The sequence below is a fragment of the Brienomyrus brachyistius genome, unplaced genomic scaffold, assembly GCF_023856365.1.
Source record: "Brienomyrus brachyistius isolate T26 unplaced genomic scaffold, BBRACH_0.4 scaffold51, whole genome shotgun sequence".
Classification (NCBI taxonomy): Eukaryota; Metazoa; Chordata; class Actinopteri; order Osteoglossiformes; family Mormyridae; genus Brienomyrus; species Brienomyrus brachyistius.
In genome coordinates, this window is record NW_026042326.1 from 1477652 (window position 1) to 1549740 (window position 72089).

The 72089-nt window shown below is 42.7% G+C and overlaps 1 protein-coding gene across 4 annotated transcripts; it reads right to left on the minus strand.

The window, feature by feature from the left end:
• Positions 1–6314: 6314 nt before the first annotated feature.
• On the minus strand, positions 6315–38342 carry LOC125723784 (kinesin-like protein KIF26B). 4 transcript variants are annotated; one of them, XM_049000527.1, is made up of 12 exons: positions 37806–38342; positions 35016–35199; positions 30062–30259; positions 25204–25297; positions 24343–24605; positions 23965–24127; positions 22268–22418; positions 21997–22159; positions 17832–20928; positions 9286–9483; positions 8530–8680; positions 6315–7480 (listed from the first exon to the last, which is right to left on the minus strand). In XM_049000527.1, the coding sequence occupies exons 1-12, from the start codon at positions 37838–37840 to the stop codon at positions 7477–7479; spliced, it is 4701 nt and encodes a 1566-aa protein (XP_048856484.1). In that variant the 5' UTR covers positions 37841–38342; the 3' UTR covers positions 6315–7476. The 4 variants fall into 4 exon arrangements, with proteins under 4 accessions (XP_048856484.1, XP_048856483.1, XP_048856486.1 ...); XM_049000526.1 differs by having other exon boundaries at positions 8515–8680; XM_049000529.1 differs by having other exon boundaries at positions 6315–8680; positions 30062–30190.
• Between the last annotated feature and the right edge of the window lie 33747 nt (positions 38343–72089).

Genomic DNA, 72089 nt, shown 5'->3' on the forward strand with positions numbered 1-72089 from the left:
ACCTATAATAAAGTTTTGACTTGAATACTGTTTGATTTCAGTTTGTAATAACCTGCTAATGCTTATAATTTCACAAATGACCATTTTTTGTTCTTTATAAAAATGAAAAGTTTGGAAACTCTGTTGTGCATAATAATTTGGAACATGCATTTGAGTGCATTTTGAGTGTTTTATTTTTTTGAAATATACTGTTATCATTGGGCAGTTTGTTCAAAAACCTTTCAATTGTACTCTAATAGTTGATGACTGGAAAATTACAATGACTGCAATTCATATAGGTAATTTGGAAAATCTAAGAAAAATATGTTTTGCATAATAATTTGGAACGCAGCGTATAGTCAGAGATGGCCTGAATGCCCCCTGAAGAGTTGACAAAGTGCTTCTCCACCTTCAGCTTGTAGCTGAGCTTGGCTTTCTTGATGCCCCTCTTCAGGTCTGCCCTGGACTTACTGTAGGCCTGTGTGTAACTTTGGACTATGATTTGGGATTTTGTTTTCTGTGTGTAACCTGTATATGACGTGTTTTTTTTCCCTTTTTTTCCACAGTTTTAGAAAATTAAGCTTGGGTCTTTGATGGAAAAAATTTTGGAACCACGTTTTCCCTTGCCCGGACGCGGGTCACCGGGGCCCCCCCCCCTGGAGCCAGGCCTGGGGGTGGGGCTCGATGGCGAGCGCCTGGTGGCCAGGCCTACACCCATGGGGCCTGGTCGGGCGCAGCCCGAACAAGGCACGTGGGTCCCCCCTCCAATGGGCTCACCACCCATGGGAGGGGCCATAGGGGTCGGGTGCGAGGTGATCTGGGCGGCGGCCAAAGGCGGGGACCTTGGCGGTCCGATCCTCGGCTGCAGAAGCTAGCTCTAGGGACATGGAATGTCACCTCTCTGATGGGGAAAGAGCCTGAGCTGGTGCGCGAAGTTGTGAAGTTCCAGCTAGATATAGTCGGACTCACCTCGACGCACGGCTTGGGCTCTGGAACCAGTCTCCTTGAGGGGGGTTGGACCCTTTTCCACTCTGGAGTTGCCCGCGGGGAGAGGCGCCGAGCGGGCGTGGGCATACTTATTGCCCCCAGGCTGGGTGCCTGTACATTGGGGTTTACCGCAGTGGACGAGAGGGTAGCCTCCCTCCGCCTTCGGGTGGGGGGACGGGTCCTGACTGTTGTTTGCGCTTATGCGCCAAACAGCAGTTCAGAATACCCACCCTTTTTGGAGTCCTTGGAAGGGGTGTTGGAGAGCGCTCCTCCTGGGGACTCCCTTGTTCTGCTGGGGGACTTCAATGCTCACGTGGGCAGCGACAGTGAGACCTGGAGGGGCGTGATTGGGAGGAACGGCCCCCCTGATCTGAACCCGAGCGGTGTTTTGTTATTGGACTTCTGTGCTCGTCACGGACTGTCCATAATGAACACCATGTTCAAGCAAAAGGGTGTCCATATGTGCACTTGGCACCAGGACACCCTAGGCCGCAGTTCGATGATCGACTTTGTAGTCGTGTCGTCGGACTTGCGGCCGCATGTTTTGGACACTCGGGTGAAGAGAGGGGCGGTGCTGTCAACCGGTCACTACCTGGTGGTGGGTTGGCTCCGCTGGTGGGGGAGGAAGCCGGCCAGGCCTGGCAGGCCCAAGCGTATAGTGAGGGTCTGCTGGGAACGTCTGGCGGAATCCCCTGTCAGGGAGAGTTTCAACTCCTACCTCCAGCAGAACTTCTCTCATATCCCGGGGGAGGCGGGGGACATTGAGTCCAAATGGGCCATGTTCCGTGCCTCCATTGTGGAGGCGGCTGACCGGAGCTGTGGCCGTAAGGTGGTTGGTGCCTGTCGCGCCGGCAATCCCCGACCCCGCTGGTGGACAGCGGTGGTAAGGGATGCCGTCAAGCTGAAGAAGGAGTCTTATCGGGCCTTTCTGGCCTGTAGGACTCCAGACGCAGCTGACGGCTACCGGCAGGCCAAGCGGAATGCGGCTTTGGCGGTCGCTGAGGCAAAAACTCGGGTGTGGGAGGAGTTTGGTGAGGCCATGGAGAACGACTTCCGGATGGCTTTGAGGAGATTCTGGTCCACCATCCGGCGGCTCCGGGCGGGAACGCGGTGCAGCATCAACACTATTTATGGTGGGGATGGTGCGCTGCTGACCTCAGCTCGGGACGTTTTGGGTCGGTGGAGGGAGTACTTCGAAGACCTCCTCAATCCCACCGACACGCCTTCCGATATGGAAGCAGAGTGTGGGGACTTGGGGGTGGACTCGCCTATCTCGGGGGTGGAGGTCGCTGAGGTGGTCAAAAAGCTCCTCGGTGGCCGGGCCCCGGGGGTGGACGAGATTCGCCCAGAGTTCCTCAAGGCTCTGGATGCTGCGGGGCTGTCCTGGCTGACATGCATCTGCAGCATCGCGTGGACATCGGGGGCAGTGCCTCTGGATTGGCAGACCGGGGTGGTGGTCCCCCTCTTTAAGAAGGGGGACCGGAGGGTGTGCTCCAACTACAGGGGGATCACACTCCTCAGCCTCCCTGGCAAGGTCTATTCGGGGGTCCTGGAAAGGAGGGTCCGCCGGATTGTCGAACCTCGGATTCAGGAGGAGCAGTGTGGTTTTCGCCCTGGCCATGGAACAGTGGACCAGCTCTATACTCTCAGCAGGGTTCTGGAGGGTTCATGGGAGTTTGCCCGACCAGTCTACATGTGTTTTGTGGACTTGGAGAAGGCATTCGACCGTGTCCCTCGGGGGGTCCTGTGGGGAGTGCTCCGGGAGTATGGGGTACCGGGCTCCCTTTTAAGGGCGGTTCGGTCCCTGTATGACCGGTGCCAGAGCTTGGTCCGCATGGGCGGCAATAAGTCGGACTCGTTTCCGGTGAGGGTTGGACTCCGTCAGGGCTGCCCTTTGTCACCGATTCTGTTCATAGTTTTTATGGACAGAATTTCTAGGCGTAGCCAGGGCGTTGAGGGCGTCTGGTTCGGTGACCTCAGGATTAGGTCTCTGCTTTTTGCGGATGATGTGGTTCTGTTGGCCTCATCGAGCCGTGACCTTCAGCTCTCACTGGAGCAGTTCGCAGCCGAGTGCGAAGCGGCTGGGATGAGAATCAGCACCTCCAAATCCGAGACCATGGTTCTCAGCCGGAAAAGGGTAGAATGCTCTCTCCGGGTTGGGGATGGGGTCCTCCCCCAAGTGGAGGAGTTTAAGTATCTCGGGATCTTGTTCACGAGTGGGGGAACGATGGAGCGGGAGATCGACAGGCGGATCGGTGCGGTGTCAGCAGTCATGCAGGCGCTGCATCGCTCTGTCATGGTGAAGAGAGAGCTGAGCCAAAAGGCGAAGCTCTCGATTTACCAGTCGATCTACGTTCCTACCCTCACCTATGGTCATGAGCTTTGGGTAGTGACCGAAAGAACGAGGTCGCGGGTACAAGCGGCCGAAATGAGTTTCCTGCGCAGGGTGGCTGGGCTCTCCCTTAGAGATAGGGTGAGGAGCTCAGTCATTCGGGAGGGACTCAGAGTAGAGCCGCTGCTCCTCCGCATCGAGAGGAGCCAGATGAGGTGGCTCGGACATCTGATCAGGATGCCTCCGGGACGCCTCCCTGGGGAGGTATTCCGGGCATGTCCCACTGGGAGGAGACCCCGGGGAAGACCCAGGACACGCTGGAGAGACTATGTCTCTCGGCTGGCCTGGGAACGCCTCGGGATCCCCCCAGAGGAGCTGGACGAAGTGGCCGGGTAGAGGGAAGTCTGGGTCTCCCTGCTGAGGCTGCTGCCCCTGCGACCCGACTCCGGATTAAGCGGGAGATGATGGATGGATGGATGGATGGAAGCTTGGGTCTTCTTCAGTTGAGTGTTCACTCAGTGGACAAGGTTATTATAATGATAGACAATAAGACCAATACTTCATTCAAAAAATACATAATAAAAATGAAAGCATTGCCACAAAACAACAACAACAACAATAATAATAATAATAATAATAATAATAACAAATAAAAAATGTTATCAGCCCAATAAAATAAGTTAAAAAAAAATACTGTGTGGTGGGTCATACTCTTAATAATCCAGAGGAATCAGTTTTTTATGAAAAGGAATGGAAGTTCTGTGTTTATTAACAGTGCACTGCCAGAGACTAGTATCTGTGGCACAGACAAGGGAAGCCCACAATTTACATGACATTCACACTTGGGGTTGATGCCATTGAAAAGACATGCAGTCCATGGGAGACGCTATATGGGAATTACATGGGGGTAGCACTTTCTATTTACAACGTAAAAGCATTGGTTACACATATTAAACAGCACAATGAACACAAGTGGTGTAGCGAAAAGCTAGATGGAAATCTTAATGATCATTAATGATCTTAATGAATGGTACTGATTGGCCTTGCGGTGTCACAGTATTCTTCTATGTCACTCTTTAAAGCTCTCTTAGAAACCCCTGTCTGCAGACTGTACAGGTAGAATATTCTAATGCAATTATTGTATATACAGGAATTGTTTGTACTATTGTGCAGACTTCCAGTGCCTGGAACAAGTCACCACAGAATTTACTAGTATAGTGTTGTATTATTTGAGTAATCAGTGCCTCATGAAAACTAAAATTAAGTTAATTATGTGAGCTGGTGTAAAATTGAGAAATGCATGGAATGGCTAAGGTGGCCCTGAGGAGAGGGTTGGACTCTGAGGCAATGATCACCTAGGTATCTGACTAGGTATCAATGACTTTTCAATAACTGATAAATTCGAAATCGCTTATCCTACTGGGTTGCAGGGGGTCCGGAGCCTATCCCGGAAGCAATGGGCACGAGGCAGGGAACAACCCTGGATGGGGGGCCAGCCCATCGCAGGGCACACTCATACACCATTCACTCACACATGCACTCCTACGGGCAGTTTAGAGACTCCAATTGGCCTCAGCATGTTTGTGGACCGTGGGGGGAAACCGGAGTTATTGTAATATCAAATGGGTTAATTTTTGAGCAATTAAAAAGTCTTAAGCATAAAGTAGTCTCATACTCTCTCTGTCTCTCTCTCCTTATATATATATATATTTATATCATATGTCATGACCTGCTCATTTGATCCTCCTGTGTCCCACGTCCCCTCATTTTCCTTGTGTGAATTCCTCATTATCAGCTGTTTCCTGTTTTGCCATTGTATATTTTAGTCCGAGTCCGAGTCCAATTCCCTAGGTCTGTCACTGAAGTGTGTCCTGAGTTGTTCCTTGTTGCTCGCTCCTGTGTGTATATATATATATATATATATATATATATATATATATATACGCACAAACACACACTAAAATGCAGAACACAATTACAGGAAAGCATTTACTCATGCCACACCCCAGCACACACACATATGGTATAGATTATTATATTGTACATGTAGTAAGCCAACTCTACCTGACCTGCATGCCCGTTACAGTGAACAAAACTACAGCTAAAAGCGGCCCTGGGGACCAACTTGTTTCTCCATTATAAGCAAAATTCCGTTATATGCAAGCCCACTATATCCAATGCTTTTTCTGCATGCTTTTAAAGGCGCATGGCCAGGACCAGCGGACCTCATCCGTTATAGACGATATACCGTTATAAACGAGTCCCTCATTAACGTCGTGTGGAATCTCTACTTTTACCAGCTGTTCTATGTTTCCTGCCATTAGTCTTGTGTATTTCAGTCCGTGTTCGAGTATGTTTCCCCAGTCCAGTCATTGATGTTGCGTGTTTTGATGTCCTGTATTAGAATTGATTCCTCGTCTCCCTGTTCCTGCTTCCGCGATCTCAGTCGTGACAAAAACAATCAAACAATCAAAACTGTAAGATTATTATTTCCCGGCCCCCTGGCATCTGCTTTGTTTTATTTATTTATAACCAAATATAAGCTGAAAATGCTCACTGGTTTTTAATAACTCCCTGTTACTGCAGTAGGGATTTAAAAAACACTTTTCTGCATACCAGAAATTTTTTTTTAATTATTAATTTCAAATAATATCACTTGAATTTGAAAAGTATATACAGTACTGGACACAAGTCTTAGGCATTCAAATAAATGGCTTAAAGCAAACCGAGGGGCATCCCAATCATTCCATATTTTTTATTAAAATTCACTACCAGCTCACATAATTAATTTCTCAGTTAAATGACCTAGTGAGGTATTTAATTATCTAAAAATAGTATTCTACTGGTCAAGTCAAAAATTACATTGGTGTATGGTGTCCCTGCAAGTACAGGGGTTTTGAAACAAGAGGGGGTTGAAATGGTAAGACTTTAATGAATATCTATCTATCTATCTATCTATCTATCTATCTATCTATGATCTGATAATATAATAATATAAATAAGTACTTAAATAATATAGTTTTTCATCAACATCATTTAAGTAAAGTTTTCTTTGACTGCCTAAGACTTTTTTACAGTATTGTCTGACCAGTCGGTCAGAATTTTATGGTTCATTGCACATGTTTCCATGTGGATCACACGATTATTAAAGGATACTTCTTTATGTCAGTGGTAGCCAACTAAAGGGGGACCCACCACTTGACCTGCAGAATATACTGTGAGGTTGGACCCCCCTCATTTTACAAAATATACTGTGAGGTGGAGCCCCCAAAAAGCCTACCATTGTGATTTGGTCATTCGTCACGGTGTTTTCTTTGTAATAACAAGTCTTACTGTAAAAAAAGGTTGGGCACCACCGGTTTAATATCCTGTATATTATTCAAACCCGCAAAACCCAAATGATGGCTTTGATAAATATACTGAGTACTGAAATACAAAAAAAAACCTGCAGTCCCAAAGCCCTATATAACATTACTGGCCACCCCTCTCCTTTCTGAAATATTTATTTATAGGAAACATTCCATAATACTGTTCATAGATATAAAAGAGAATTCCCATAACTTTAAAAGCATAAAAGGCACTTTGAAAACAAAATCTTATTTGACTTCTGACTCATCATGCAGGGAAAAATTGAGACATTCTGTATTTATGCATGACATAGGTACATATTTTTAAAGCGTATTCATTTTTGAAAGAAATAACTATAGGAAAGATGGCAAAAGTGAAATAGATTGCCTAAGAGGACAGCTTTGGCTGAAATGTGAAAGTGGTCAAACATATGCTTCAAATGACACTGCTTTAAGGAATAAACTTCTTGCTTTCTTAAATGTTCAGTGCTACTACAGTTGCATGGAAATATCTGTGAAAATGAGTTTGTTTTTTTTCTTCTTATGAAGGATGAAAGCCACATTCTGTCTTTCTCTGGTGTGGCCCATCATTCAGCTGCTTTTCTTAGCCTCTTCAAAGACGATGCTTGATGCCCAGCACACAGATTATTGCCCTCCAAATTCAATGTGTTGAGACTTTGACTGCGTCTTGCATGTTGAATGTCTAAACCACAATATCAAAGCAGATCTTTATCACAATTTGTATGCATTAACATGGTATTCCAGGTGTCCTGGGTCTGCTCTGGAGCCTTCAATGGCAGCTGAGACTCTTTTTCCCATTTCTGCTCTATCTCAGCTAGAGGAAAGGAAAAAGGATGTGAACACTTCAGGGATTAAACGCCTCTGATAGCTGCTGCATATCATGTAAAGGATGTGAAGACTATAAACTGTCAGAATGGTACTTTATGGACTGCAGGTTGTTATACTTGTCTTTATAAACCTCCCTGGAGAGTGTTTGATTGATGGTTATTTTCATATGTGATATATGCTTGTTGCACAAGATCTTCTGCTTCCTCAGCTCTGCATCTGACAGCAGTACCATGTGCATGTGAATATATCTGTTATTCATTTTCATTCCAGATAAAACTGTTAACTTAGAAAAAAATAAGATAAAACTTGATAGAATATGACAATGAATTGCAACTAAGTAATGCTTCAAATCTGCAAATCATAAAAAATTTACAGTTTTGGACTCAGTTTGCTGAGTATAAGATGTATAAGATAAAGCAGAATATATGTTACTATGAATGATTTGTTTGCCATAAATTAAGCATGTTGTAAAAGGATTTAATAATTAAATTAGATTGCATCATTTGTATTTAATTTTTTATTTCTTATATCCCAAAGAACTTTAGTTTACATTTACCTCTCTAAAAATGTGACTTATAAGACCTTTGCATTGTTAGCACAATGCCCTTCTTACTGAGCTACAGTTATGAGCAAGAAATCATGTAAGTTTTAATAAATTTGAAAACAATAGAATACATTTTTGAACTTTGGTTATAGAAAGTTGTTCACTTCTGACCAACTGTTAATCCATTAAAAGTTCCATTAGCATTAATAAGCATCACTGTAGTAACACAAGTGAACACAATGAGCTCAACAGGACGAACGTGATTACCCCCGTGTATGGATGATGCAGTGTTATATAGTGTTACAGCTCAGGGTTAAATTCTCATTTTCAAGATCTTTTGACCATGATTGGTGTTATTTCTGTAACCTGCTGTTTCACATGTAAAACAGCTTTAGTTCTTTATCTTTTTTAATCAGTCAAACATATCCATATTAAAAAAGAAATAAATCACATCAGTGACATGATCCTTCTCTCACTTTCCTGTTTCTCACTTCTTCCTGCTGGCTTTCTTGTGTTTATCATCCACTTTTGCTTGGCCTCTCCCAGCTCCTCCTTCAACCTCCGCTGTTGGCCTTCTGGCTGCTGAATCTGCAGCCGGCGCCTCCCTACCATTTTCATCCTGGCGCGGCATATCTGTTGGCCCTGCAAGGAGGATCACACCGCCAGCATAAAGTCCAATTTCTGCATGAATGACTTTCTCAATCATAGCTGCAAAAGGAATTAAACAAGCTGCTTTGTACTAAAGACAATCGTTCATATCAAAGACTACCAACTTGCATAGTATTAATCAGAGTGCACTGGCTGTATTTATTAAGAAAAAAAAATAGAAAATTTGAATGCTAATCTAAATGCTTTCTTTTCCTAGGACAGACACGTTGAAGGCACACTATAGTGTCCCTTATTATCTTTTGTCCTCCAAAGTCAAAGTGTTATACTGTAGTTTCCTGCATAAATCCCAAGTTCCTAATTAGGAAGTTAAATCACAAATGCAGGTAATAAAAATTTATCACAGTGATTTTAATTACTGCTCTATTTGGAGGCGAGCTGCACGTGAAATATAATCTTTAGCATCAAACCATTCATTAGCAACTCATTTTTTTTGGGTGCATCACATGCATCTTTTACGTTATTAGCCAAAGATGTGAACCAACTATAGAAATAATATACTGAAATAACTGGTAGAAAAATGGTCAAAACAAAACAATGAAAACACACCAGATAATAACGGTAGAGTTGGAAAAACGTACTGTAGCTGAGCAGGGGGGTGGTGCCAGCATCTGGCGCCCCCTGCTGCGGCCTCTCCGGCATATTATCGATCTTGTATACCTTGATCTCAAAGGGCGTCTTAAGAGGCAAAGTGTGATCTGACCTCTGGCTAGTGAATTTTCTGCCGAGGGACAAAATGTTGGGCATGGGAGCTGGAATTAGCCGTCGCCTCTGACTGCCTGGAACAGAGGTACATAGGAACAGATTATGATTCAGTCATGCAGACCAATGACCAATGTGGAATGTAGTAGTATTATCCAGCTTTAAACAGATACAATAACAGGTTGGCCAGAGTGATACTTTTATTGCAGACACAGGAGCAGTAAGTATTATTCAATGATATATTACAACAGGAAAGTACAGTTTAGTGCCCCCGAACTGCTATAACAGTCATATAATTTATGCAGCACTGTCTGCACATTAATGCTATCTGTGTCTGCTCCAGATATATAAAGGATATACAGACGCTCCTCTACTTATGAACTTGCAAACTTTCAGACATACAAACGAAGAGCACTGAAAGTCCAAATTGTGCTTGTTGGGCTCCCATTTCCTGTCCACAACATCAATTTCTTTATAATAATAATTTATTGATCCACATGGGGAAATTATGTTTACACCTCCCTCAACTTCCTCTTTATAAAGTAAGCTATCTGCAAAGGGTAGTCATCTGTTGAGGCACCCAGGGAGGTGGGGGTTAAGGGTCTTGCTCAAGAACTGCCAGATGTACTGAGGCTGGGTTTGAACCTATGACGTTGTAATTACTATACAGGCATACAAGCTTAGCCCACGGAGCCACACACCACCCCCAATTCTGCCTAGTACAACTTCTGGCTGCTATTCCCACTACGCAGCAGCGTACCGCACGTACTCCCAGCATCCTAGTTCTTTGTACTGGCGTATACCCTTAAAATGATGTTGAATAATGAGTTACGAACATGTCAAGTTACAAGCAGCTTACGAACGTGACTCATTCGTAAGTAGAGGAGATTCTGTATATACAAATTAAAGGAAACATCATAAACTTTATTCAAGTCTAAAATATGATGAAAAGTCTGCGTATGTATAATTGCTCTTAAAGGACACATCCTACATGAAGCATTGTTGGGACTTATAAGTTAAAAATGAACAGTTTGCGGGCAAATGTCAATGCAGTTAAAATAAACAGTGAATTCAGTCAAAAGAGCAACTTGCTGGATGTATATAGGTAGGAAATGATCCTGCCCACCTAAAGAGGGAAGTATTATTGATTTGTATGTTTGGCATCAGCTTTGCATGCCCAGTAGAAGTATTTACTTAGTCAGTTACAAACAAGTCCTACTTTAAACCAGTTCGTGTTGTGGCAAGTCTGAAGATCAAAACTATGATACATATGCTTTGAACAAAGAAAAGTTGATTCAGTGGGTAGCACTGCTACCTGACACAATTTGTGTGTGTGTGTGTTTGCAGTTTTACTCTGTTGTACTTCTTCTGTTCATCCTAGATTCTTCCCTCAGTGCAAACCCATGCGTAGAGGTGACTCAGCATTCACATACTGCTATAATATGCATGATGTACACATGCCTTATACCCCATGCTCCCCTATCCAACTACCCCCCACACACATACACACACACATTGTGTCATGCCCGGCTCGGCCGCTCCTCGTGTGTGCCACGCCCCCTGATTACCCACGTGTATTTCCCTGATCGTCTCCAGCTTTGTCTAGTTACTTTGATTAGTCCTGTGTATTTAAGTCCTGGTCTCCCCGGTTTCCCTTGTCCGTTATTGATGTTGGTGAGCGTCTTTTCCCGTGTTCCGTCTTGCCCGTTCCTGTCTCCAAATAAATCCCCGTTTTCCCCGTATCCCGCTTGCCTGCTTGCTCTTTGCACGCTCACTCTGCCCGACGATCGCCCGCGTTGCCAGCGAGATCGTGACAGAATGACGGACCACAAGAAGAAGCGGAGAAGGCAGAAGAAGCTCCCTGAAGAGCCGATCCGTCTGGGCGCCTGCTCGCTCTCCAGCCCTTGACTCCCTCAGGAGGAGGAGCTCGTCCTGGGTCCCGACCTGGGACCGTACGGTCTGGGACCCTGCTCCCTGGCGAGGCTCTGGGCTCCGAGCGAGGATGAAGAGGACGAGCCCTTCATCTTCCCGGACCCAGAGTCCCTCCCTGCGGAACAGCTGCCGCCCCCCAAGCGGTGCGATAACCGGCCCGAGCGGCTGACAACTTGGGGAGGGTGTAAGGCGGTGAGGGACGCCATCCCGCGAATACCCCGCCCTCTTAAAGGGGCCACGCCCGTATCGCCCGCAGCCCTCGCCGACAGGTACTTCACCCTCCAGGGACTGTACTGGAGGGTGATGGGGGGAACCGGCCCCACAGGGCCCCCAAGAGGGGGAAAGGCTCGCTGCGCAACTGGGGCAGGATTTCACCTCTTTCTCTCCAGACTCCCCGTATTCAGATCTGGAGAGGATGGCTGAGGAGCTCCGGAGGCGCCCCCTCCGCCTGCAGCAGCTCCAGAGGCGCCCCCTCCGCCTGCAGCAGCTCCAGAGGCGCCCCCTCCGCCTGCAGCAGCTCCAGAGGCGCCCCCTCCGCCTGCAGCAGCTCCAGAGGCGCCCCCTCCGCCTGCTGCCCCAGTTCCTTTCACTCTAGTCCCCGAGGTGGTCCCGGATGACTCCATCTTGGCTCCTCCCTCTTCGGAGGTGGAGGAGCTGGAATGGGACCCCTCGGGGACAGCACTTGTGACTCCTTGTCCCTCATCCCGGCAACGTCGACCCTGACCTGGGGTCAGCCTGTCTGTGTCCTGCAGGGGGAGGGGGCACAGACGCAGGGCTGGGGCTCGGTTGGCGCCCGCGGGTCCTGGCCCTCCGGATCGACTGTTGCCTGCGGGTCCCACTCCGGTGCCTCGGCGCCCTGCCTCGCTGCCCCCTCCGGTGCCTGGTCTGTCGCCTGGGGACTCCCCGACGGCGGCTCCTCGGTCGCCTGCGGGGTCCCCACCTTCAGCTCGTCGGAGGACGTCGCCGCCTGCAGCGGCTCCCCCCCTCGCCTTGCCTTCGCCCAGCCCCCTTCCAGCTCCCTCGTCCCCTTCCCCGGTGCTCCCTCCTGCTCCCTCCCTGGCCCCTCCGCGGGTCCCTCGCCCTGCCTCCTCTGCCCCTCCGAGGTCCCCTCCGGCTCCGGCCTCCCGGCCGCCTGCGGCCCCTCCGGCTGCCGCCCGTCGCCCGCGGGGTCTCCCTCGGGCTCCCCTTTGTTCCCCCGCCTTCTCTCCCTTCTCTCCTGCCCTGGTCCCTCCTTCGTTTGCTTCCCCTTTCTTTGTCCCGCCTGTCTCTGCTCCCCCTCGCTTTGTTCCTCCCGTCTCTGCTTCACGTCCTCCTGTGTTCCCTCCATTCACTCCTGGCCCTTGTGTCCCGCCTGTGCCCTCTGTTTCGCCCTTTCTCGTCTGTCTGTCTGCTTTCCGGCCCTCTGTCAGGTTTTGTCCTTTGTCTTGTCCCTCGCTGTGTTCTGTGCCTCTGTCTCGTTCCCGATCCCGCGTCATTGATTCTGTTTTTGTTTTTCAGGTCCTGTTTTGCCTCGTCCGGTCCGTCGCCCCCTTCCTTGGCGCGCCCGGAGAAGCGCGCCTTTGGGGGGGGGTTCTGTCATGCCCGGCTCGGCCGCTCCTCGTGTGTGCCACGCCCCCTGATTACCCACGTGTTTTTCCCTGATCGTCTCCAGCTTTGTCTAGTTACTTTGATTAGTCCTGTGTATTTAAATCCTGGTCTCCCCGGTTTCCCTTGTCCGTCATTGATGTTGGTGAGCGTCTTTTCCCTTGTTCCGTCTTGCCCATTCCTGTCTCCAAATAAATCCCCGTTTTCCCCGTATCCCGCTTGCCTGCCTGCTCTTTGCACGCTCACTCTGCCCGACAATCGCCCGCGTTGCCAGCGAGATCGTGACACATTGGATATGTGTGCACAATTGTTTCCTTTTCTAGATTTGTGGTTATGTATGTTAAAACTGATACAAAGAAATTCTAATTTCAATAAATAATTTGATCAGCTTGCTGTCCTCGTAATTACAGACAGTCCTTGGGCTACGAACATCCAATTTACGGACAACTTGTACTTATGGACAGACTGCCATGAAGTCTATTACATAAAAAATTTTATTAAAATACAATTGTTTGTAATAACAAACACATGTAAAACTTTGTGATGCTTGTAAAAACATTACATGGCCTCAGCAATTCGTTGGCTCAACATACAGTGCAGCACCGAATTACTTTTACTGTACAGCATAATGTCACGGGAGATACGCTGCGATCGCGGGCAGAGCGGCGATCGAACGGGCAGGAAGCAGGCGGACAGGCAGAAGTCGGGGTAAACCAGGAATTTAATAACAGGACCGGGGATCTCACGCAAACAAACATCAATGACAGACACGGGTTAGTACAAATCAGGAACTTAAATACATGAAACAAGGCAGCAGGAAACAAGACACGACTGGGCACGATCAGGAAATCACACGTGGGTAATTAGGGGGCGTGGCACACACGAGGAGCGGACGGAGCGGGCGTCACACATAATAATAATAATAATATTTTTATTAGGGGGTGGCATGGTGGTGCAGTGGTTAGCACTGTTGCCTCACACCTCTGGGACCCGGATTCGAGTCTCCGCCTGGGTCACATGTGTGTGGAGTTTGCATGTTCTCCCCATGTCGTCGTGGGGTTTCCTCCGGGTACTCCGGTTTCCCCCCACAGTCCAAAAACATGCTGAGGCTATTTGGAGTTGCTAAATTGCCCATAGGTGTGCATGTGTGAGTGAATGGTGTGTGAGTGTGCCCTGCGATGGGCTGGCCCCCCATCCTGGGTTGTTCCCTGCCTCGTGCCCATTGCTTCCGGGATAGGCTCCGGACCCCCCGCGACCCACTAGGATAAGTGGTTTGGAAAATGGATGAATGGATGGATGGATATTTTTATTATAATTATTAACGAAGGGTACTGTGTTGTTGTTTTTCCGACTTATCTACAAATGTGACATAAAGACAGATTTAGGGAACAGATCTCATATCTTGGGAACTGCCTGTTCCCAGTTCCTGTTTCAGTTCTAATAAATTAAATCATATTGCTTTACAAGGCTAAAGAGATTCTCAATTAATATGATCACTGTTATATTGTAATTTATGTAAGGAATCTACCAAACTGCCCAAACATTTTCAGAAAGGGACAGTAATTCAAAAATGAAGAGCATTTGTTCCATAATATTTGCATCTGCAATGCTGAGTTCTTAACCTTATGAGTCAAACTCTGCATAAATATTTTCCAGTAGGATGTTTACTGAAGAAAGCAGGGATTGTGTCATAAAATTTGTTTGATAATTAGGACATCCACAACTGAATAAATTAAATGAATATTCTGAAAATAAAATTGTGATAATGAAACTTGCATCTGTGATGTTTTGTGGTGGTGCAGTGGTTAGCAGTTCTCTTAGACTTCTGGGAACAGAGTTTGAGTCTCTGTCATGGTTCCATTTGTGTGGAGTTTGCTTGTTCTCCCCACAGTCCAAAAAACAAACTAAGATTAATTGGAGTTAGCAAATCACCCATGTGAGTGCATGGTGTGTGAGTGTGCCCTGTGATGGGTTGGCAGTCAATTCAATTCAGTCAGTTCTCTGCCTTGTGCTCATAACCTCAAGCACAGTATCCAGACCCCCCTGTAACCCTGAATAGGACAAGTTCAGAAATTGCATGGAAACTTGCATCTTCATGCCATACCCTCACCAATCTGACCAGGGGTGTGTTTACCATACAGTGATCCAAGTTACTGGATCGATGTTAATGATGCATCGTACTATGTTACCTATCATCCGAAGTACAACTGTTTCCCAAAACAGTAGTTTGAACTACGATAGTTTAAACCACAATTATTGTAACTGCCATGGTTCCAGAGGTGATTGGTCACGCAATGGGTTACATAAGAATCTAAGACATTTACAAACAAGAGGAGGCCATTCGGCCCATCAAATTCGTCTGGGGAGAACTTTAATAGCTCAGAGTTGGTAAAATCTTATCTAGCTCTAATTTAAAGGAACCCAGGGATTTAGCTTGTGCTACACTAGCAGGAAGACTATTCCATACTCAAACTACACGCTATATAAAGAAGTGCTTCCTCAAATTCATTTTAAAATGTTCTCCCACTAATTGCATAGGTTGCAGGCAAAAAATCACAAACTTTGTAATATTATTTCTAAATACGACACTTGTGCCGATATTAGATTATTAATTTATTGCGTAAGTCATATAACACCAATAATAATATTAAACATTCAAAAACAGCACTAGTGTCATAATATGATACTTGCATGATGCTTCTTCCATCCATCCATTTTCCAAACTGCTTATCTTTCTGGGTCATGGGGGGTCCAGGGCGTAACCCAGAAGCCATGGGCACACCATAGGAAACAACCCAGGATGGGGGGCCAGCCCATTACAGGGCACACTCACACACCATTTACACCTATGGGCAATTTAGTAACTCCAGTTAGCCTCAGCATATCTTTGGACTATGGGGAGAGAAACTGGAGTACCCAGAGAAAACCTCACGACAACATGGAGAACATGTAATCTCTACATACATCTAACCCAGGCGAAGATTCAAACCCTGATCCCAGAGGTGTGAGGCAACAGTGCTAACCACTGCACCACCATGCCGCCCAATGGTGCTTTCTATAGAGGAAAAAAAATAAAACTATTAGCTATTTGGCTACAATGTATTTCATGACATGGATTACATTACTGTTCATATAGCCTAATAATGGCTCAGTGGAAATGATGGGTGGTTACCATGGTATTCCAGATTTATCACCTACATAACCCTGGGATCATATCCAAGCACCAGTGTGTTTTTATAATCCTTTTTCATATTACAAGGAAAGCCCTCACTGATAAAAAAGTGATAAAATTTTTCTAACAATTAATTTGCCCGTGTTTTATTTGCTTTCCTTATGATTTTTCCTATTTAATACTAAGCACTGAATGATAAATTGTTTCAGTATCATCATGATGTGCGCTTGCATAATAATCATATTGCATGTGTTAGAACTGCTTTGTGTCTGCTGACACAACTCGCGACAACACCGCCAACTTACTAGACATACTCTTTGTTAGATATCTTCTATTTGGCAGTGGTTTATTTTGGGTAATTTCATCTCCTTTTTGGTTTTATAATTTATATTGCAATATTACTTGATGTGATATTGTGGCATCTTAATCGTGCAGCTCTGAATATATATTTATCTATGTAATGAATTCTACCATATTTTCGAAGGTTCGTTCGAACTATGGTTTTGAGAATCACCTGTGTCGTTTAACAATGGATCGCACTATGTAAGTTTGCAACCTCTTTACCTCCATAGTTTTAACTATGGTTTGGGAAACTCCTGCATCATTCTTGCTTACTTCCAAATACACAAGTTGTTAATGTATAATACAGGCCAGAAGTTTGGGCCCACCCTCCTATTTTTTTTTAAATATTAACGATACACCGCTTTTTCAAACTTTTCTTACAAAAAAATATTAGAAATACTTAGAATAAATGTAACTGACTGATTTTGAAGTGTAATGTAGGCATTTACTGTGCATTGTAAGTGCAATTTAATGAATTAAATAATTGCTGTTCATCATAATAACCACCCATTGCCTTTAACACAGCACTACAGATTCACAACGTCCTTTCCAGCAATTTTTGGAAATAACTTATGTCCAAACCCTCTCAGCAACTTTTCAAGCATGCAAACAAATCTGTCTCATTTGCTAGACACTCATTTTAAACTTGCTGGTCCAACTCGTCCCATGGAAACTGTTGCTTCATGTCAACCTTTTTCTCTGTAAATAGTAGGTCACTCCATGCTTTGAATCATTTAACTTTCTGGCTATTCATCAATGAGAGAACCCTTCTACACTCAAAATTTCCATTTGATTCATTTGTTAGCTGTGCATTTCTAACCATTACAAGCATAAAAATAACAAATATTTCTCAAAAATTCTGACCTATCAGTTGTAATTCAGTAGATCAGAAGATTGAGGAGCAGATCTGGGACAAGGCATACAAGTGGCTATCATGTAGTTTATATAAGATACAATCAAGAGAGGTCAAGAGCAAATCAAGCTCTGACATTAGAAAATAGTATTTCAACACAAAGTGAATGTCAATGTACTAAAAATAGACCTGATATGTCTTCTACAAAACCAGTAATTTCACCCTTTGTGGCTAAATTACAAGCTATAAAATACTGAAAACCAGTTACATTTGTTTTAATTATTTATAATAATTTATAATTTTTTGTACTAAAAGTTTGACAAAGCAGTGTATCATTTGTTTATTTATTTATTTATTTATTTATTTATTTATTTTTATCTGAGAGTGGGCCCAAACTTCTGGCCTGTAGTGTAGTTAGCAACTATACTTTTGGGAAACACACCTCAGGTTCGAAGGGAATGAATCACTATGAATCTGCTTTAAATGCAAGAATAAATGAGTTACATTGAATGGTGGCAATGATGGTGCTTGGCAGAACTCACCATTTGCTCTCTTTTTGGAAAGCTTAGAACTTTTGGTGTGGCTTGGTGATGATTCCCCACTCTCACTCATGGAGCTGTGGGTAGAGGAGGTGCTGCCAATGGCCTCGCTGTCCCGCATCATGCTTTCATAGCCACTGCTGCCTGCACTGCCCCCGCTGTCCCTGCTGTGGTAGAAGAGAGTGGTGCGACCCATGGCTGGGGGCAGCTCCCCACTAAGTACACTGCTGTTGTCGCTGCAGTGACTGCTGCCGTATCGCTGCGATTGCCGTGGAGCCGTGATCTTGCTGTAAGGGGACGGTGGTATGGAATTAATGGACTTGCTGTCGCTAAGGTTTGGAACACTTCTATTGCCATCCCTGGAGCTCCAGAATTGTTTTCTAGGGCTTCCAAATACCAGCTCACTGACACGACTGTTAGCCACCCGAGCGGCCTGTTTGGTACCTGTTGCAGTAGCTCTTTCTTTCAGGCTACTGAAAGCCATTCCAGATGGAGGCACTGATGTCTCATTGATGAGGACTTTACCATTCTGGTTACTTGGACACACTAAGGATTTGACAGAAGAGCTCAGGGGCTTGAAACTGCTAGGCATTGTCTGGATCTTGCGTCCATTGACGCCCATGGTCCTGGGATTGATGCTGCCTCTCATTTGTCCTATTTTGCATGGACTTCCAAGTGTATCAGATTGACAGTCAGGAATATCTGTTGGGTCTGACAATGAGGTCGCAATTTCAGTCTTCTGAATTGAATGACTTAGTTTATTGTGGCTGCAGAAAGCACCACCATTATCTTTATCTTTACAGAGTTCAACTTTGCATCCCCTTGATGCTTGGCTATTAAATTTCTTTGAGGCAGTCTGAGTAGTATGGTATTGTTCAGATTCAGATGTGGGCTCTTGTGTTTTACGATTGCATGCTGTTTTATGTGAGTTGGATGATTTATAGCTACTAGAGTGCTCTTTGTACCATAAGTCAGATTGTTTATCTGAAGCTGATACTTTGAACGCTGAAGATTTTCCTGCTTCCCTGCTTACAGATGTTAAGGCACTAGCAGGCATTAAGATCTGTGTTGGCTGCTCAAAGTTGCTAACTATTGGAGCAATAACAGGGATGTAACCCGGCTTTGAAGGCATATTGTTTTTCTGTCCATTTGCACTCTTCTCAAAGAATGAAAACCTCAGACTTCCACTTCCCGACGAGCTGTCTTGATTCTCTTTGGAATGAGATTTGTAAATAATGGGAACTGTGCCCAGTGGGTGAAGAATGGGAATCCTGCCTCCAACTTTATTTTTCTTACTTCGTGACCTCTCAGAGCCATCAATCACCCTTTGTGATGCAGATGTTGCTTGCCCTCTTCGTGCTCGATTTGTGCTACCGCCCATACTTTGTTTCCTGGAGGAGCTGCCATTCATACTATTCCGGAAGAACTTCCTACCAGAATCTCTTTTTGAATCTGTCACATTGTCCAGTAATAGCCAGGAGCCATTGTCAGGCATCTGTAGCCCATAGTTACTATTGTTGCTGCCTTGGGCAAGTAGTGAGGTAGGTTTGATTTTCCTAGGCAGGTCAGATTGCAGGTTATTTGAGTGCTGCGTAGAGTGAATAATGTTTGCCTTAGTTGCACGAGGTCCTTTGGCAGACACTTTGGTAGACTCTGGCACTTGCATATAGTGACATTTAGTCATGCCTATGGAAGGCTTGCAGGAGACAGTACTGTGCTTATTAGGCTCTATTAAATACAAATCCCTGTCATTCAGTGAGATTTTGACTTCTTGTTGGAAGAGTGAATCTAAGTTGAAAGCATCATCTGGGATAACATAGTGCGGTTGGGGCAAGGCGATAAATGAGGCGTGAGCTTCTTTGTTCTTTAACTTGAGTTCATTGTCTTTATTGATCCTGCCAGAGGAATGTTTACTGCCTGATTTTCCCTGGAAATTTGGGACAGCATTAGTCTTAGGTCCACAAGCAACCACCTGAGAGATGTACTTGTCATATTCATCGTTGATACTTGTGATAATACTGACTGGGCGGGAGTGGAAGGCTAAGGCCTGCCAGGAACAATCACTATGAAGACTCATGAAGCCAGAGGGATGTCCCTGCTCCACCATGCCTCTAAGGGGCACTTCCTCCACCAGAGTGAACACAAGCTCATCCTCACCGTTCAGCTCAACTGGCTGCTGTAGCGTTACCGTTGTCTTGAACATGTCCCTGTCAAAGCACCTTACCTCCACAGGTCTGTGGCTCGCTTGATGACCTACATTCACCATCAGGGAGCCTCTGGGCTCAGTCTTCTGAGATGGATGACTCATGCCTACTGGGGGAGACCTTGTGGATTTTATGGGGCTTTTCTGTTTGGATGGAGTCTGGCGCCTTTTATTAGAGTGGACCTTCTCACGGACCACTGGCTCAGGGTCATGTGACACTATCCTATGTTTAAACATGACAGAATGACTGTCAGAAGCCTGTAGCCTATCCTTGTCTGTATTCACTAGTCTAAAACCAAAAGGTAATCCCCTGTCAGCTCTATCACAGGTTAGTATCGGCCGTGCATGCTGTTCCATGAGGGGGAAGCCTCTGGCTGCTACAAAGTCTCTTGGTGGCAGGGAATTGCTCATCAATAAGGAAGCTTTATTGGCTCTAAGAGAAGGAGCCGCCACCCCGACAGGTTTAGTCATCCTGCTCTCTGTCCCAGGGGCTACCTGGGACCCGTTGTTCCCTCCACAGCCTGTGGGCTTGTCCCTTCCATCCATATAATCAAGATGCTCCTGCAGCTCTGCAAACGTGCTGCATTTGAAGCGGTCTCCTTCCACCAGTGGCAACTCTCTGACCTGCTTCCGGTTCAGAGAGGGGATGATGGGGACGAAGGAAGAGGGGGCCTCGTTTTCGCAAAGCTCCCGGTCTGAGATGACAGCTCCCCCAGGCCCCACATAGATCACAGTGTCATAGGGCTGCTGTCTGCTGGAGGTGTGGTCCCTGTCATACAGCGGCATACTGGCAAACTTTGCATCCAGGGTCACATTTGGCAGGTGAAAGGCTTTCATTTTGGCAGGGTGGAGGATTATACTTTCTTCATATGAGCCTTCCCCAGTCAAGGAGGAGCACTGTGGAAATACAGAAGAGAGCAAGGTATGGTAATGAGCATGCACTGGTACAGCACGTTGCTGCACCCACCATCTCAGGCTTGAGAGCCCAAGTGCAGCCATGCAGTGGGCTATACCTCAGCACTACAGTAGTTTGAATGGAATGAAAGTTCCGGTGGCTGAAGTGCCATTCCTGTCACCAACCCCCAAATTTGCCCTGAAAGTTGGAGAACCTGCTTGCAGGGCTGGATATAGATTAACGTCATACCCATGACGAAGCAATTGCAGATTAAGTGCCTTTGCCCAAAGGCCTAACAGAGTAGAATCACTCCTGGCATTCACTGGATTCAAACCATCAACCTTCCGATTGGTGAAACAGAGCCCTAGCCTGAGCCAACACTCTGAAGAAGGAAGTAAGGCTCATTATTTACTGTGCCAGCAATTTACTGTATTCCCTAAGTTAAGTCTGCTGTAATAAAACAAACAAAAACAATGAAATACAAGTATTTTTTACATGTTGCCTTGTTATCAGGATTTCATGTTTCAAGAGCACTTGTGTTTCAAAAACAATCAAATACTATTCAAATACTAAAAGGTCTACACATTAAGATATACAGATATTTCATCTGTGCTACTGAGTCTGGATGAAGGCTTACAGTAATGATTGTAGACTGCTTTATTATCTGACTCAGCAATTCAGGGAAAAGTGGTGATCTATTATGGAACAACACTTAGGCACATTGTAAATTACAACCAAAATAGAAGAAACTTCTGTTCTAGGCTCAGATTTTCTTCAGTTTGACCAGCATAATTTGTTGTTAAGGAAAGTGCTTTTATTATTTCTGAATGTTGTTTTATTAATTTGTCATTATGTTAATTAGTGCAGGTAGGATCTGGGAGACTAAGTTATTTTTGCTAATCTTTATGTGTTTTTTTGCTATTTTGTTTGTTGGACGTGTTGTAATAAATGCTCCTGCTTCCCAAGTTTAAGGCTGATTTTGAATGGCTGTAGCTAACGTGGAGGATCAGGTTTTGAAGCGTTACCATAACAATATGAATAGGCTTGTCCCTCATGGCGCCCTAACACACCTTAGGCTGTGTCCTGCCCACATGGTAGAGGCGGGAGGCCAGCTGTAGCGTGGACAGCGACTCGCTGTACTGCTCTGCATGGGCCGAGACGTGGGCAATCATGGTAGTGTGGCAGTTAACGTTCCCCAGTGATTCCCTCAGCAGCATCGTCAGCTTACTGTCCCTGAATCGCACATTAAGACACCCTTTAAATAGAGAGGCAGAGCAGCTATGCTGTAAAGGAGCTCTCATAAAAACAGTAATGTGCATAAGAGATTGACAGCTAACCTACCTGTACGGTACATGCTTGGCCCCGCTAACTAGGGCGAGAATGACATTTCCCACAGCTGCCAGCGACAGGCACTGACTATCTTGGCGCTGGTTCAGGAACATCCCTCCACTTCCCAGGTCGATGATGTGCAGGCAGCTATGACCCCCTGACACTGATAAAAAGAACACCTAAAGAACTACAAATATTCATCCTTTGCATCAGCTCCCCAGATTACAGCCTGGAGAAAACTAGGCAATCCTACCACTACGCAATAGAATTTATGTCCTGATAAGACAGAAATTACAACTTCACACCCAAATAATGTTTTAGAAGTTCCAGTATTTCCATCTGTAGGTATTAGTATTATACACCTTGGGGTGTTCCACAAAGCAAGATTTCTCAGTTAGCAGTGTAAACCTAGGCTAGAAGTCATGATTGTCCAATAAGAATGTTCATTACCTAAATTTTTATTGGACAATCATGACTCCTAGTTTAAGTTACCGCAGCTAACTGAGAAATCCTGCTTTGTGGCTGAGGCATATGTGTCAGAAACGAAACAAAAACAAAAGCTGGCTCATCATGTTTGTTAATGTGCTGCATACAATAACCTTCCCGCGAGTGAGGTCACATGTAAAGTACATGTGGGTATACACTGTACATTATGCTATCTGAGGCAATGTGTGGCCACATGGTCAAAAGTTGGTAGCATCTATTTTTGGTATATTTGTGGGTAGAATCTCAGGAATTAACATAACAAAATGAGCAATATCCAAGTAATGCACAATTGTTTTATAGGCAGCTATGTCTAAAATGTTATTCGAGACTGAAAAATTACACCATTCTCTAAAGCAAATGAATCTGTGGCTAGTCTTGTATGTTTCAAAATATTCAAATTGGTTTTCTCTACTAGACAAGAATTTATTGGCTTATATACAATTCAAAAAACCCAAGAGAAACATTAAGAGAGATAATCAAAGCAAACTGGGACATAAATTTAAATCAAAGGAGGATATGGCCACTAATGCATTGTGGGCATCTGTCCATTTTGAATAATGCACTTTACCATTGAATCCCACCACCAATGTCAATCTATATCAGAATGCATTACTGTTAGAAATCCTGCGGATTTACAAATCTAAGTTTGCAATAAACCTCTTGTGTTCATCTGTGCATGGTAGGGTTAGGGACATTATGGAGTTAAATGCCACCATTTTAATGATCCCATGACTCCTAATATCTGCAAAGTGCAAACCTTTTTTTGCAATTTAGTCATATACATTTTGAAGGAATAACAGGGGAAAATCAATTTTTGCTTTAAACACACACGCACACACGTTGGGGTACCTATCTAAATGGAGACCTTCCATTCATTTCTATGGGAAAAGCCATAATCCCAATTATGATACCCTTAAACCCTACCAAGCCCTATCCTTAGCCATAAGTAACCAAACAAAATACAAGACTTTTGGCATTTTTACTTTTTATATTGCATTTACAAATTTTTATAAAATCCAAAAGGGGACCTGAAAAATATCCCAAAAAGTAAGCAAGTTTCAGGTTTTACCACACTTTGGGGACAAAATGTGACTTAAGCAAACTTAAACACACAAACACACACACACACACACACACACACACACACACACACACACAAAGGGCCTCACTTAGAGCCTTCCTGCCCTAAGCACGTAAGTCAACACACAGAGGGGCGGCCTCACTTCCTGCCGTGGCGGCCTGATCCAGGGGTTGCTGCTGGATGTACAGGGTGAACAGCAGGTGAGAGTTGTGGCGTTTGTCCCCGTTGCGTGCCGCCAGTGCCGAATCCAAGTAGAGCGCAGCTCGGTCAGCACTGGGGGCCTGCAGCTTGCTCTGGTTCAACAACTGCATAAAATAATATTGCAAATGTACATTAAGTGCCCCTCAGGAATGGTCATGTTATCCAGGACCAATCAAAGAAGCAGTTTAATGTATAAGTACCACTGATAAGATAAGAGACATAGAGATTGATGGATAAATTCAAACGTTAATACTGCTGATGAAAAGCAGGGGCTGCTAGTCCCAGGGGTCTGAGGAACATTCCATTAATCAAGCAGTACCTGTGAGCCACAGACAGGGTCTTCCTTAAGATGGACCCCCTTAGAGGAGATATCGGCCTGGCCCTCACAGACCATGTGAGAGAGCAGGTCTGTGAGAATCTCCTCATCGCCGCTGATCTCCACGGCAGACACGTGGACAGAGAAGTGCGTGCCCAGTTTCTCCTGCCGCTTGGCAATGAGCGTGAACAGCCAGGAGATGCTGCATGGCATTATTCCCAGGCCCTGTGTGGAACTGTCTCCCCCAACCATGGTGTAGGTTTTGCCTGAGGAGGGTCAACAGAAACATCTAGATGACTCCAGATCCCCTTCTCAGCTAAACATAGTCACGATCACATAATACAGGCAGTCCCTAGGCTATGAACGTCTTTAAGTCAAAAAAATAAAAATACAGTACATAATAGTAATAATCATAAGGTATTATTAAAGTAACTACATACTTTACTGTACCTCGAACTGACAAATCACTGAAGCTGTCTAATCAAAAAATAGTGCTTGCATTTGTTATTACAAACCATTGCATTTAAATCAAATTTCTAATGTAATACTCTTTATGGCAGTCCATTACTAAGTACGAGTTCTTAAACTCAGGACTGCCTGCATACGGGACGGATGGCAACTCTTCCTCCACGGACCAGGGGCTAGGAACCTCTGATCTTTTTGTCCATCTATGGGATAAATGTTGGATGACCATTTGAATGGCAAGACTATACTGATTTTAGATAACAGGCAACCATAGTTCACAGTCACAGCAACATACACATAAAAAAGTACTTGTATTGCTTGCAAGTTGTGTTACAGCAATCTATGTGTATTGCTTAGCAGGTTTATTCTAAAATTAAATTGAAATATTGAATGGCTCACCTAGGTTAGAATGACCAAAGCAAAAGATACAGCCATCAGCACCATTCAGCACAGCTTGTATAATGTCTGTCAGAGTCTCGGAGCAGAGATCAGCCTGTGAAGACAGACACCCATCACAATTCAGTCTGTGAGCTCAGTCTGTGTGAAAGAAGACACATCCGATCTCTTCGGCATTCTTTTCTCTCCCAAGGCACACACTGGATTGTGAAGAGCAGTGCTTATTCAGCCTAAGACTTTCTTTGAAGAGATGTCTCACTGAACCCTGTCATGTTGAATTTCTAACCTTGAAATGTCACAGCTACAAATACTGCATGATAACCATCAGGACGTCAGCCAGAAATGGTAAACTGTCTTGCTTACACACGCACGCGTGTGCACACACACACACACACGCACACACACGTGCACACACATTTGTGAATCTGAAATGAATTTGAATTGTGATTCAAAACAGGATGCAGAACTGCAATTCACATAAGGACATACAAATAACATCAAACTGAATTCAATTTAGGCACACACAGAAATATACATACGTACATACATAGTTGAGAGTGAAGTTTGGGGTCCAAGTGCAGGGTGAAGTTATTTATCCGGCACCGCTGGTGCACTTTGTGTGACTTGGCTTAATGCAATTAGTTTCACCATATCTGCAATTGGGGGCGGCATGGTGGTGCAGTGGTTAGCACTGTTGCCTCATACCTTTGGGACCCGGATTACATGTGTGTGGAGTTTGCATGTTCTCCCCATGTCGTCGTGGGGTTTCCTCCAGGTACTCCGGTTTCCCCCCACAGTCCAAAAACATGCTGAGGCTAATTGGAGTCGCTAAATTGCCCGTAGGTGTGCATGCGTGAGTGAATGGTGTGGGAGTGTGCCCTGCGATGGGCTGGCCCCCCATCCTGGGTTGTTCCCTGCCTCGTGCCCATTGCTTCTGGGATAGGCTCCGGACACCCCGTGACCCCGTAGGATAAGCGGTTTGGAAAATGGATGGATGGATGGATGGATATCTGCACTTGTTGTTTTATCTATCACCACTGATTTGGCTAATTAAATTGCACCATAATAAATTTCACCAAAAGATAATACTGCAGTATAATGACAATATTATTATTACAAACCTACCTTTCATAATCTCCCCACCGCTTCAAAAAACATAACATCATTAAATTCTCTCACAAAATTTTTTTGCTGAGTTTGCAACAATACATGTCGCTCTGCTCTGTCTAAGAGTTCCAATTTTAGGTTTATTTGAGGTTTATCATGCGGAAGATTTTCATCCATATAATGTTTTTGTAAAGTGGTAATAAGATCCAGAAAAGATCAAATTGAGTACATCAATTAAAAATATCAAATAATGTTATGTTGTTCACAATTCTTCTCTTTGCTATGACTAACTGTAGTTGCTTTAATTTTGGCACAATGTGTATAAAAGATTTTATCAGGTCCAGATACTCACACATGTAATTTGCTTGCAAATTTTGGAAAAGATTAGGAGTGCATGTGTGAGTGAATAGTGTGTGAGTGTGCCATGCGATGGGCAGGCCCTCCATCCTGGGTTGTTCCCTGCCTCGTGCCCATTGCTTCCAGCATAGGCTCCGGACCCCCCGCGACCCAGTAGGATAAGCAGTTTGAAAAATGGATGGATGGATGAGTTTTGGAAAAGATCTCACAAATATTTTTTTAATTATTGCGCTAATAGGATTAAGTGTCAAAACTGCCCTTTTTTGTTGCTTTCACTATGCTGCGCTGCTTCAATTTTGAGGGCAGTATGTCTCAATATTTGATCACTTCCAGCTTGTTACCATTACAATGTGTCTGAAACATTTGAATATGAACTGTAAAATAGTTTTAGAGTTACTGTGCGCTTTCAGTTGCAGACAAAGGGACATGATGTAATAGTCAACGTCAGGGGTTGGCTACAGATGACTGTGGTTGGTGCGCATGTAGCTTCGATTTCTCTGTCTAGTGGAAGCCATGTGCATCGACTGCACATGTGCAAGATAATTGATTAGGTCTTTCCAGTAGGTGACAGTGCGGATTGTCACAGATCAGCAGTCAATGACAAAAAAATTGAAAAAGAATAGCTGTTGTAATAGTTAAAGCAGCTGTATGAGAAGGATTGGAGATACTTGCATATCTAATTTTTCATACTAACATAATACAGAGGTATATGGTACTTAACTTTAAAACTGCTCATGAAAGTTTACCCGTATCACTACACTGTTTGTATTTGTGTTTGTTGCCCTCTCCTGGTCTGATGGAATATCACTGCTGTATGTACCACGCGAAACCATTCTCGTCCACAGCAAAATGTAGTATGAACAGAAGCCGCCGAGCAGATGAATGTCTCCAACCATAAAATGCACAGATGCACACACGGAATGTGAAGTATGAACTAGGCTTTAGATTCCTCTAGGTTTCTTCAGTTTTGGAGCAATCTATCTCAAAATTTACTTAATTCCTTTCCAGCCTGCGACCAATGGTTCTGCAAAGTTTGAAGGAGGTCCATAAGAAACTTTTTGAGTTATTGCCTTAATGGGATCAAGTGGAAAAACTGCCCTTTTTTAGCCTAATTAAAATGCCACAGCCTATCTGAATGTTGTTGCTAACCATGTGCATCATTTATGGCCACAATTTGCCCATCTTCTAATGGCTACTTTAAGATAATGAGTTCAGTGCACTTCAATGGCCTCTCCAGTCACCAGATTTGAGTCTGATAAAGAACTTGTGGGGTGTGGTGTGGTGTGGGAATGAGAGATTCAAAGCATGAATATGTAGCCAACAAATCTACAGCAATCTATAACCAGTCAATATGGACACACACACACACGTTTGTAGTCATATCCTTGTATTAATTAATATAATATTAATTTATATAGGCACCTTCACACCGAAGTTCCAGAACCTGGTCCCAGTTTACAAGTTCCTCGCCACCTCAACCTGAAACTTTGTAACTCCTGGCCATTTTGTATGTCGCTTTCACACCACAGAACAGAACTTCATGCTAAATAAGCACTGGAGATGCAAAAAGTTCACATATAATTTCAGATTGATCTTTCATTCTCCACAGAATAAAAAAAAACATCTAACATTATTCCGCTAATAAGTGCTAACAAGTTTCACCACCAGCACTAGTGATATTAGACTAAAGTATATTGGTTAGTGATCGAATTTTCCTATGCAGAAATATGAAGACAAAAAAGCAAGCAAAAAAGTATTCATTGATGCTTTAAATGTAAATGGGACTAAAAAAAATAATTCCATCTGCTCAATTGCTCCAACACATCTCTCTTTCTGCATTTCCATGTAACTTTCAAGTTAGTGCCGGTGCTTGTGGTCAACCAATCAATAAACTATGGCTATAATCCCCTCCCCAGTAGTTTGTGTTCAAATGAAAAGTACCTACTCTAAACTACACTGAACAAAAATATAAACGCAACACTTTTGTTTTTGCTCCCATTTTTCATGAGATGGACTTAAAGATCTACAATTCATTCCAGATACACAATATTACCATTTCTCTCAAACATTTCTCACAAATCAGTCTAAATGTGTGATAGTGAGCACTTCTGCTTTGCTGAGATAATCCATCCCACCTCACAGGTGTGCCACATCAAGATGCTGATCTGACATCATGGGTAGTGCACAGGTGTACCTTATACTGCCCACAATAAAAGGCCACCCTGGAATGTGCAGTTTTGTCTCACAGCAAAATGCCACAGATGCCACAAGCATTGAGGGAGCGTGCAATTGGCATGCGGACAGCAGGAATGTCAACCAGATCTGTTGCTCGTGCATTGAATGTTCATTTCTCAACCATAAGCCGTCTCCAAAGGCGTTTCAGAGAATATGGCAGTACATCCAACCGGCCTCACAACCGCAGACCACGTGTAACCACACCAGCCCAGGACCTCCACATCCAGCAGGTTCACCTCCAAGATCGTCTGAGACCAGCCACTCAGACAGATAATGCACGGCCCCATGTTGCAAGGATCTGTACACAGTTCTTGGAAGCTGAAAATGTCCCAGTTCTTGCATGGCCAGCATACTCACCGGACATGTCACCCGTTTAGCATGTTTGGGATGTGCTTGACCGGCGTATACGACAGCGTGTACCAGTTCCCACTAATATCCAACAACTTCGCACAGCCATTGAAGAGGAGTGGACCAACATTCCACAGGCCACAATTGACAATCTGATAAACTCTATGCGAAGAAGATGTGTTGCATTGCATGAGGCAAATGGTGGTCACACCAGATACTGACCGGTTCTGAGTCCCCAGACCCCCAATAAAGCAAAAAACTGCACATTCCAGGGTGGCCTTTTATTGTGGGCAGTATAAGGTACACCTGTGCACTACCCATGATGTCAGATCAGCATCTTGATGTGGCACACCTGTGAGGTGGGATGGATTATCTCAGCAAAGCAGAAGTGCTCACTATCACACATTTAGACTGATTTGTGAGAAATGTTTGAGAGAAATGGTAATATTGTGTATCTGGAATGAATTGTAGGTCTTTACGTCCATCTCATGAAAAATGGGAGCAGAAACAAGAGTGTTGCATTTATATTTTTGTTCAGTATAGTTACTAGGAATTACTAAAAAAGGGTTCTGGAACTGCCTCTGAGGAACTACAATTGGGTCAAATTCCTGCAGTGTGAACATAACAAAACTCCCTGGTTCTGAAAAAAGGTTCCATAAAAAAAGTTCCTGTGGTGTGAAAGCACGTCATGGGAAGAACCCCAGTCCCAACAATGACAACCTTACCCCTTACTTAGCAGAAGAGTTTATTCCCACTCACTGTGACAAAAGCTCTGCTCAATGTAATGTGCAAACTGGTATCTTAGCAGACTTACCTGGGACATGTCCTGAGTAAAAATGGCATCAAAGTTGAACATGGTGGCACCCAGCACTGAGTACCCATGTCTAGCACGTGCCCCCATGGATGGCTCATAAAGAGTCAACTGCTTCTTGTAGGAGTCCACCTGAAGGATACAGGACTCAAAGGCATCATGGACACCCTGGAAAGGACTGATGCGGACTGTTACTTTCACCTGTATGGGAAAAAAGGTGCTGTTCTAGTTGGGCAACTAAGCGATTCAGCAATAGTCAATAGTCTTAGCTATTATTTTAAAATTCACATGTAAAACAAGCAAAGGTGGATTGTTCAGGTCCAGAAAGTACAAATCCAGACCAACATTTTGTTACAAACAACCAGCTGAGTATAAAGAGTTTTTATTTTCTAGACCTGAACTATCCTTTATCGCTGATATAAATACAGTATGAAATCCAATGGGAAATTAATATAACCAATACTTCCAGCACATCGAGGTCACATTTATTGTCACATAATTACACTGAAGATAAATATTACAATGAGCTGTAGCTGAAAATGGGCACGGACTGTTGGTGTGTGGCTCAGTGGGTTAGGATGCTGTGCGGGAGTTATGCGGGAGGCAGAATATCTAGATCACTCTTGGACCCTAAATTACAAGAACTGCTCCTGGGGTGCCAGGTAATTGGCTGACCCTGTTCTCTCTTTCTTTGATTTCACCTGTATGTGTGTGTCTAACAGGAGAGCATGATCAGATATGAAAACATTGAATTTTAGGGCAGAGTGTAATGTATTAGTTAACTGTGCCCAGGATATCATAGGCTCAAATTCCATAGCCAGCAGAATAATGATATCACTGCAGTCCCTTTCAGCAAGACCCTTGCTCCAGGGATGCTGGTTGACCATGATCCTCACTTTGTGCAAAAGCAGCTGCAAAAAACACAAGTAATGTAAATGTAATGATAAGGATTGAAGACAGTGCTGCCATCAACTAATCCTCCCATGCTGCCTATACTTCAGCCAAGTCATTTCCATTAATTTGGAGTGGCCCATCTTTTAGAGAATGCAATAATATTACATATTGTTAATATACATTTCAACTGGTGCAAATAGAAAAAAATGATAAAAACTTTTTCATTGTACTCTATTCACATACCTGGATCAATAGCCTATTTAATAATCTATGGCTGGTCAGATCAAACAACTTTCCATTTGTTCCAATTTGTTTATTTGTTGTTGTTTATTTGTTGAAGCTGTATTTAACAGCAATTGTCCCATCTGCCTTGGACCTGAAGAATTGATTTTCCTTCTACTGCTGTTATATGTACCAATCAGCATTCTTATGAGGCATGAAGAATAGATAATATTGCTTGTTACCAGGAACATATTTCACTCATAAAAGTTCCATTTGCTTTGACTTAGGACTTCCTGTAAAACTCGCTAATGTGACTAACATGAAGGCTAAAGGTAGCTAAAGCGATAGCTAACACTTGGTGATGGACAGTTGTCTAATGACTAATGAATACTAACAGTGAAGTTATCGACAGGTGTGTAACAGGATGGCTCAAATGAAATAACATGTTCATGAAGCTATATCATTGTGTACAACTCATGAATTTTTACTTGTTTTAACATTTATCTACAGGGTTGCCAGCTGTCACGCTTCTGGTGCGATGCTCACACTTAAATATTCTTACACTCACACAAGAAATCTTACACCAAATCTATATTATTCCATCATAAATCTAAAATTAGTCACATCAAAAGTGTTGAGGGAGTCTGCAAACCCTACAGACTATGTACAGTGTAATAAAACCACCAGCCAGCTGACCACCCTGTATCCATTTGGTTTTCCTATACATCTCTATTTCCTTGCCTATGTACAGTACCAATTAATCAAACGTAGGTCAGAAAATAATTGTCAGGCACTATTGATATTAGGAGAGTAACAGTACCATCTACTCAGGATTTGGTTCAATGGACAATTCGGAGCTCATGGTTCAATACACTCACAATATATTGAACAACATAAGACTGAAAACAAACTAAGATTTCTCATTTCTTTGTTTTGAAGCATGTACACTTACAAAAAGCTGTTTTCAAACCATTACTTTTTTCTTGCATTTTTTTTCTTATGCTGCAGACTCCAGTGCAAAATGCAAAAATAAAATCTCAAGGTGTCCTCTTGTGTTACCATTAATAAATGATTTTTTGCCTTAGTGCATCGCTATACCCCTACAGTGCATATCATCATGTTTTCGAATTGCGAAATATTGTGCCACGGTGCATAGTTACACCGATAATTGGCAGACACAACTTCTCTATAGACACAGGAGCATCTGTAGAGTAACTGCGGAGCAACAAAAGGTTATCTACTGCCACCCCTCCTCCTTTGGTCTGCTGGCCCTCATCCCATTCAGTGCCAGGAAGTAATGACTGCATGACATACAGGAACTCAAACAACATGAATCAGGCCCTTTGGCAGATGGTGCCGCCAGCTCGTACGCTGAGATGCTGTCAGGTGGCACTATGGGAAATGGATGCAGGAAGCAGTAGAGCAGAATGAGCATCATAGCTTTTTTTGTGATTTCCTTCAGTGACATCCCGAAGGTCTGTGGGTTGTGCCTGAGTCACATGGCCCTTCTCAGATCTCTGAGAGAAGCACAGTTCATCCTTCTTCTTTGGAGATACATTTGCTATGTACTCAATTTACCTCACATGTATTTCATTTATTCCCTCATGAGGCCATATCAAGGCCCACTAGTAGTTATTTATACATCAATTATTCATGAATGAATGAAATATTAGCACTTTGTGATTTAAAATGTTAAAGCAATACCTCCATCACTGTCGAAATTATGTAAAACAATTTTGTCTCATCTTGTATATATGAGAGTACTGGATGCATCTGTTTTATGTTTGAGTCTGATTATGCTGTGCATTCTTCTAAGCATGATTTAAACCCAGCACAGCGGCAAGGTTATTGTCTGTTTTATTTATCAATTACACAGTTCTACAATTAAAAAAAAAAATCAGTTGCCAAGGTTTTTTGAATGGATTTAGGGTATTTTGAGGCTGCTGCGTTCAAAAATTCCATTACTTTTGCTGAATTGGTTCTAGTTTTTGAGATAATGGACATCCATGAAAATAATGCATTTCCCCAATGCGACTTGTGTGTGATAACAAATGCAACAGCTTTTGATCTGTCTTATGACTTTTTAACAGTGTCTTAGGTAATGAAATATCCCATACAGTATAATTATTTTGTATTTCAATTTGTAGGCTTATAATGCTGTAAAAGCGACTTTTTGAAGCCAGAATTCAACTGTGAATTTGCAGAGGAAAGAAGTCGTCTGCAGTATAAGTTTGTCAACCCAAGCTTGGTTTATACCCAAAAAGTTCTGTCTTAATAAGTATATAAATACATGTAAAAATTATGACTTCATCAAGAAAAGCCTGCATCACCAACAGAGTTTTGCCTCTGTTGTGAAGAACTACTTAAGCAGACAAGTATGAAGAATTGGTGCAAGATATGCTTGCTAATTTCAGAAATTTGGGAGTTAATATGAGCATCCATAGGCATATAAACAGATTTCCAGACAACCTTGGGGATTTCAGCGAGGAACAAGGCGAGAGGTTCTACCAGGATATGAAGGTGATGGAGGAGAGATATCAAGGCAGATGGGACATACACATGATGACAGACTACTGTTAGAGTCTCCAACAGGATTGTCTGATGACACACATAAGAGGAAATTGCATAAACAGCGTTTTTTGAAACATTGACATTAATAACAATTAATAACTAAATAATATTGTATTAATTAATCAAATCATACATAACACTGTTAGATATTTAAAATTTCTTTGATGTTAGACTATTTATTTACTAGTTGTAACTAAAATAAAAATATTCTTGCAATTCTGAATGCTTTTCAAACGTGTTGCGGTAATTAATTAATTAACTATTAAATATCTCAGAAACTAGAGCCGATCTGGCAAAACCAAAGTCATATTCTTAATGAGCACCATAAACTTAATTTAAAATCATTCAGACTCCGTTGGCAGCAAAATCACTGTATACCAGTGTTGTATGTGCTGGTGTAAAAGACAGCTTAGTACAGCCTGCTCAGCCTAAGCACTGCATCAACTCTAATAAATGTGTGGAGCCAACAGACTGTAGGGTCTGGTGCTGGCACATGATACAACTACACACACTGTCATTACTGATACAGCCCTGTGGTGGGTTTGTGTGTGTATTGTTCCATTTGGCCTGAGGGAGCACAGGCTGCTCCTGTCTTGGGAGAAGAAATTACCTGCACCTGGCTGTACATTCAGTAATGAGGTGCATCTGACTTCGAAGAGGTGCATAAAATAAAAAGGAGTTGAAGATCCAGAGCAACAGAGACCAGTGTTCTTTGGGGCATGGCTTGGTTCTTGCTTAGTTCTTTTGTGGATTGAGTGTACCAGCCGCTGCCTAAGCTTAGACTTGCTGCTTATGATTGATTTACTGAACATGTACCTTTCAATCAACCAGCTACAATCTGTTAGGTTCCTGGACCGTCTAGTACACTAGGCTTATGGTGGTCACCACTCCTTGTTTTTTTTACCTCCTTTTGAGAGTATGTAAGAAAGACTTTGTTGTCCTTGTATTGTATGTGCGTGGTTTGTCATTTTATTTGCTGGTGCTGCTGTCCCCAGCCCTGGTAAGAGTATTTATTGGTTGTAGGCTACGTTTGTTCAATTCTCTGTTCTTGGTGCTGCCACTCCATAACAACTTGCATTATTGTTTTGCTTTTGTATTAAAACTGTGCTGGATCATTAAACTTCTGGTTTCTTGACATTACTAGTTAGGTGTCATTGTAAGAATAAGTCATGAATAAGTTTTCATTTTTAGGTATTTCCAAGCAATCTTGTGTAACACATGTCTTAGCAATGAGTACTGTATGTGAGAGTCTGAGGTGTGTCTTCCTTACCTTTCCTAGACCTGGTCCATTCTTGTCCTTGACTAATGACCTGAGGAGGTGTGGGGGAACAGCAGGTGGTGCGTGCTGCAGGATTCCCCGGAAATTAGTTGGGTAGAGGGAAGGCCCCTGGGTGTGGGGCCAAGGAGGGTGGCTCTTCTTCCTCTTGGAAGAGAGATTCAATTTTTGGGCTGCCCTGCAAGGAATGCACAGAACGACAGTGAGGAAGATGTGCTGGTGTCAGGTCAATCACTAATATTCTAGAGCAATGTTTCCCAGTCTGGTCCTGGGGAAACCACAGACAGTCCATATATTTGCAGCCTCACCAAAATGTGGACCATCTGTAGATCCCCGAGGACCAGATTGAGAAACACTGATCTAGAATATCTGACAAATGCATAGCAGAGATGGGAAAACCACATACCCCAGCTATTCCGCGACAATGTGAAGGACAATATCCCCTATAAAAATGAGCTAAATGTTCAAAAGGGACAGGTTGCATTGAACTGCCAGCAAGTCACTTCATTCAGATTCCTCTGTAATAGACTATAACTATTTGCCTTATTTATTTCTGTTGCTTTATCTGGCCTTGTTTCTATTTATCTATTTCTTTAAGTTATTGGTAATATATACAGGCTGTTCCCAGGTTATGAATGAGATCTGTTCCTTAAATCTGTCTTTGTCAGAAAAATTATATAACAGTACATAATAATGATGATAGAGTAATAATACTGTAAATAAAGTAACTACGTATGGTACTATACTGTACCTTGAGCGAATGAACCATTTAGGCCATGCAATGTTTCACAAGAGTCACAAAGTAATATCCATCCATCCATCCATTTTCCAAACCGCTTATCCTATTGCGTCGTGGGGGGTCCGGAGCCTATCCCGGAAGCAATGGGCACGAGGCAGGGAACAAACAACCCAGGACGGGGGGCCAGCCCATCGCAGGGCACACTCACACACCATTTACTCACACATGCACACCTATGGGCAATTTAGAGACTCCAATTGGCCTCAGCATGTTTGTGGACCGTGGGGGGAAACCGGAGTACCCGGAGGAAACCCCACGACGACATGGGGAGAACATGCAAACTCCACACACATGTGACCCAGGCGGAGACTCGAACCTGGGTCCCAGAGGTGTGAGGCAACAGTGCTAACCACTGCACCACCATGCCGCCCCACAAAGTAATATGTGTTCGTTATTATAAACCATTGTATTTAACTTGAATTTTTTATATAATAGACTTCATAGCAGTCTGTAAGTACGAGTTGCCTGTAAATAAGATGTTTTTATGTGGCTGTGATGAATTTTGAATAAGCCTCCTAAAACAATGGGAACCTAAAACAGCAGTAATAAAGATCAGATCATTATATTCCTGTTTGGATGTAATGCACCTGTTGGGCCGTAGCGGCAGGTGTTTCAGAGTTGTTATCTGAGGAGGGGGAGGGGTGTGGTCTGTTCTCTTACTTTTGGGGACAGGGTAAAATGTAGGTGACTGGAAAGGAGGAACTGAGGCTAGCATTGTAGTCAGCCATTAGGCCATCATCCCACACATTTTTATCTGTATGTCTCATGAAGGGCCTACTAATAAGATAACCCCCCCCCAACTCCCACCCCATGCTTCATCAATCATGGTACACTTAGCAAGTGGACATGCATTAAGAGATGCAGTTAGGACTGAGCTTTGGGTCCATAACTAGAGATCTAACCAAAAAGGTAAGAGCAGTACTTTCTCTTCAACTTGTGTTTCTCCTTGGATTATCTTATCCTGAAATGATTTTCAGAATTATTATCTGGCAATATTTCTGGAGCCACATACTATAAATATAGAAACTAAAGCAGAAACTATCAAATGTTATTGTTTGGGATCAAAAAACATTACACATTACATTACACTCAAAACACGACTTCCAAAATACAGAATATAACACTGCAACTATTTGAATCTATGGTTAAATCACAGATTTTAGCTCCAGTCATATAACTGAGCAGTGAACAAACAAGATTGTTTCATTAATATAAACTATGATGCTTGGTTTTACATTACTAATGTGATTGGCGGCATTATATGACAGTTAGTGCTGTTCCCTCGAAGGCCCAGCTGCTTCCTTGGGGGCTTGTGCATTTACCCCATTTTCGCACATGCATTACTCCCCCCCCCCTGCCCCCGAGTTTCTTAAAACATGATTGCTCCCTCCTTTTTTCAGTGATGCCCCCTGTCTCTTTTATGGGACTGAGTAAATATGACAAAAAACAAACCATTATTACCCCGTTCTTCATTTAACTGATGTCTGTGATTGCACAATCAATTTAAAGGTCTGTTAACAGTGCCACCTTTTCATTATAGCATGCATGAGTGATGCAGTGCATCATTATACTTTGTATAACTAATGCTTCTCTCGCAAACAGCTATTATTAACCTTAAAATATAATGCATATGTATGCAGGAGAATGAACATAATTTCCATATCTGATATATTTCTATCTTCTATTTTTATTAGATGGAGAAACGTTGATAAAACGAAGTTTGGACTTTTTCTGCATGACCTCCCCCTTGGAGGAGAGAGAACAAGCTGAAGCAGGATATAGGGAATGTCTGCAGTTTGGACCCATCCTTAGGATGAAGAGAAACTCTCAGCCCTGCTACCGAGGGAACATACGCCCCAGACAATTCAGTGCGTCACCAAGGCTAACAGCGAGCTGGCAGAGATAGCACAGAGAACAGCACATCCAGCATTGGCGGCTGCTGATTATGGAAATGAGAGGTGTGGGAGAAAGAGAGGTTTACTCACAGTTCCTTCCAATCCATTAGCCAGTCAGCACTCATCAGCGTTGCAGGCTAGGAGCAGAACGTCGTGTTCGTCTGTGTCTCGGGGCTGGAAATGGGGCGAGGTCCGCGTGTGAGGGGAAAGCCACCGTGCCGGCAGCATGATGCGCGCTTGGGGGCGTGTTCCCGGGCCAGACACGGCTCACCAGCAGCTCAAAGTGCGGTCTTCCTGTGTGAGGGCCACTGGGACGCCCCCCCCCACATGCTGATGGAGTGCTGCATATGGGAGATGCCTCCAGTGACCATGCTGCTGTCCGCGGCGCTGTCTACCTAGCAGTGGAGGTGCTGGGATGTGACCCTCCCTCTGGGCTTTCACCCAGCCTTTAAATGTCAGCTGGGTTCCAGTTAGCTATGCATCCATATATCTGTCCGATTCCTTCCTTACTGCCCAGGGGATCCAGTCTTCCCTGCCTGAACACTGTCTTCTCTCTCTCTCTCTCTCTCTCTCTCTCAACCTGTCTAAAACTGCTTTCTCTCTCTCCCCCTCTCTCTCCATTAAGCCCTCCCTCTCTTTGTCCGCTGTGAGACTGCAGTTATGCTCTCTCTCTCTCTTTCTCTCTCTCCCTCTCTCTCTCAGCCAGAGCCAGTGGAGAGGCCAGCTATCTGTCATTCCCAGCAGAATATCATATCTCCATGGGCGTGGTAGGTGGGTGGTTCACATTCTCACCAGCTATCAAACTAACAAGTGGGCCAGCTGTCTCTTTCTGTGTGAGTGTGTTTGTTTATGTGCTGTGTGTTTTTATTATATTATATAATGACACTGTCATTTTCCATTTTTTTTCCTTTCCTTTCCCGTCTTTTCCTTTCCTTTCTTGGCCATTCCTTTTATTTTCTGTCCTTTCCACCTCCTCCTTTTCTTTTATTTTCTTAACCCTCCCTTTCCCCTCACTTTCCTTTTCCCTTCTTTCTTTCTTTCTTTCTTTCTTTCTTTCTTTCTTTCTTTCTTTCTTTCAGTGCTGTGTATTGTGGGCTGAACTCTCCTTCCTCCTGACTCACCAGTAAATATGCTGATTGGCCACAGAGACTGGTGCTTGACTATAAATAGGAGATGTGATGGTGACGTTACCACTGAAGGAACCTGGCTTTGCCTGCATTCTGCATATTCACACCTTCTACCTTCATATTCCCATGGATGACTATCTGATACTGAATGCTATGAAGGAAAATCTTTAAATTGCAGGTTCACTTTCTTGTCATAGTTGTCAGGCCCCAGTTTTGATGAGAGTTAGGCTCATAGTGCACTCTGATGTAATACAATAAAAAAAAGTCTGCCTGCTTTCAACTGATTTTCTCTGAAACCTGTGTCAAATACAGTAATTTCAAGGTTACATAAACAATTATTTCTCAAATCTCTTGAAAACAATGATGTTTCAGTTGTTATTGCTCTGACTCCTGAAATGTGGCAACTGCAGTGTTTTCCAGGTTTTAGAGAACCTTGGTTTTGTTCATTCTTAATATGACATAATTCAATAAATAGTTATTCAGAGTTTTCTTCCCAAAAGTAACCATCTTTAAGCACCTTACATTTAGGTGTTTTATGGAACAGTACACAGCGTTTCACCATTTTCATATTATCCTGGAGCAAGCCAGGTGAAACACTCCTGTGAACAACCTATTTTCCTAGTAATTGAAATAACCAACAGGTTACAACACCAGCCAGCTGCCACCTTCCTGTGCATTATCGCCAAAATGGTCATGTGATTTAAAGCTGCGCATGCAACCATCTCCATGTCCTTTTAACTTGCTTAGAACAATATTTCTGTCCATTTATGATTTCCAAGAAATGTTTGGGTTGGTTGCTTATTTACCATCTTGGTACTGCACTCTTTTCTCAGGCAATGTTCAAAGCATCTCATCAAGTGATCTTGAATTTTGCTTAGTTATGAACAAACCTTAAACCTAGAAAATACACGGTACCCTTGCATTGTGATTAGAATAGGACAGATCGCAGAACCCCAATAAATTGCTAGAATATTACTCTACACATGGAACACTTTATAAATCTTAATAACAAACTTTATAAAGATAAACAAAATATTCTTGAAAAAAAGAAAAAAAACATCCATCCATCTTTTGTAACGGCTCATCCTGCTGAGAGTTGCGGGGTGTCCAGAGTCTATCCTGGAGGCATTGCAGTGCACCCTCACACTTCATTCACTCACACATGCACAATTTGGTAACTGGAGTACCCAGAGGAATCTCCATGATGATACGATAACACGCAAACCACACACATGGAGCCATGGCAGAGACTTCATCCCTGCTCCCAGAGGTTTGAGGCAAAGGTGCTAACCACTGTGCCACCCCAGAGAAAAACATCATTCTATCAAAATCATGTTCCAGCTATGTTAGTAATACATTTAGTGGTACAGTAGAAGTAGTATCCAGAATTTTCTTTAACACACCCAATACTGCTGTTATATCGAGGAATAAAAGAAGACTGTAACTAGACCCAGTGCTAGTTTTGTGCAGGGTACACCCAAGTCCACTTCTTAAAGGAGATGCTGACATCAAAGAAAAAACTCAAGCATTTCCATCAGTTTGTACTTTAGCATATATTACTTAGTAGTTATATGTCTAATCTGTTACAAATTGAATAAAAAGAAGTTAAATGCATGTTATGCAATACAAACCATGATTACGTGTGTGTGCGTGTGTGTGTGCGTGTGTGTGTGCATGTGTTAGAGGGCCTTTTCTCTGCCTTCACACTCAGACCTGTCATCATTAAGTTGTTCACTAACAGGTCATGATATTCCTCATTGGCCACTGTATGACGCGTGCATATTGCACCCAGGAATCTGATATTAACACAAAGCCCATTAGAGGAAGACCCCCACAGGCTGAGCTGTGCTTTCCATCACAGAGGCTGGCAGGCTCAGACAGCAATAAATAAATGAAAGGCGACACCACACAGGAGACCCCTGAGGATGATGTCACTCTCTACAGCCAAGGTGGGTGGAGCTGTAGTCACAAGGTCAAGCTGCTAAGTCATCAACAATGAAAATGAGGCGACTATTTAGGCTTTCTACTCATCAAAAGACTATTCATTTTCATGCATATTCTCATTTGTTCTCTTGTGTTCTTCTCAAATATTTTGATCCGTTTGTTTACTGACTTTCTCAGTAGAAATTTAACCCTGGTATCAATGGCCAAAAGAGAATGTATTTCTCTGTGTATATTAAGCAAACCTAGCCTGATGTATTGTTCATTAACCCTTGTCAAACTTGGGTATAGGTAATTACACATTTGATATTATCGCCTTATATCCAGAGAATGGGGTAATGTTGCTATAATTTGAAAGAGGTATATTAGACATTAATTAGATCTTAATTAGTTCTAAAAACACACCATTCCCAGCTCCAGGATTTGGAAATGAACAATTTATTTGTAAATGGTAGCAGCAAATTAAGCTTTTGACAATACTTTGTAAATTATAATTGTCAAGTATTACAGTGGCAATAAAATCTGGGCCATAATCATAGTCTTACACTAAGTAGCACTATCATATAGCATTTATGTTTATGGACCTATAACCAGTAGGTGATCGACTCTAGGAAAATCTGTGAGAGAATTGTATTGTTCATATGTTTTTCTACACATCACCATTTATAAATACAGTTCTACATCAAAGGGGCTAGGGGCATAGGCCCTATGCGGTCTGCGATAAACCACATACAATTTTTTGGTCCCCTTAGTGAGTAAATAAAAAAAAAATGACAAACATGAGATAGCATGTGAGAGGCTGAGGTAAACACACTTGGTCCTCCAAACCAGCACTGTACAAATATTTTATGCATTTATGAGTTAATTAACATTTCGTGTGTCTTTTGGCCTTCGTGTTTCATCTACGGCTTTTGCAAAACTCCTGAAAATTCCAAAAAATTACCATTTGATTTTCTTATTCGAACCCAAAAATATATCGAAACCACAAACGTCACAATGCAAAAGGGCCAACTGTAAAATAAATGTGAATATAAATAGTATTTTCTTGACTTGGAAATTCCCAGTAAAACAAAATAAAAACAATTGTTATTGTGTTGTATATAAATGCATCCTTAAATATGATATTGAATTTGGCTGTTTTAGAAAGGCCAGTTGAAAACCTGAATAGTGAATGATAATGAGGCTCATTTTAGGCAGCGTCTGCATCTAGTTGGTCCTGACCTAGTTCGCATGTACAACAGGTTCCTCAATGCATCAGGGACTACATGCCAATGCTTTTTATAATCATCCACGGGGAGAATTCAAATCTTCAAATTCAAATCATAACTAACTAAACTCTCACCTAGATTCAGCATTGACCAAATCCCATTTTTTTGTGAAATATATCCCAAGCAATGCCTTTCAAAATATTTTTAATTTTTTGCATAAATAAAGGTGTCTAATTTTACTTTGTCACACTATTTCTCAGTTTTGGTCTTCCCAAGAAAATTTACCAAGTTATTGGTCCAGCTGGGAATTTAACACTTACCTTTATTTTAGAGCCTGTAGCAAGTTCCAACATAATGCGAAAATTGTGAAGAAAAAAATTTAAAAGGAGTTTCAGATCTTCCTAGCATAGACAGAGTACCTTTATCAGACCACACAAATGCGAATGTCAGCATAACACTTTTTTAAATTTACTTATACATATATTTTTAAATATACCTGCTTACTATATGATTGTTGCGATCGCAAAGGGGAAGCAGGCGAAGGTAGTCATGAGTACAGGACAACAGGTTTATTGTGGGCAGACAGGGAAACCACAGGGCAGTGACAACCAAACATCAATGAGGGATCTGGGGAAAATGGACTCAGACGTGGACTAAATACACAGAACATATCAGACTATTGGAAAACAGCTGGGCACAATCGGGGAGCACACGTGGTTGATCAGGGGGTGTGGCACACACGAGGATCGTACACGCAGGTCATGACAGAACCCCCCCCCCCTCAAAGGCGCTCACTCTGGGTGATGGATGAGACATAACTGGGGACACGGGACCTGGAAAACAAGAGCAAGAACATCACTGGGGCACAGGGAACAGGATCGAAACACAAAACAAGCACAAAGGCAGAAGCCAGGAGAGAACCCAACACAGAACAGGGAACGCGGACAGACAAACCAGAAAGGGAGACACCGGGAGAACGCCAATGGAAGAGACAAAAGGACTGGGAGGGAACAGAGGAACAAAAGGACCAGGAGTGAACACGGGAGGCACAGAGGGACGAGGAGCAGAGACAGGAGAGGCAGAAGGACGAGGAGCAAACACAGGAGGCCAGATGGGAAAGGCCGGGGGAGAACGGGGAGCCGGGAGGCAGGAGCAGGAGGGGACCACAAAGGAGCCAAGGAGACGGAAGTCAGAGGGGGCACCAGGGGAAGTGAGGAGGGAGTCGGAGGGGAGCCTGACGCAGGCAAGGAGGAAAGTAGAGCCGTGGCAGGCTATGGTGTAGCCAGAGCCAGCAAAGGAGCAGCAGACCGACAACTCGGAGGAGGGGGAGCGAGGGGGAGTCGCAGGCGACCGAGGAGTCGACGCCAGGGAACCTGCAGGCGACTGACGAGGTGTTGAAGGCGGGACTGAGAACTGCTAACAAGGCGGCAGAAGGGGACCCACTAGACCTGGAGGTGCCCCCTGTGCCCTAGCTAAGGTGAGTGAGGGTGAACTAGGGGGCAGGGCAGGCAGGACCCGACCCCTGCGTAGGTGTCCCCTCCCCTTTCGGGACACCGACAGGCAGAGACCTGGATCGGACTTACCACACTGGGGCGAAGGTGGAGGGGTCAGTCCGCTAGAGGGGTCCAGTGGGGCCATCAGGGAGGTCCCTGAGGGGTCCCATTCGAGCTCCTCCTCCTCCAAAGGAGAAGTATAGGACCACCACGGGGACATGGACTGGGGTCACAGGCACACGGGCATGAGTCACAGGCACAGTGGCATTAGGCGGAGCCGGAGTGTCAGGTGAAGCAGCAGGTGATACTGTGGGCGCGGGCGGTACTGCAGGCGGTGCCAGGACCTCTGGCGCGGATGGTGCTGGAAGCGTCTCCAGGTCCTTGGGTGCGGGCGGTGCTGCAGGCACCTTGGGTGGTGTGCAACAGGCGACGCCGTACAGGAGCCTCGGGCGGTGAAGCGGGCGGCACTGTAGCAGGAGCCTCAAGCAGAGGCAGAGGGGCCTCGGGCATAGCAGCAGGAGCCATGGGTGCAGCCAGAACCTCGGGCTGTGCAGGCGCCTCCGGGATGGGTGGAGCAGGCGCCTCAGGGACAGGCAGAGCAGGAGGTATGGATGCAGCCGGGACCTCAGGCAGAGCAGAGGGCGGAGGCGGTGCCAGGGCTTCGGGCGGAGCAGGAGGACAGGCGGGACAGGCAGATCAGGCGCCGACGGGACAGGTGGGGCAGGCACGTCAGGCACCAGCGGGACAGGCAGGACAGGCACATCTGATGTGCCTGCGGGAAAGGCAGGACAGGGGCATCAATAAGTGAAAAGCGGGTGTTGTCCCTTTAACCCATGGGATAGCATCCCATACGGGCCTGGCCCCCATATTAGCCAGTCGCGCCACTTGGAAGTGGTAAGCCACTAGCAGCGGCGGCTGCTCTGTGGTGGCTAGGCGGGCTTTGAATACTTGCGGAGGAGAAGCGGTGGTGATGTCTGGGGTGATCGGGGATTCCCCTCGATCACAGGCAGGGAGAGAAGTGGGGAAGAGAGAGGTGGATACCACGAATATCATTTGGTCCTCCGCTGGTCTCCTCTCTTTCCGCTTCTTTTTCTTCCTCCGGTCGGCTTAGGGCGACAAAGCTAGAAGTGCGTCGGAGCTGGCAGATGTCGGAGTGGCACTCTCCTCACTAGGCTGCATAACCAGTTGGATCCGCCTCTCCATGGTTCGCGCCATCAGTTGGAGGAGATTTTCATGTACCTCAAGATTGGGGTCCGTGTTTCTGGGCGGCGGTGCCTCACTCTGAAGCCACGGGGTCCTCCCAAACCTCGGGCTGATTTAGCCAGAATACTATCTCTTGCAGCAGACCAAGATGCTGGTTATTGTTCTGCTGCGGTGTGTCTTCTTAGAGATCCGTCATTCTGTCGTGATCGCAACAGGGAAGCAGGCAAAGGGAGCCGGGTAAACGGGGTTTATTGCGGGCAGACAGAGAAAACACAGCACAGCGACAACCAAATATCAATGACATTTGGGGAAAACTGACTCAGACACGGACTAAATACACAGAACATATCAGACTGATGGAAAACAGCTGAGCACAATAGCACACGTGGTTGATCGGGGGCGTGGCACACAGAAGGATTGTACGCAAAGGTCATGACAATGATTATCCATTTTGGAAGGACTAGTTACTTAGTCATGTTTAATTTTTAATTGTGCAATTGAAAATTGATGGTGTGAAGAGGGTTGTGCACAAGAGATGTCCTCAGAATCTGACTGATTTGGAAGCGCTTTTGTAGGGAAGAGTGGGCAAATTTATGCTGTAAGACTCCTCCCTGAAAAGACTGAGTGCTGTAATTAGATCAAAATGTGCTTCTACAAAGTATTAGTTTAAGAGTGTGCACACTTTTGCAGCCAGTCTATTTTATGTGTTTTATTTTTTATAGTTTTCCCATAACAAATTTGTTTTTCAATTGAATTGTGCAGTTTACAGGTCACATTAAAGGTGGGAAAATTTTTGAAATGATTTATCATGGTCTCATTTTTTACATCACAATAACCTGACATTTTAACAGGGAGTGCACTTTTTATATTTACTGTCTGTCGCTATTGACTTTCTGACAGTGGAGCTGCTTACCACTGTTGTGCTTGTATTTAATTGTCATGCAGAGTAACACAAAAACGTCTGGACCATCCTCTTCCTAGTACAGTATGTATAAACTGGGGAAATTATTACCTACATCTGCATCTGTCAGGGGAAGTAATTACTGAGGCCAGGCCAGTAACAGCAGCTTGCAAACCATAGCATGACTAGCTAGCCAGAGCCATGGCAACAGCTTCTTAGGGAAGGCATCCCCTAGGTGTTTGCTGCCATAGTACCGTAAACAGACTCTGCAGAAAATGACCCATAAATGACGACTCGTCCATATTGCTGTAGTCTATTCAGGGTCAAGTCAGTTGTAATATTTCAGTTGAAAGCACTGATGTACTATTGCTGTATATTTTTCTATGCTTATAAAACAGCATTTAACACACAGCTGGAAAATTACAATAATTTTTTCATACTAATCAACCTGTGTGCAGAGCTGGATAGCTGAGCTCTAGAAAGTACAAGATTTTCTTTCAACCAACCAGGTGAGTATTCTGTGTCTGTGACTCTTTATACTTGGTGGTGGGTTAAAGCAAAATAATAGTTTGGATTTTTACTTTCTGGACCCAAACGATCCACTTCTGCCTGAGTGTTTCTTCAAAAGTTAATTTATGAAAGGTCTTTCCCCATTTGAGCCAATTGGTTATGTTGTGACAAGGCAGGATGGGTATGAACAGCTCTACGTGGCAGTAGGCCATTATTTCTGGTTCTGGTAATTAGTAATTTGACAAGAACAGCCAAGCTTACCCACGAGGCCTTCAGTTACTACAATTAAAGTCCAAATGAATGCTTCCCAGAGTGGCAGACACATCTCAACATCAGCTAATCAGAAGAACTATGTGAATCAGTGGCCTATACTACGAAGCGGGGTTACTGGCTTATCGGGGTTTAAGGTAGTATGGGCAAAATGTTACTGAACGAATATGAAGTCCATTTAATGCACTTGTATTCTTGTAATATTATTATAAGAAGTAAAATTGTATTGATTTAGAACTTATTATGAAAGATATATAATAAAACAGTGTTCATCAAAAAAAAAACAACTTTTGACTGTCAAAAATGGAAAAAACAGTAAAAACAGCAGTTATCCGCTTTCCAGGGCTACCCGCCGTATCATCGATTTCACCACCCCTCTTCATAGTTGCCACAAGTTGTGCTCAGGCAGGAACATCTTCCAGGATATCTCTGGTGCGGTGAGTGATGGCTCACGCCACGGGGTTGTTCTTGACCTCGGGCTGATCGAGCCAGTAGATCGTCTCTTCAACAAGTCTGAGGTATTGTTCTTCGCTCAATCGAAGCATCTTCTTTTGGAGTCCTGTCATTCTGTCGTGGCTTCAGTGGACACAGAGCAGGGAAGCAGCACAGGAGCCAGGGAAATCAGGTGAACAAGGGATTTAATAGGGATACGCACAATAGAAACACACTCAGAAAACACAACTCCCTGTCAAGGGACTGGGGAAAGGCTAACAAGGAAGCACTTAAATACATGGACTCAATTAAACAAGACTAGATGCAGCTGGTAACACGGGGAATCCACAAGTGGTTAATGAGGGGGCATGGCACATAGGAGGAGTGGACAATTGGGGCAGGACACACCATGCCTCGCCCCCATGCCAGAGACTCCCGAGTCTGTGACAGGTCATCAGCGGTTTCAGAAACAACAACAAACAAAAAAATTTATTACCAAGTAAGTTTTGAAAATTTGCTCTTCAATTGTGAGGATTTTGTCCACAGTCCCACGATCAGGCCAAAAGTCATTTTGCTCCTCCTGAATTCAATGTTCAACCTTCAACCTATGAATCAACAAAGAAGACTGTGTTGTTCTCAGTTGTGTTTGGAACAATCTTAAGTAATACTGATACAAATATACACACTTATGCTGCTAACAGAGCTCAGCTGATGCTGGAATTTATAACAAGCAGGCAAATGGCAGTACTAGGATGACTGTATCCAGGGGTCCTCCAGTTAACTCTCTCAGATGGATGTCAAGAGCTATTTTTCACCAAAATTGAACCTGTCTCACCCAGTTCCTCAGAGGCGGTTTGACTCGTGTCTTGCTACAAGCATACAGGTCTCCATGTGCCTCATTAGGGAGTATCCAACATGTGTCATTCAATTTCCTCCCAAACTATCACCAACAGACTGAGCAAGAAGCTGTCTGTGTAAGGGTCTGAAGAGTTTGTATTTTCCTTAAGAAATCAACAAGAACCATGACCAAGTGCAAGAGTTCCACACCCACTGCCAACGAAAAGCACAGCGGGTGTGTGTCTCAGTAGGTCAGGATGCTGTGTCTGTGCTTGGCACAGCACCATTTCAAATCTATTAACTGGCTGATTAGATCACCACTGGGCCCTTGAGCAAGGCCCCAACAGCTCCAGAGACTGTCAGACTGATTTGTCGATTTGTGAATCACTTCGGATAGTAGTTCCTGCTAAATAAATAAATAGGAAGGTGTGCTATGGAATTTTAGTTTTGTATAGTAAGCATTTTTTTACCTGAAGAACCAATAAAAGCAGTGCCTTTGTATTTCCATCAATGTTTCTTTTTTGTGAGGAATACATTTAGACAGGGATGGCCCAGCGGCTTTCCAAGAGAGCCACACCTGATATTGTACAAGGTTTAGTCAAACAATCCACAATGAAATAATATAACCAAGCATAAAATCACACTTAGCCGAACAGAACTTTAAATTCTTTTATTTCACTGAAACTGTTCAACAAGTCGTCTGTAGCACTGTGAAGGTGTATTAAAATATTTCACCATGCCTGGGGCTGGGCTTCCAGTTGACCCCCTGAGGATTTTTTGTCCCTGCTCCAGAGTTTTTAGTTCCTGTCCTCCACTGTCTTATGGCATTCTTTTTTTCTTTCTTATCTACTTCTCTCTTTCTCTATTTCATGCACCATTCTGTATAAATGATGTAGTAATGGATTGCCACACACTCTTGTGAATTGCCTTGGGGCATCTCTTTTGTGAACAGCATATATAAAAATAAACTTTATTTAAAATCTATCTATCTATCTATCTATCTATCTATCTATCTATCTATCTATCTATCTATCTATCTATCTATCTATCTATCTATCTCTTATTTTTTTATTTAATTTATGTTATTTATTTATTTTTACTTTGAAGTATAAAGTAAAATAAGCCTAACTTATATGTGCTTACCCCCTCACCCTCCTCAAGTACTCCTCCAACATTGTTCACAATTAGGTTATTTTAAATACACAGGTCTAGAAATATTTCACCTCATTACAGGGTTTCGTACCCATATTATGTTGCTTTGTCGCTCTGGCCCAGCATGTAGTGCTTCTGCCTCACTCCTCCTGACATGGAGATTTACATCCTGGCTCCATTGTGTGTCATGAGGTTTGCATGCTCTAATCATGTCTTTGTGTCAATGCAGGTATTCCCAGTGCTTAACTTGAAAATCAGAAGGTCCCAGTATGTGAAGAGCTTATGCAGGTTCCAGAATGCATATAAAACATAGTGCTGAAAACATGATATGTATTTTTAAGAATAAATGTAAACTAATAAAGTATGTGACATTATGTGAACATTGGTCTGCAAATTAAAAATGACACTTACCTGATTTTATTTAAAAAAATATATATGTTCGTGTTTTTTTTAACCAGAGAGCTGCTAGATCAGCAGAAAATAGGTGCCAGAATGCGGAAACGAAAGACAGAGGTCTTGGAATACATTCTGGCAGGATGTGGCAAAAATTGAACACTCAGTATCCCCCTATAATTCAGAATAATACCTGTAGGTGAAGTCGCATTTCAGAATACCCCTAGTGTGTAAATATGTGTGTGCTTTGATTGATGGGCATCCTGCCTTGTACCTTGTATTGCCTTGAATATTCTCCACAGTCACATGTGTCCTCTTACTGGATTCATGGTTATTCATAGATGATATTGTGTTAAAGGAGAAAAAAAGAGCTATTACAAGGAGAACAGGTTTCTTTAGCTGACTGATGTACATAGTGCTATGTTTCAAAGGAACTTGCAGAAATCCAGAATATATATAAAGATACATAGTGACAACACATAGAATATGGTCACCTCAGTGTCAGGTTTTCATTGTCCCAGAGCTAATTGAATGCAGTAATTCTAAAATAATCATGTCAGTTGTGATTCCCTGAGCAGAACCTTTGCAAGCGGATAAACTGAGCATCCCTTTGTCTTAGTCTTATGATTATACTGGAGAAAGAGAGGACCTATTAAGGGTGAATATTCTAGGCTTTCTGGATTAATATACTGCTCTGCTTTCTTCCCCTCCTGGAGTGTAATTTCTTTTAAGTGGTTTACTGGCCTGGAATTAACACTCCTGCAGTCTATGGCGATATATACTAATATTATATGAGGAAGGCGTGACATGACCTATGCAACAGTGTTATTAAAGATACGGTATAACCAAGCACTCCCAAAGAATGGGACAGCTAACCATAAAACATAGTACTGGATCATTTTATGACTGTCAAGGTGACTTTAGTTTGATCTCATTAACCACAACAATGAATATTAAGCCAGAAATGCAGCCTGTAGATATAGAGACCTGCTGCTGATGAAGTACAACAAATATATTTCTGACTGACTATGCCACGTACACTCCTGAAAAATCCATCTATCCATTTTCCAAACCACTTATCTTACTGGGTCGCGGGGGGTCCGGAGCCTATCCCGGAAGCAATGGGCATGAGGCAGGGAACAACCCAGGATGGGGGGCCAGCCCATCGCAGGGCACACTCACACACCATTCACTCACACATGCACTCCTACGGGCAATTTAGCAACTCCAATTAGCCTCAGCATGTTTTTGGACTGTGGGGGGAAACCGGAGTACCCGGAGGAAACCCGATGACAACATGGGGAGAACATGCAAACTCCACACACATGTAACCCAGGCGGAGACTGACTGTAAATAAGGGAACATCCCTTATTGAATAAATAAAATGTTGTGTCCCATTTCAAACAAATACAGGATTCTCAGTGCTGCATTAAGATAACTTATCGTTTATACTGTACTCTATGTAATCAGACACTCAAGCTTTCGGAAAAGAGATCTTGTGCAGAAAATCTCACTGTGCTGAGAAACATGAAACAGGTGATGACTCGAGAACAGAGATAAGCCATTGTCTACCTCCACTCTGTTAATGTCCTTCAGTCATGAGTGTAACTAATTACTACTACTTACTACTGTATAGGTATTGTGTTAGCAGCAACACAGAGGACACAAATGCTTTTACATATCTGAGACAAAATGAAATTGACTTGCTAAGTCAGTGCCCACTCAGCAGATGACGCCCCTGACAGCCACCTACATTGCCAAATGGGTTGACCAGCACTGTGCTTTGCCATCTGATTTTGAGGTTGTTTCATCTTCTACCATGTGAAACTATGAAAATGTCCTCTAGGTGTCATCACTAGCCTACATTTTTCTACACATGTGAAAATTAGTCTGGTACAAGGTCCCAACAGAGGGAATAGACAGTAAGAACAGATTTCACAGAAATAATTAATTATAACACTTTACTCGAAGCTGTCATAAAGCATTATAATGGTCATATAAGAATTAAAGCATTGCAACACCTGCTATTGACATCCAATGAAGATCTCATGTATAATGTGCTATAGATACCTACATAATGCATTATAATGATATCTATAATATAATACATTACAGATGAGAGCTTCATAAAGTATTAATAATGCATAATAAATATGGCCATAATGTGTTATGCTTGTTATTAAATATTTAGTCATGTTTTTAATGCTTTACAAATACATTATTATGTAGTGTTATTATGAATGTGTTCATAAATTCTTATAGACATGGCATTCATACAACGTGTTACCAAATGCATAACAGAAAACAGAACACAAACAGGGAAAAGGGCCATTTAACAAAGACAATTACAGTAATAAAACTTGAAGGCATTGAAAGTCCTCTGAAGTTTTCTCACTAAATGAGACAGAAAACTGCCTTCCTTAATGTTATAAATTAAGTTTGACTTATTATTATTTTATTAGTTTATTCCTATATAGACTGGGATGCCATGGCAGACATGACAGCACAGAGAAGACATGGCATTGTAAAACCATGCAGACTGATGCAGACAGAGAGGACAGGACAAGACCAAACAGAGCAATATACCTTTTCGGATAGTTGGGGATTTTATGTAAAGCTGTCAAAATTATGAGATGTATATGGAGAATGGAGGTATAATTGCAATGAGGAGTTGTAGAGTTAGTGTATGTGTCAATGGATTTAGTTAACAGGCAATTCTAATGTGATGATTAATGGGCCCCAGACTTTTATGATGTATGTGGTTTGATGCTGGAGGGTCATATGCTCCATGGATAAGTATTCTTTGAGTAGATTTGACCATTGTGTGATATTTACTGTGTGTCTGGTTTTCTAGTTTAACAGGATAGTTTTCTTGGCGACAGCTAAGGTGGTAAGTATGGGTTCTGCATTATCGATTGGTGCCACAGGGAGTGGAAGCAGGTATCTGGGGTACTTAATGTGCAAAGTGAACTATGGAATTATGGAATATAGGGAATTAATCCGATTTGTTGCGGGTTTAGTTAGGATCATTGTGAAAAGGTAATGGATTTTTGGTAATATTATCATTTTTACAGTTGCTATTCTGCCAATTAATGAAAAAGGTAAATTTATCCAGCGGTTTAAATCATCTTCGATTTTCTTTTATTAATGGGGTGAAGTTGAGGTGAAACAACTCTGACAGGCTGGCAAAGATATTTATGCCTAGGTACTTTATCAGACTGGTGGGAATGGGAAGAGGTGAATTTTGAGCTGCTACATTCCAGTGCTCATCATATATGGGTAGAATTGCAGATTATGCCCAGATTATGGCGTAATCAGAAATTAAGGAGGACGAGTTAGTTAGCTTGATGACTTCCTGTAAAGATTTTGATGGTTCTTGCAGAAAGATCAGTGCATCATCGGTGTAGAAGATGATATTATGGTTGTTTTATGGATTTGGATTCTCTGATAGTATTGTTTTGGCATATTGCAGCAGCGAGAGGTTCAATGAACCAAGAAAAAAGTGATGGGTTAAGTTTTACTATATAAATAAATGTAATACATTCTACTTACTAGAAAAAGTATGAATAACAAATGTTTTTTCACTCTTAGGTCTAAGGATATGACGACACAGATGAAAACATGATGTTCAGAACATCAAGTTAAATTACAGTCTTAGTGAGTCATTAGTAGCAACCGACACATTTGAAGTTGCTAAAAACCACCGGTGTACAACCTGCATTTTCCTAGAATTGGGACCTCCATGATATATTTATGACCGCAGCATTCCTAGGGAACTTCTGGTTAATTTGTGGTGAACCCCTTTGCTTGGGGGCTCCGTAACTGCTTATCCAGAACGTGGTTAGTATATTTTTATCCCGTATTGAAAAATTTAATGCTGTGTTCCATTTTGAACCAATACGGGATGTAACTTGTCTCGAATTTTCGTACACATTCCATACACCTCCCTGTTTGGCAGATGTTATTATCAGGGGCCAGGGGGAAGGAGGCAGACTGCTTGAAACCTGAGTCTGAAGCCCATCTCAGGAAACATGAAATGAGAGGGAGCTTTACAGTCTGGACAGGACAGGCAACCCAGCATTTATGAATGCTCCTAGCGTGTAAATATGTGTGCGTGTGTGTGTGTGTGTGTGTGTTGATGGACGGGAATCTTACCTGTGATAATCCCTGCCTTGTACCTTATATTGCCTAGAACAGGCTCCTTTTAAGAAGGAGAATATGTTTCTTTAGCAGATTAGCAGTAGTTGTTCTCTAACGTACATAATGCTATATTGTGTAACACAAATGGTGAGGACTGCATTCTTGCACTTTGCTGCAAAGGAACCTAACACTCTGCTCAGGCCCTGTCTCTCATACTGAGTCTCCTTACTGTACCCTGCTGTGGATAGCATTTAAATCATCACTGCCTGTTTTAATTTAAATGGAGCACAGATGCACCCTAGTATCTTTATGGTCTCAGGTCTCGTCTTATTTTAAGTGGGTTTGTATGACAAGTATGGAGATCCACACCAAGCAGTGAAACTGCAGACTGCTCCATCTGTCTGATTCGGCTTTCAAGGCAATGAGTGTGACTAAGTGGTGCTGGATGGCGAAGTCATTTCCCATTACACATTTGAAACATAAATCTCAGGGGAAATGTCAAGGGCTAATTTTTAAAATGCTGTTACAGGCCAGCCTCCCTGAAAGCTTATGAGAACTGTAGGGGATACATACCTTCTCCTGTCACTGAAGCCATTTTTTATGGTTGCTATAGTTTGTCTCGGTATTTATTTTCACACACCTGTAATTTTTAAACAATCCTTTTCATACTAAATCTCAATGACCTAAAAAGTCATAACTGAAGGCACCATCTATCCTCTTCCAGCCTACAAGGCTGGAGTGTACCCTGCCAGCAATTAAATATATGATTGTCTTTATGTAGTAAATTACGAAGTAAATTAATCAATCATTTAGACTTTATTTATATAACACTTTTCCTACAAACACAATGCAACACAAAGTGCTTTACATAAACAAAAAACAATATCAATGTTGTGACTGGTGGCAGACGGGCAGGCAGGAAGCGGGGAAGGACGAGGCAGGTACGCAGGATGCAGAAAAACAGGGTTTTATTGGGGAACACAGGGCAGACGATGATGAACATCAATGACGTATCTGGAGAAAGTAACTCAGACGCAGACTCAAATACACAGGACAAGCCGAGTGATCACAGGTGATCACAATCGGGAATAAACACAAGGTAACAAGGGAGGCATGGCACACAGGAGGATAAGACGGTCAGGTCATGACAGAACCCAAAAGGCACACACCTCAGGGGAGGCGACGGAAGAGACGAAACCGGGGACACGGGACTTGGAAAACAAAAGCAAGACCATTACCAGGGAACAGGAAACAGAATGGAAACACAAAACAGGCACAGGGGAGGCAGCCAAGACAACACCTGATAGAGGACAGGGAACGTGGACAGACAAATCAGAAAGGGAGACACCGGGGGAGCACCAACGGGAGGAACGAAAGGGCCAGGAGTGAACATGGGAGGCATAGAGGGATGAGTATCGAAGACCGGAGGGACAAAGAGACCAGGAGGGAACAGAAGAGACACAGAGGGATGAGGAGCAGACAGGAGGGACAAAGGGACGAGGAATCCGGAATAAACACGAGGTAACGAGGGGGGCGTGGCACACAGGAGGATCGGACGAGCAGGTCATGACAATCAACCCACCCCTACTGCCACCCAAACTATGTAGAATAGACAAAAGACATGAAAGACAATTCTAAATAAATAAGTAAATAAACAAAAAAATAGATAAACAAGTAAATAATAAAAGAGTTGACACAACAGGAACTAACAATAAAAACGGGAACTGAAGAAACATTATCATGGATCTCAGAAATTTGCATCAGCAAACGCCAGAGGCAGGTTAAAGTATAGTGAGTAAAATTATGAATGGTGAGTTAGATAAAGTTATGGTAGAAAAATAAATATGATACAGATAAAGGAGGAGAAAAGTACAAGCAACTACAATATAAAAGAAAATGGTGGGATGAAAAAAGAGGATAAAAATAGAAACAGAACATTAGGAATAAAATAATAAATAATAATAAAATAGATGAAATGAAATGAGATGTTCTGTTACTGATGTTACGAATTGTTCTTGTGCAATGATTGGAAATGAGAAAATACTGATGGCAAGCCTACTTTTATTGACTTTTATTACGAAGTCAAGCGGTAACTGCCTGACTCATCACTTCCCACGTTTGTTATTTAAGCAGCAATGAGATGGCTCACTCAACATATGTGTTCTGCCTTCAGCACCTGTCCTGTATAGCCCTGAGAGGCTTGATTCAGGCCAATACTGAGGAAGACAGCTACCTATTGTTATTCTTAAATTCCTCAGTTAATTAATATTCAGTAATTTTACTGATTTATTGATTGTCAGAAATGGAATTTTGCTTCTTGCATTAAACTTACTTCCTTCTGTTGGATGAGAATTTGCATTTCGGTGGCTCAGTGGGTAAAGATGCTGTGCCTTTGATCAGAAGGTCATCAGTTTGAATCTCAGGGTTGTCATAGTGATATCACAGTTAGGACACTGAACAAGGCCTCAGGCCTAACCCCCAAATTCTAACCCCCAAATACTTCAGTGACTAGCTGACCCAGCTTCCTGAATTGTATGTTGCTTTGTGTCAGTATCTCTCTCTGCCAGTTCTGTTATGTCCCTGTTTGGTCTGTCTCTGATATATGTGCTTGCCTGTGCCTTGTTACTCCGTTGGTCAGTGTTGTGGTTGTTAACCTGCTTGTGGTTTGTTAGTGTTTCCCTGAGTTTCAGTCCTAGCCCTTTCGGTGTGATTATGAAGGAATGGATAAAAAAGAGAAAACCTCAAATTCAGAAACAGCTGTGCATTTTCCCAAGCTGTCGTGAGGGTGAATAGAAATATATGATAACATATATGATAGCAGGTCAGAAATGTGGCAAACTTGTTGTAAAGATGGTGCTAAGTGCTAAATCACCAACCTCTTCTGTACAACAACCAACCATTCTGCTAATAATTATTGAATCGCTGTGTGCTTAATTACACACCTGTGTTAACAGTGGGTTTAGCTTAATCAAGCAATAATCCTCTAATTATGAGAGGTGTCTACATACTTTTGGCCATATAGAATATCTAATATAGTTTTAGCACACTTTTAATAAAATAAATATCCCGTGGCACACCATTGTTTAAGACATGCTACTAATTGGATCTTACTAATAACATATTACATTCCGTATCACATCAAGTATGTTTTAGGAATTTTTCCTTTTCAAAAATTTGCCCACGATCTTGTCTTTTTATTACAGGGCAGTTTGCAAATTGTCAAACATATGTACATGAACATGTGCTAATTGTAGAGTGGTGTTATTCTCAGCTACAATTGACTGCATAACAAGCACATGTAAAGCCTATTGGACAATTAAATGAATAAAAAGTTGCTTACTGTATATGCAAAGCTTTTTCAGGCAGACCAGGAGCCTATTCCAGTAGTACACTTTGGATGGGATTCCAGTGATTCACAGGGTACATACAATGGACAATTCAGACACATGAATTTGATTAACAAAATATGTTAGGACCATGGGATGGAACCCACACAACATGGGGAAACATGCAGATTCCACACACAGGCCAGGATTTAGAGATGGAGAGTTCAGATCCAGAAAGTACAAATTCTGACCAAAATTTTGTTTCTAGCAACCAGTTGAGTATAAAGAGTCACAGTCACCGAGTACTGATCTGTTTAAATGGTTTAAATAACCTCTTGGTTTGGATTTGTATTTGCTACACCTGACCTGGCAGGATTCAAACCCCTAACCCTAAAGGCATGAGGTACCAGAGTTATCCACTGCACCTGCATGGGCAAACACAGAGAGGTGCTGAATGTCACAGACTGAAATGGTAACCAACCTAAAACAAGCTATATCAGTTGCTTTTGGAGAGAACAAAGAAGTAACACAGCAACAAGTCTAGTAGATTGTGTAAATAGTAGTGATGGACAAAATGATGCTTCATGAACCATTTGCTGCATTTTTTTACATCAGTCAATGGTGGTCTCTGTTCATGAAAGGGCAAAAAGTATGTCCCAAATCAAATGAAGACCGCCATCTAGTGAGGCTGCAGTGTTACAATATAACCAACATGTGCCTCAGTGGGCTGCAGTGTTACATTCCCCCTGAAGGTTGCGGGTTTAGCAACACCCCCACCATGTGTGCGCTCTGCAAAGCACATCTTGTTTGTTTCATTTGAAATCCATTGTGGTGATGTATAGAGCCAAAAAGATTAGAACTGTGTCAATGCCCCAATATTTATGGACCTGACTGTAAATACACTTACAAATACAGTCATACCGCCATACCGCAGTGTTCTTCCTTATGATGTTTCTGCAAATGCCTAACTAGATCCCTTGAATTAAATGACACTTTGTTGCTAGTACCGCTTAAATGGATGGCAGTGAAAACCTAGCTATTGGGCTACTTTGGGTTTCCAATTTGACACAACTAACATCTCGATAGTTAACAGTTTCAAGCCACATGTACCTGAACGCTTACTGCAGCATGTGATGGCACCTTACAATCTACACAACTGACATAAAGTACGCAGAAATTAAATAGGTCAGGCTTTGGGTCAGGCTTTGGCAACCGATACCGGTCGTATCAAAAATGATTGGATTGGCTCCGTTTTTAATCTTTGATATAAGCTCAGGACATTACTGGAAATGTGCAAATTATACATAAATCCATTTCCCATTGCAGTGTGCTTGACATACTGTATGTATACAGTTATCATTAGCATCCTTTCAGTCATATCAGTACCATCCATCATCTATCACACATACCCATTATAAGGTTACAGTGAGCCTGTGCTGAGACTCTGCTGGGAAGCACAAGACATGAGGCAGATAGAATTCCAACTTAGAGATGTCAGTTCAGCTGGATGAATCCATGTAACACAGGGGGAACTTGGGAAGGGATTTAAATCCCCTGGCCTGAAAGTGTGAGCCAATAGTGCTCCCTACCCTGATGCTAATGCTAACTGCAGTTCTCATAGGGTGACTCGCTTTTAGATACAAAAAGTAACTTTTTGTCTTTATCAGACACTCATTACAGGCAGTTTATCCCTTCTGAGTACTGTAAGTCATTGCTACAGAGATTAAATCTTCACCTGGATACTGGTCTGAGGACCAGGAATTGGCCATCAGTCATCCAGGCATTATACATCCTGCAAATAACATGACCAATTACATGGTTATGAATTAATCTAATTTCTATTAATAAATAATCAGGAATGTCTTGTCAGATGTCATGTGCATTGCAGTGCAGTGGCAATACATTTCCTCATAAATCTTAACTAAAAAAAACCCGTCAGAGATTATTAAAAACAAACATGGCATTTTTATCATCCTAATGTAACATTACTTAAGTTATCCGTTGTTTAACTGAACTTGAATTATTTAATCAAACATAAATTTAAGTGTGCTTGAATAAGCAACTAATAAAGAATGAACTAGAATGAAAAATGCAGAGGCAGCTATAGTAGTGTCAGCACTGAAACATTCTTAAAGACATAAGCATTTACTTTAAGTTCTTTGGCACTGAATTTATTTTCATTAAGTGTCCTCTTTGATGTCTCTTGTCTTCATTCTTTGACATAATCATCACCCTGATCAAGTGGTCCTAAACATTTCACAATTTTGGTAAAGAACTGTTGAACTGTTAAGAACCACTTGACCAAAGGACGCCATACCAGCATATCGTTGAAGGCTTCAAATGCAGCATCTTTCTTCTGCAAGGAAAACAAATAAGACAACAAATGAAACAAAGGTTGAAAACAACTTCACATTTTCCAGCACAGCATTTAACAACTTTACCTTCTGTAGATTTAAGGAGTTCACACCGCAGCTCTAGCGTGGCTGTGAAACGCGTCTCTTTATATAGCTGCATCTCAGCAGACACTGCAAGCAGGTTCTACAGTCTTGTCAGGAATGAATGCCATGCCGGTCTGACTGGCTCCATGAGCTTCCTGTTCCTTCTAAAGGCTAATGCAGGCTCTAACCTGCATCTGATGTCCTGTTGTAGGTACTTGGTCTACCGGTTTGGTGTGCTTGGATTTGAAGAGCCACATATCCAGTCATCAGAACTACAGGAACAAAACTGTGTTAGTAATTCATGAAATAAGTATTCTTTCCATCATAAAAATAAGGTCACCCAAATTATTCTAAACTTTTCAGTAACACTTTACTTGAGGGTGCACAAATAATTTGGTTACTCAGTTAATACTCCATCATGATTAATTTATTACGAATGAACATGGGATCAGTACATAAAGCAGAAAATTTAAATTATGTTAAGTACATGTCCATACTCCAATACTATTACAAAACAGAAACTACAAATTTGCACAGGCCTGTCAGTATTATTATACAGAAATACAAGTGTTAGTAGGTGCTTTCTGCATATTAATATGACATCCCATTCTAAATCCATAAGAATCAATATGGATTTGCTCCCCCCTTTGCAGCTATAACAGCTGCCACTCTTCTGGGAAGGCTTTCCACAAAAGATTTTAAAGTGTGTCTGTCATGTTTTTGCCTGTTATTCTAGAAGAGCATTTGTGAGGGCAGACATTGATGTTGGACATGAAGATCTGGCTCACATTTCTGTTCTAGTTTATCCCAGTGGTATTCCATGGGGCTGAGATCAGGGCTCTGTGTGGCCCAGTCAAGTTCTTCAACACTAAACTCACCTAACTATGTCTTTATAGATCTTTGTGCACTGAGAATAGAATTGTCCAAAATGTCTTGGTGTGCTGAAACATTAAGAGTCCCCTTCACTGGGGGACTGGGCTTCACTGGGCTTAACCCAACCCCTAAAAAATAACCCCATACCATTAACCCTCCTCCACCAAACAGCTGGCACAATGCCAGTTATTTTGTCAACAGAGTGTTGGTGACTTTTGTGCACTATGTGCCTCACCACTCAGTGACTATGCTCTGTTACTTTACATGGTGTGCCACTTCACATACAGTATAGACTTTCTATAGTTCATAAATGTTTCCACTTTGCAATAGTACCACATACAGATGACTGCGGAATATATAACATGGAAGAAATTTCACAAACTGACTTATTGCAAAGGTGGCTGCATGGCTAGGTGCTTGATTTTATAGACCTGTGGAAATGGTTTTGAAGGAAACACCTGACTTTAATGATTAAGTGGTGTGTCCCAATAGTTTTGTCCACATAGAATATGGATATTTATTAATCATTCTATTAATAAAATGAAATTATCCGAGTGCCCTGCTTTGGGTTGGCGACCCATCCTGGGTTGTTCCCTGCCTTGCGTCCATAGCCTCCAGGATAGGCTCCAAACCTTTTGCGATCCTGAACAGGACAAGAGGTTACAGAAAATTGGTACAAAATGGATGGAAATTGCCTCATTGATTTGCTTTCTGCCTGGGGAATGTTCCACAAAGCAGGATTTCTCAATTATCTCGGTTAACTTAAGCTAGAAGTCATGTCTAAGAGGAATGCTTCTTACCTAAACTCATGACTCCTAGCTTAACCCAGCTAATGGAGATTTCTTCTTCTTCTTCTTATTATTATTATTATTATTATTATTATTATTATTATTATAACATGTCCGTAGACCCTTGAGTAAGATCCTTAACCTCCATCTCTAGGGACACTGCAAAGTTAATGCCCTTTGCTATAACCCAAGCTTGCTCTCACCCGTACGTGTGTCTGTGTCCCTTATGGAGAGTAGAATGGGGTAGATGTAAAGTGAATTTCCCCACGGGGATTGATAAAGTACTACTACACTATTCTTCTTCTTCTTCTTCTTCTTCTTATTATTATTATTATTATTATTATTATTATTTCTAAAATACCTGACAGACCCACAAGAGTGTGATGAGTGGAATTTCTGTTGTTTTCATTTTTTTCTACTTCACATACAGTATATTCTTTTGTATTGTATTACAACCAAACATGCGATAATGTTATGATCGTAAAAGGTGGCACAACAAAGGCTTTTTTCACAGGGAATGGAATCTCGTTGTCTCCTAGATATGGTACCAGACTACATTCCTGGTCCAGTCCGGCCTGTATGGGGTAGAAGATGATGCTTTCAGATAGGTTAGACCTAAGCTTAGGGCAGGGCCTGTATTGGATCGTCATTAACAGAGGGACACAGGAAAAGCAAGGTATTAAGAACATTAGTTTGGAAAGGAAGTCTAATAATGCAGCTCAGAATAAAGAATGATTCTGACAATCTGCCACAAATAATGTTATTAGATATGTCTGGTGAGAAGAAGCAGACAGAGCCAAAGAAGCACTCATGAACAAAGAATGATTTGCAAACAGAAAGAGACTAAAACCTGCTCTTGACTTGAACTAATTTACTTTTAGTGATACTTTATTAATCCCTGTGAGAAATTTCTCATTTTGCTTTACCTCCATACAGGTGAGAACAAGCTTGGGGTCACAGTGAAGGGTCAGCCACCTTGCAACATTCAGATGGTTGGGGATGAAGGGCTTGATCGAGGGCCCACGCATGTGTGACTATTCTGCCGAGGCCGGGCTGAAGCCGACAACCCTCTAATCACAGACACAGAGGCTTAGCCTGCTGAACCACAGACTACCGCCTAAACCTATAACATCAAACATCATTACTGACTATGCATTCCACCACAATTCCTCACTTGCTGATCATAATCTGTGGAGATCTTCCTGTGAAATATAAACTCAGTCTTCATTTACTTCTTAAAACTTAATATTCTCATAATTTAGTTTGAATGTAGTTGAATTCAGTTTTATATATGGGGTTATTTGTCACACATCTATCTTAACACATGACAAAAGAAAATAAAATGAATAAGCAAACAATAAAAAAAAGCTGAAATGTCACTTCATAAATATTCATCCGTTTGCAAAAACCTTGTTTGGTAGCTATTATTAGATACATTTCCATTAACTTTTTACATTCAGATTCTTCCTAGAAAATTTTCTCAACGCAGGTCAGATAAAGGGCCACTGATTTTCAGTCGGTTTAAGGCCTTTTGCATTAAAAACAATTTGCATCTGGTCATTTTCCTGCTGAAAAGCTTCCTTGCAAGAGAAGGTATCAGGGTTTCTAGGACTTCTCTGTAATATCCTCTATTTGGCATCTTATCAAACCTAAGATGAATATCTTACCTGTTATTGAAAGCATCCCCATATTATAATGCTACAACCACCATATTTTACCATGTGGGGGGGGGGGGGGGTTCCAGGTTGGTGTGCAGTGTTTGATGTATGCCATACTGTAAATGCACCTTTGCTTATACACCAATCAGCTCTACTTTAGGACTCTAAATGACATGTAGCAAATTTTATATGGGCAAGGATGTTTGCTTTGGAAGGTCTCTCAGGTGTTGTAGGATCTTGCAGGAGTGGAGTATTTAAACCTCAAAATATTACAACAGGTAATTTGCTAATTTACTACACAGATGGAGTAAGTGACTTTTACTTACTTAAATTATTGCATTCGGACAAGTTTGTAGTTGATGGTACAGGGATGAGTACTTTTTAAATGTACTCTTTTTCTGTTATTTTTAGCAAATTATCTTTTCAGCTTGTTTTTCTACAACAAAAAAATGTAGGGAATGAGTATTTTTTCAAGGTGCAGTATGTGAATAATATGAATAATATTTAATAATACATATAGTTTCTCTTACCATTCCCCAGACACATGCAGCTAAGTCAGAGGGTGTCTATAGACTGTGTGGGCATGACCTACTTTATGGAATCTACACAAAGGGAAACAGACAGTGTGAAAATCTTACTGCTGAAGATCATTAAGAATGTACAGTCACGTGAAAAAGAAAGTAACTGTCAATTCTAAGGTTTTACATATCAAGACATGATAAAAAATAATCGTGTTCTTAGCAGGTCTTAAAATTAGGTAAATAGAACCTCATGTGAACAACAACACATGACAAATTTCAGTGTGGTTTTTTTTTAACAGAAAGTAAGTCAAAATGCAGAAACAGTGTGTGTGTGAAAAACTGAGTATTACTTCCATAGAAATTAAGAGGGTAAATAGCAGCCATGTGCTGCTAACCAAATGCACTTAATTAATTGATCATCAGTAAGTGTGACCACCTCTATAAAAGCAGAAATGTTGGCAGTTTGCTGGTCTGTAGCATTCATTGTGTTAACACAATGGGAAGGAAGAAAGACATCAGCAATTGTCTTGGAGAAGCCAGTGCAATCCAGGAAGGATTTTAAGGCCATTTTCAAACAATTTGAAGTGCCTAATTCTACACTGAGAAAGATTATTCACTAGTGGAGAACATTCAAGACAGCTGCTGATCTTCCCAGGAGTGGTCATCCCATCAAATTCACCCCAAGATCAGATCAAGCAATGCTTAGAGAAATTGTGACAAACCCAAGAGAAACATCTCAGATTCTACAGGGCACATTTTGCATGTTAATTGTTAAAGTTCATAATGGTACAATTAGAAAAACACTAATCAAGTATGGCTTGTTTGGAAGGGTTGCCAGGAGAGAGCCCCTTCTCTCTAAAAAGTACATGGCAGCACGGCATAGGTTTGCAAAGTTGCATCGGAACAATCCACAAGACTTCTGTAACAATGTCCTTTTGGCAGATGAGACGATAGTGGATGTATCTGGCTATGATTCACTTTGATATGAAAGACTTAGTCATAGAGAAAACGATTACTTCAAGTTAGTGTTGCTAAAGGTAGTTATACAGGCTATTGAATCATCGGGTGTATGTTTTTCACACATGACTTCTACGCTTTGGCTTTGTATTTATTAAATAAATATTGACATGGTGGAATCTTGTGTGTTTTACGCCTGAGTTTAGATTTAAATAGTTTCAGAACCTGATATATACCAGATTTGTTATGTCCTTATATGTAAAACCATAGAACTGAAAGAGGGTATACTTCATTTTTCTCATGACTGTATACCTTATGCTGTTTGTTCATTTACAGTTTTTAAATAACTGAAGGACAGGATTGTGTTATTAATTCTTACTTGTTCTGAGATGGCTGATTGGAGGAAGAGGTGAGAGTGTAATGAATGCTGGGAATTTGGAGTCCTCATGCTCTAAGTAGCCCCAGCAATGTGCCAGAACTGGTCACAGGACCTGTTTGACAAAGAATGTCTGCTCACTGCAGTGGAATTTGAAGGAGGTAATTCTATTGAGTAATGCAAGACCTGCACCTTGTACTCCTGGGAGCAGGCAAATGAGGCTGGATGCACATACTCACTCGGTAGACTGTCTTAGTTCTATGCCAATAATTATATCATGTATACACATTGATTGAAAAAAATATTTCTTAGTCAGTGAACTGACATCTGAATCTCAGGAGACTACCAATCAAATTCGACCTGTAAGTGTTAAAGTGTAATGCAAGAGATTTCACTGTCAGACAAATTTCCAGTACTGGAATAAAATCATGTTTTGCTGGAGTTGTGGCATGCTTCTGGCATCTGTGTAAGAGGTTTTAAGTCGTTCTTTTTCTCAACTTGACATTCTGATAAATGAACCGTGTTTAATTCATAGGCATTTTTGGCTCATGCAAGTAGTGATGTGACATTAACAACCGAAAGGTGAGCCCTCTCCAACATCAGTTAGTGATCCCTCAAGACCCCCAGCCTCGGCAAAATCATAATCTGTGATGGAAAAAGTCTGAGACTGACACTTTGGGTGTGAGGGTGTCAGACTTTAGTCTTTAAAATATACTTTTTTTTTCTCGTGCATGGGTAGCACAAGTCGCTCGTCAGATTGGGAACTAAATGTAATTAAGTAAAATTTTTAGAGTGTCAAAATTTTAAACTTAAAAGAAGACAACATATACCAGCTTGTAGTGTGAATACAACAAATAGTTTTTGTGGCACCATCTACTTATTAAAGCATTTGTTTATTAAAAACATACTGTTTAGTCTTATTTTTCATTAAAAATCAAATGTCCATGTCATTACACTGGCAGTTTTTACACATTTGTGGCTGGCAGTCTTCAGAAAGTGAGAACTGTGAGCATGACAAGGACACAGCTGACCAAACGATACACAAGCTGCTAACTTTTAAACCAGCATTTTAGGTAAACAAGTTGCTTTCTGTGTCTATTTTATTCTTCAAGCACCTTCTGATTCTGAATTTGTTTTATTAAGGTTTCTTAAGGGTTATTAAGCTATTTTTTGCACAAACACAAACCAGTTACAAGGCTATCGTTGGCAATATGCTACATCAGGGAAAACTTGTAATACCATAACAGTGAAAACAATAAGCAATTTTCTTGGAGGAAATTATTATGAGGTATAATTCAACATTTATCCATATACTAACAAACATTTGTTTTTCCACATAGCCCCCATTTTTATTTCCAAAATGGTCTAAGGTTTTGCAAGTGAGGCCTAGGGCCATCATCCTTCTGTCTGTTTTGGATGACTGCATCAGGGTTTCCTTTCCTGTCCAGTCCTTACACTGGACTGTGTTTCACTCACAAGTAAATTAAGCCCTATTACATCTTCATGTCACCTGCGTCACATGTGCTGCAGTAACCCAGCATGTGTCTCTTGCGTTTTACCAAATCATGAAGTGAATTCAGATACAGGGAGCATACATGATTCAAAAGACACACGATGAATTGCTGATATATAAATGTCTGACATACAAAAATAGCAGCATACAGGAATTTTACTGAGATCCATGGAGATTCTACACAAGAGCATTATTCTGATGTTCCTGTCCTTCTGCATGCCATCCCTGGGTGTCATCACATTACAGTGGCTACCAGTGCAACTGACGCATAGGGTGAAACCAGAAAACACTGTGCTCATATCAGATGGGCCAGCAATGACTGCCCTCATTCTGTGGCATGGCCTAAAGGCATTTTCCACTAAAATTGTGCAGGCAAGCATGTGCAACTAGTGCACAGAGCTTTTCCTTGTTTTGAGGCTTTTCTTTTGTGTGGGGGAGGGCGTCTCAGTTGCATACAGTGTGTATGCTTGGTTTTTTTCAGTAATATAAGCTGTTTATTTCTCCTAGAAGATATAAAAGTGAGACCAAATTGAATTGAATATCAGGGTCTAGTCAGAATGCTCAAAACACTTTAATCAAAACTTTTGCTTTATAAATTGGCTATAAGGACATGCGCTTCCACATAGGTTGGTCATGAAGCAAGTATATGAGATACCAGTTTAAATGTATACTAGTGTTCTTAGCTTAAGAAAACAACCTCAACCTCAAAATCAACCTCTTAGCTTAAGAAAACCCCTTGAACATTGTGGCCAAGCAGAGAAGTTAATGACACATTCACACGTCATTGTGACTGCCCCCCACCCCCACCCCGTGAATATGCGGCCATCAGCAGCCTTTCAGACTGTTAGCCAGACAGAAAGACAGAGCATACTAAGGAATGTGTCTGTTTTATTCAAGCACAGTACAGAACCATATGTTTTTTTATTTTTCATTTTCTACTCTGTCCACCTTTATTCTCCACAGTCAACATTATTACTTTGTTTAGGCCTGTAATTAGTCTGTTACACACATCTTGGGTCACCCTCCTCTCCCAAAATAACTTTATTGCTTGGACACGCTGCTGCTTTGTACCTCTCTTGGCCTCCTTGCAGATGAAGTATTTCATCATGTGCCAAACAAGCTTTAAATCTGTTTAATTTTCATATACCACACTGTCCCTCATTGCTTGACAATATCAGTCTTATTAGTTTGTTTAGGTCTGTAATTATTATACTGCACACATCGTGGGTCCGCCTCATCTCCAAAAGGTGAAATAAAATACAAAATCCTAATTTCATCAATAAACTAACTAAAACACATTTTGATCCATCTTTGCCTCACAACAGAAACAATTTCTTAAATTTCACAGGCCATTTATTGCAGTGTAGTCAGTTTATTAATGAAACTGGAATTTTGTCTATAAGAAAATTATACTTGCTTAGATTTTCATTTTCTGTAGTGAAGTTAAGATACCTGAAATCAGGTGTTCTACCTGGTTTCAGGTAAGTCACTTCAGCTTTCATAATCACTGCTCTCCCTGGTGGATGGATGCATCATTGCAAGTACTTTACACACAGAGAGGCAAGGGGCGGATCATGCCGGCCCCCTTGTTCATTACATCATCGTGGGGGATCTCATTATAGTCAAGGTCCCACCCAGGACCCAGCAGGGGCCAGCCAAGGACCAGCCAAGGCCCCATCATGGAAACAGGGAAAAATTCAAGTGGCTACATCTGTAAATGTGCCTTTCTTGTTTAAGTTTAAATATATGTCAGAAAGAATGTGGACATTAGCTTTTTCAGCACCTCATTCCAAAACCAAAGGTATTCATTTGAAGTTGGTCAGTCCATCATTGCTATCACAAACTCTGCTGTTCTGGAAAGGCTTTGCATTAAATGCTGGAACATCGCTGTGAGGATTTTCAGGCTGAGTCTTGATGTTGGGCAGTCAAGTCCAATTCCAGCACATAAAATTAACAGCAACATACTTACATACTTATAAATACTAGATCAAGACAATTCTTATTATTTAAAATATTACCTAAATCATCTTAAGGTGATATTTCCACCTTATAAAAAATGAACTGGTTAAAATCATATGATACATGCAGTATGAAGTATTGCTAAAGACTGAATACAAAAGGATCCTGTATTTCCCCTTCTGTTAGCTCTCAGCAGCACCTTAGAGTCATAATGCCACCCACTGGACACATGAATTATGGCTACAGCAGTTTAGTGGTGCTAGAAAAAAATAAGGTGGCCAGATAATCCATGTCATGTCATGAATTACCTAGCACAGCATTTTAAAACTACTGTATAAATTAAAAGTACCTGAATTTCACATGTGCCCGCACAATGTCTCTTACTGACGATAAAAATTTAATTGAATTTGAATTGAATTGTGTGCTGACTGGTCAGTCTCCTATAATCTTTCATGTGTCGGTAATGTTAATGGGAACCAGTTGGATGTGTCCTTCAAGCTAGAAAACAAACAAATAAAAAGCACATGAAGAACTGAAACTCTTAGCCAAGGACAGGAGCCATTCACTTTTAAAGTAGTTTATAAAACCTGAAGTAGCTCAAAGTGTTCTCCCTGACACAGATTATCTGGTCACCCTAAGAAAAAAGAAACACTCAGCAAACTGTGAGAACAAGAGGAAAAAACCTGACTCTCTGTGCAGTGCATCTAATGAACACTGACTCACTGTCTATGACACTGTAGCAGGGAATCGCATCCGGGATAATGGGCAGTACAACAAAAACAACACAACTTACTTTTTTAATAAGCAGAAATGAGCTAATAAACAATGCTGTGTAAGTTACTTAAAATGGGTAATTAGTTACAGTTACTAGTTAATTCATTCAAAAGTAATTTGATTACAAATTACTGCATATGAAAGTAATTGGTTATTACGGAAAGTAATTTTTGTGTTACTTCAATTCTTTTTTTAATGTATGTATACCAAGTCAGCGCACACATGTCGCGGGGAAGATGTTCTTAAAACATTTTATAACAATCATAAGCAAGTTTTTTTGATAGGAACACTTGCAGCAACAGTAAAGGTGAACTTGAAACTGACAGGGTAACTTAAAACTGCATTATCGACATGTCACAGGGGGATAGTATTTAGACAGGGACAGTTGACATATAAACAAATATATAAACTAGAGCAAGACACAAACAAATTTCACAAACACAGCAGAAATGATTGAGACCGGTTTGCTTAAAATCTGAAACATATCGGGCCAACTTAATGGGTCTGATACCTACCAGTTGCTAACAGCCAGACCACATCCTTAATTTAGGATGCTTTTTTTGGATGACTTCGTTTATTAAGTTTATGGAGAGCATGAAGATTATTTAAAACCACATGTATAATCACTGCTTTGAGCACCTTTGTAATGGATAAACCATATTCATCTTTAATCAAATAGCCTGTGGTGGTTCAAGCTTCCTGATCCTGCAACCTAGCTTTAAACCGTTAAAGCGCATTCCCCAGCAATCAATTCATCTCATCATGGGGTTTCCCCTCACAGTGCAAAAAATGCTGAAGCTACCTGAAGTTGCGAAATTGCCTGTACCTGTAGGTGTGTATGCGTGAGCGAATGGCGTGACCCTGAATAGGATAAGGGGACTCTGCTAGTGCCAAGTTCAGGAAAAGCCATGGCTCCACTTGTTTCTTGCCATTCTTTCCCTCCTGTGCCTTGCTCACTGCCAGAAGGGCCCGCCGAGCTTCGCTTGCCTTCACAGGGCCCCGCCAAGGTGCTCTGTCCCTTTCCTGAGGTGTCTGAACTCTGCCCATCTCCAGGGGCATCTGAGCTCCACCCATCCCCAGAGGCATTCCTCCTGTCTCCAGAGTGGTCGAGCTCCACCCATTCCGTAAGGTGCTCTGTCCATCCCCAGAGGTGTCCAGGCTTTGCCCCTCCCCAAACACTCTGACTGTGGCTGGCTCCTGCCTGCTCACCTGCGGACATTGCCCAGACGGCTCCTGCCTGCTCACCTGCCTGCTCACCTGCGGACATTGCCCAGACGGCTCCTGCCTGCTCACCTGCCTGCTCACCTGCGGACATTGCCCAGACGGCTCCTGCCTGCTCACCTGCCTGCTCACCTGCGGACATTGCCCAGATGGCTCCTGCCTGCTCACCTGCGGACATTGCCCAGATGGCTCCTGCCTGCTCACCTGTGGATATTGCCCAGGTGGCTCCTGCCTGCTCATTCGCCTGCTCACCTGCGGACATTGCCCAGACAGCTCCTGCCTGCTCACCTGCGGACATTGCCCAGATGGCTCCTGCCTGCTCACCTGCGGACATTGCCCAGATGGCTCCTGCCTGCTCATCTGCCTGCTCACCTGCGGACATTGCCCAGATGGCTCCTGCCTGCTCACCTGCGGACATTGCCCAGATGGCTCCTGCCTGCTCACCTGTGGATATTGCCCAGGTGGCTCCTGCCTGCTCATTCGCCTGCTCACCTGCGGACATTGCCCAGACAGCTCCTGCCTGCTCACCTGCGGACATTGCCCAGATGGCTCCTGCCTGCTCACTCGCCTGCTCACCTGCGGACATTGCCCAGATGGCTCCTGCCTGCTCACCTGCGGACATTGCCCAGATGGCTCCTGCCTGCTCACCTGCGGACATTGCCCAGACGGCTCCTGCCTGCTCACCTGCCTGCTCACCTGCGGACATTGCCCAGATGGCTCCTGCCTGCTCACTCGCCTGCTCACCTGCGGACATTGCCCAGATGGCTCCTGCCTGCTCACTCGTCTGCTCACCTGCGGACATTGTCCAGACGGTTCCTGCCTGCTCACCTGTGGACATTGCCCAGACGGCTCCTGCCTGCTCACCTGCCTGCTCACCTGCGGACATTGCTTAGACGGCTCCTGCTTGCTCACCTGCCTGCTCACCTGCCTGCTCACCTGCGGACATTGCCAAGACGGCTCCTGCCTGCTCACCTGCCTGCTCACCTGCGGACATTGCCCAGATGGCTCCTGCCTGCTCACCTGCCTGCTCACCTGCGGACATTGTCCAGACGGCTCTTGCCTGCTCACCTGCGGACATTGCCAAGACGGCTCCTGCCTGCTCACTCGCCTGCTCACCTGCGGATATTGCCCAGACGGCTCCTGCCCTCTCACTCGCCTGCTCACCTGCAGACATTGCCCAGATGGCTCCTGCCTGCTCATTCGCCTGCTCACCTGCGGACATTGCCCAGACGGCTCCTGCCTGCTCACCTGCCTGCTCACCTGCGGACATTGTCCAGACGGCTCCTGCCTGCTCACCTGCGGACATTGCCCAGACGGCTCCTGCCTGCTCACCTGCCTGTTCACCTGCCTGCTATTTTTTGGTCCTTTTGAATTTTTTATAAATGTTTCATCATTAACTGTTGTCAACCCTTTTACTTGTTTAAAATTATAATATAATGAAAAATACAAAAAGACAATTGTACAATCAACCTATTTTCTGTGTTAAAGAGTTAAAGTTAAAGAGATCTGATATACACCATGAGAAACTGGGGAATTATTTTGTTTTCATAACTTTTCTCAGAAGATGAACATAAGAACATAAGAACATAAGAACTATACAAACGAGAGGAGGCCATTCGGCCCATCAAGCTCGCTTGGGGAGAACTAAACTAATAGCTCAGAGTCGTTAAAATCTTATCTAGCTCTGATTTAAAGGAACCCAAGGATTCAGCTTGCACTACATTATCAGGAAGGCTATTCCATACTCTGACTACACGCTGCGTAAAGAAGTGCTTCCTTAAATCCAGCTTGAAATGTTCTCCCGCTAATTTCCACCTATGGCCACGAGTTCGTGTATTTAAACTAATGCTGAAGTAACTATTTGGTTGAACAGCATCCAAACCTGTTAGAATCTTATATACCTGGATCATGTCCCCCCTCAATCTCCTTTGCTTGAGACTGAACAGATTTAGCTCAAGTAACCGTTCCTCGTATGACATTCCTCTAAGACCAGGAATCATTTTTGTGGCCCTACGCTGCACCTTTTCTAAGGCCACAATGTCCTTTTTAAGATATGGTGACCAAACCTGCACACAATATTCTAGGTGAGGTCTCACCAAGGAATTGTATAATCTTAGCATTACCTCCCTTGACTTAAACTCCACACACCTGGAGATATACCCCAACATCCTATTGGCCTTTTTTATTGCTTCCCCACACTGGCGAGAATGGGACATGGAAGCATCAACATACACACCAAGGTCTTTCTCATGATCAGCTACCTTTATTTCAGTGACACCCATGAAATACCTGTACTTTATATTTCTGCTCCCTAGATGGAGTACCTTACATTTATCGACGTTAAATTTCATCTGCCAGGTATC

Bases quoted from the DNA above. Each gene is read 5' to 3' on its own strand.
- LOC125723784 (XM_049000527.1), bottom strand. From the start codon at position 37,840: ATGAGTGCTGACTGGCTAATGGATTGGAAGGAACT. The intron at 30,260-35,015 runs GTAAGGAAGACA...TTTCCCATACAG, and splicing joins ATGGACCAGGTCTAGGAAAG to GTGAAAGTAACAGTCCGCAT. The intron at 9,484-17,831 runs GTGAGTTCTGCC...CCTCTGTTCCAG, and splicing joins TTCCAAAAAGAGAGCAAATG to GCAGTCAGAGGCGACGGCTA.